The sequence below is a fragment of the Schistocerca gregaria genome, chromosome 2, assembly GCF_023897955.1.
Source record: "Schistocerca gregaria isolate iqSchGreg1 chromosome 2, iqSchGreg1.2, whole genome shotgun sequence".
Taxonomy (NCBI): domain Eukaryota; kingdom Metazoa; phylum Arthropoda; class Insecta; order Orthoptera; family Acrididae; genus Schistocerca; species Schistocerca gregaria.
Window position 1 is genome coordinate 891272648 of NC_064921.1, and position 72089 is coordinate 891344736.

A 72089-nucleotide genomic window follows, 5' to 3' on the forward strand; every position below is an offset into this window, starting at 1 on the left:
ATACAGACCAATTGCTCTATCTTCTTGTATCAGCAAAACCTTAGAGTGCCTGGTAAAAAAAATTTGTAATGGTAGCTGGAAACGAATCAGATACTTTCATTGAGTCAGTATGGGTTTAGGAAAGGCAAGGGAACAATAAATAATTTAAATATCTTAACCTCAAATATTTATGATCCAATAACAAGAAAAGAGAATATAGAAACTGCTAGGTTATAGTTGGAGTGTATGTTCATATATCTATGTTGATACAGAAGTTGGAAACCATTGCAATCCGCCACAAATGATTTATGAAATCAGCGCCTTCCTCGCCAAAAGACACATATGGGTTCAGTTCCGAGATAAAGGAAGTGGGCCACTTGGTCTTACAGCAGGTCTTCTGCAAGGAGCTATCCTCAGCTCCATACTCTTTGCCCTATATACTAACGAGACGGAGAGAATTATTCTTTGTGCAGTTAAAATTCTCGAGTGTGCAGATGATATTAGTTTGTATGTGTTGACCAATGGGATAGATCAGGCTGTGTGTGAACTACCAAAGGCAATGGGCACTTGGGATTATACATTACATAGCTATGGGTTACAGATTTCGCCAGAATAATTTGTACTTTTCTCTTTTATGAACAACTTGGCCAAGATGCCTGAATAGTGTAAGACTCTCTAGTCATAAAATATCACTAAAATCTCAGGCTAGATTTCTTGGTGTTCTCTTCGATTCCAGAACGAGTTGGGTTAGTCACATGGGAAAAATCACTGAATTATTTTCGGATCGGTGACAAGAGTATGTTGGGGGAGCTCACCCCAATATTCTGCTCACTATATATCACAAGTTGATACATATCTGCATAGACTATAAATGTACGTTCTATGACAATGCTGCTACCAGGTACCTAACGTTGCTAGATAAAGTGCAGTACCGAAGCTTACGCATTTGCCTCAAAGCTATGCATTCTTCTCCCACTAAAGCTCTTCTTCGGAAAGCATCAGAAATGCCTTTACATATTCACAGAAGAGTGATCGTTATATCTTACAATGAATAACATTAAACATCCACTGATAAAGAAATGCAAAATGCTCTCTCAAATAGGGAATAACAGGAATGTGAGGAAACAGCAGTTTTATGACTACAATCTATACTAACACTGAAAATATCTACAAAATAAAATACACTGAAATGAGACTCTCCCAATGTTCCTATATAACTACCACAGGTCTTATCACAATATTCTTGTGACAAACGTCGATTGTTCCTGCAAAAGAGAAAGATACGGACAGTTTTCACGAACATCATACCTGTCAGGAAAATGGGCAGGATATCTTCAACTATTTACAGGTGGCCCAAGAAATTGGGACCGAATATCTTGCCAGATGCACCTTCTTATGTCCAGAATCTGAAGAAGAAAGAATCAAAGACCAGGCGACACTTCCATATTTCTAGCGTAAACTTTCGCTATTATACAGGGTGGAGAAAAATGTGTTACGTAATTTTAACCCTGGATAGCTGGTGCTAGTAGCAACCAAAATTAGTAAAGTCGTGTAAATCGACAATGCACCACTTTTAAGCTAAGGAAACTTGGCACCACGCGCTACAATTGGCCTTGGGACAAACAGCGAGACGTATTCCAAACGTGTATGTATGACGTTGGGGCGGTGACGGGGCGGGGGACGTTTGTATGTGTGAAACACAGTCTAACATAACACTTGGCCTCGTTTTGTTGCCTACTGCGCCGGCAGCGCACCAAGCGGCCAGTAAGTTCAACTGCTAAGATTAGGACGATAGTGAAAGCGAAAGGGAATAGGAGCTGTTTATTTGGTTTGTACAGTGGTTTTACAAATGGGAGCGTAGAGTAGTGCAATAAATCTGTCTTTTTTTAGGTTTCCTAAAGAACCCAGAGAGGTACATACAATCATGTTACTAAACTGTATTGTCAGGATTCGCTTGCAAACTACATGTATATTGATGATTAATGGTTCATTTTAGGAGCAGAAAATGGCTAGTGAATAGCAGATGAGAAGATCTTATGAAGAAAGACCTGTTTATCTTTATAATAATGCTAAGTTTTATCCGCAACACGTTGAACAAAATCAGTTCATGAATGCAGACAGTAATAAACTCATGTGGAATGCAGTTAACCACATTGTTTGACTATCCAAATAAGCCACCTCAACTGACGATGAAGAAGAAACTACCACAAAGGTTCGACTAACCGTCTAAAACTGTAAGACAAGCTATGGCACAGAAGCAGCCCAGTTCAACTCTCCATATAATAGTGACAGATTCTTCTGAATCGTCAACACCGACCTGCTTTGATGATGAAGTGGTAAAATTAAGTGTAGTTATTTGTGCCTAGAAAAAGCGTGTGGAGTATCAAAATGTGCAGATCGCTAGACTTCGTGCAAAACTGTTATGGGGCAATGTCTGGAACAAGCAGAAACTGTATCAGAAGGATCAAATGAAGAAGCACAAACCAATTTCGAAGACTAAATGTTCCCAATATTTTTTTTTAAAAAAGATGCCATTGACTTGTGTTAAGCCAGTTTAGCATGCCATCTGCACATTGGTAAGACGAAAATAAGCTATCTGGTCTACATTTATTACATTACAGCACTCAGTCATCGCTGTTTTGTCAGAATGTTTTGCTTCCATCAGTACATACATTACAAAGGTATATGGTAGGCACGCAAATCAAATATGGGATAAGTGACAATACGTTCCACTTTTTTAAGCAGAAGGTACAGCATTTTTCCGATACTGGTAAGCTCTGGCATTCTACACAGTGATAAAGTCGATCAACTAGTGAGAGTTGCAACTAGCAGTGGAAGACCTATGCACATTAAACTCCCATACACCGAATATCTCCTAACAGTAAAAGAACAAGCGCTTCTTTTGTAGCAGGAAGAATGAAATGAAAGTCAACAAAGAAGAGGTAAAATCTATGCACATATACGGACGTTCATACAAAGGCAGCGATGATTTCAATATTCAAGGAAAATTGTAACATCCATTGTGAGAATACATCTCAATCATAGCTCTTTCCCTGCCCATTTACAGAATATCTGGGTATCGGAGGCACCGCAAGATCAGTGTGAAGAAGAAATAATTGGTGCTTTAAATCACATCTTATTTCAGTGTAGACACTGTGAGAAAGGCAGAGTCAACTTTTTGAAGGAGCTCTTAAGACGTGGTCACTGCCAGTCGCTTTGCATGATCCTGATTCTTGGAGACACAATCAGGAGAACCTACGACACTATAGTTAGTTGGTTGCGTATTCCATTGATCAAACCCACAGTACAGTAGCTGTGATGATGTGGAATGTGTCAAGTGCTCAAGAAATGTACATATGAAACAAGATTTGTTTATATATATATATATATATATATATATATATATATATATATATATATATATCCATATATCCTACGAGAGTTACTAGTCTCCTACTGGGCGCGTCCCCAGGTGGCGGATAGGGGGATTCTCACTAGATATGGTGGGTACCGGGGAAATAAAATACCCGGGGTGGACCAAAACTAGTACCAAAGGGCACGACTGTTCCACATGTTAGTGACGGTGACCAACAGCGACTGTTCCACATGTTAGTGGCGGCTGACTCATGTTTCAAGGCTCCACAACCTTGATACTATCAACTGGCACATGCCAGACCAACTATGAATTACAAGTAAAATCATGGTTCGTGTATGTAATAACAAAATTACCCCAGGTGGTAAAATCTACCCACCTAGAAAAAAGGTGGCAACCGGTCATTCGGATTCTGGGGAGACCGGGCCTACACGATTTATGAGTGAGTCGGAGCACTCTGGAAAACTTCCCAAAAACAAAAACAAGAAGAAAAATTACATTGGAACAATAAACATACAGACACTGAAACAACCAGGAAAATTACATATTGTAACAGAAGAATTAAAGAAACTGAAAATCCAAATCCTAGCAGTACAAGAGACAAGGTTCCCCGATGATCAAACCACTGATTACAATGGCTTCAGAATCTTCAAAAGTGGAACTAATAGGAAAATTGGTAGAGGGGCGAACATACTTGGTATGGCCTTTATTGTTGAAAAATCCGCCGTTAAATCTATAAAGTCTGTAAGAACCATTAACAACAGACTAATGCTTCTTAGGTTTAAAAATAAGAATAAAAACTACACCCTAATTAATGTCCATGCACCGTGCAACATTGAAAATAAGAAGAACCGAGAAGCTGTATACAAATTCTGGGAACGATTAGAACTTGAAATCTCTAAAATACCAAGAAACGACGTCAAAGTACTTCTTGGAGATTTCAATGCACAGATTGGCAAAGAAAAAAATTTAGGAAGACAGTTGGCTTATATCCAGCACACAGATTGACCAACAAAAACGGTATGAGACTAATCCAACTCTGCCAACAGTTCAACATGAAAATCAGCTCAACCTCCTTCAACAAGAAATGTAGCAAACAAAAAACCTAGAGATCCCCTATAAACCAACTTGGAGAATTTCAGATTGACCATGTAGCCATCTCTTATGACTTCCAAAAAGAGATCAGAGATATCCAAGTTAAGAAAGGCACAAATATCGACTCTGATCACTACCTCACCAGGGTTCGAGTACAATTCACTCCAAGACGAAAAACACCGCAAACACCACCGGTAGTACCAAAATTTAATCTACAGAAACTAACAGAATCAGAAACAATAGAAACATGGAAAAATTCTCCTGCAAACAACTGGGAAAAATTCAAGACAAAAATTACAGAAATAGCCAAACAAAAATTACCATTACAGAAGAAACCCAAACATCCGTGGTGGAATATAAAATGTGAAAATGCCATTGAATTACGCAAAAAAGCCTTCGAGAAATATAGCTCAAATAAGAATGAGGGGAATCACCAGAACTTTCTAGAAACACGAAAGCTTTCGAATAAAATTATCAGACAAGAGAAGAGAAAATATGTAATCCAACAATTAGAATCAATAGACACAGATTTTAAAAACTATAATACACATGGATTCTACAAAACTTTCGCAAACCAAATTAAAGGTTATAACCCTCAAAATGTTTGCTACCGAAAACCAGATGGGAATTTAGCACTAAGCGATGAAGAAAACTGTGAAGTATTAGCCGAATATTTTGAAAAACTGCTAAACTGTCCAGAACCAACAGAAACCCTCCCAATATCCAACACCAAAGCCGCGCAGCAAAAAGATTCCTCACCGCCAACAGAAGAAGAAATTATTAAACACATAAAGAAACTAAAAAATAACAAAGCCTCCGGGGAGGATGGAATTGTAGCTGAACTTCTCAAAAATCTAGGGCCTAATTCAAGAAAGGAGCTAGTAGGAATTATTCAAAATATATGGGTCACCGAAGAAATCCCAGAAGATTGGAAGTGTGCCTTAATACATCCATTACACAAAAAAGGGGATAAACATGATGTAAATAATTACAGAGGAATTTCTCTACTTCCTGTCACATATAAGATTTTATCGGCTTGTATTCTTGAAAGAGCACAAGAAATGCTAGAACCCAAAATCTCAGATTTCCAAGCTGGGTTCAGGCCAAACAGATCATGCCCAGAGCAAATTTTAAACCTAAAATTAATCACAAGGATAAGGAAGATGCGAGGCAAGCCTACAGTGTATGTCTTTGTCGACTTCAATAAGGCATATGACTCAATCCACAGACCCACACTATTTAGGATTCTTGCGGAAAAAGGATTGGATCGGAAAATACAGAAAATCATTCAACAGACGTTAACAAATACAAAATCCAAAGTGAAATTTATGGGAAAACTTTCAAGACCATTTGAAATAAAAACTGGGGTTAGACAGGGTGATGGGTTGTCGCCTTTGTTGTTCAATGTAGTTCTGGATAGAGTCATGGAAGAATGGGAGAAGAAACTTGACGAAGAAAAGTGCTGGAAACCAATTTCATTAGGAACCAAGAAACATAACCTAAGAATCCCCTACTTAGCCTTTGCAGACGATCTCGCAATAATGGCAGATTCTAGTGAGATGGCTATAAAACAGGTAGAAATTCTAAAAGAATGTGCAGAAAAAGTCGGCCTATAGATATCATTTGAAAAGACAGTGTTTACCAGAACAAATTTAGAAATTTCCAAATTACAAACAAAATACGGAGCAATCAACAGAGTACCATACTTCAAATATCTTGGAGAAATTATCTCGGAAAAATTTGCACAACAAGAAAGAATACAAAAAGCTCGTAAAGGTTTAGGATTAGTGCAAAACCTCTATAATAAAAAATGTTTATCTTTAAATGCAAAAATTAGGCATTACAATACAGTCATTAAACCATCAATGTTATATGCCAGCGAAACCCTGGCACTAAACAGGAAAACTGATCTAGAAAATCTAAAGAAAGAAGAAAGAAAAATAATTAGAAAAATTTTGGGACCAAGATGGACCGAGAATCGATATAGATTACAGAAAACATCAAAAATTGAAGAATATTCTAACATAGAGATAGACATGAGGAAAAGACGCCTTAAATTCTATGGCCACATAATGAGACTTCCTGAACACAGATTAACAAAAAAAATTGTAAAATACGTAGATTCTCTTGTTAATGGAGGAGAATGGATCCAAAAAGTTAAAAAAGATTTGGAATTAGCAAAAATTACTAAAGAAGAAATAGCTGCAAGGAACAATTTTAGAATAAAAGTTGAAAAGTGGGAGGTTAAACCAGAGACAAAAGCACCGAGAACCGGAACAAAATGGAGCGAAGAAAGAAGAACTAAATTTTCGCAAACAATGAAAAACTGGTGGGCAAATAAAAAGAAACAGAAGACCAAGAAGAACGGAAAGTGAACCAGCTTTACTTAGCGTCTTCCACATGGGAGCTTTACGACTAATTATATATATATATATATATATATATATATATATATATATATATATATATATATATATATATATATATATATATATTACACTACAGTGTTAAACATTAATATTTCTATTATTTTCTATTATTTACCCCATTCCATTAAATGGCACAACATGCATATACTATATTTATAAATTTATTTATTCCCTTTCAAGAATACATCTATGCTATAGAAGAAGTTGTTAAGGAGATGTGATTTCAATTTATCTTTGAAGATGTTACTGCTGTCTGTCAGACATTTTATTTCATCCAATAGTTTGTCAAAATTTTTATAGCATTATATTTTACCCCTTTCTGCGCCAAAGTTAGATTGGGTAAAGGATAGTGTAGGTCTTTCTTTTGTCTGGTATTATACTCATGAACGTCCCTGTTGTTTTTAAACTGGTAGATGTTGTTGAGAACAAATTTCATTAGTGAGTAAATGTACAGTGAGGCTGTACTAACAATTCTCAATCTTTTAAAAAGATGCCTACAAGATGTGCGACTATGAACCCCACAATTATTCTAACGACTTTCTTTTGAGCAGTGAATACTTTCTGCCTAAGTGTTGAGCTACCCCAAAATATAATTCTGTATGACATCAGGAGTGAAATTATGCAAAGTATGTTAGCTTACTAATTTCTATATCCGCAAAATTGGCAATTATTCTGATTGCAAAAGTTGATGAACCTAATTGCTTTAGAAGATCCAAAATCTGATTTTTCCAATTAAGATTTTCGTCTATATGTACACCCAAAAACTTAGTAAGCCCTAACCTGTCCACTGACTGCTGTTGATGTGTTATATTTATTGAACAAACTGTACTTTTTGCAGCAGAAAATGGGATGTTCTGTGTTTTTTCAAAGTTTAGAGCAAGCCCATTTGCAGGAAATCAATTAATGACTTTTTCAAGCACCTTATTTGTATAATTTTCAATGGGAGTTTCTTTTACTTGATTAATAGTGATGCTTGTATCATCAGCAAACAGTGTCAGTTCAGCTTCTTGTTTCAGATAAGAAGGGAGGTTGTTCACATATATCAAGAACGGATGGGGACTCATGATTGAACCCAGTGGAAAACCTAATGTAATTTCACCCCAGTTAGATGAAGCGGCAAACGTATTTAAATCGTTGTTGTTGTTGTTGTTGTTGTCTTCAGTCCTGAGACTGGTTTGATGCAGCTCTCCACGCTATCCTATCCTGTGCAAGCTGCTTCATCTTCCAGTACTTACTGCAACCTACATCCTTCTGAATCTGCTTAGTGTACTCATCTCTCGGTCTCCCTCTACGATTTTTACCCTACACGCTGCCCTCCAACGCTAAATTTGTGATCCCTTGATGCCTCAAAACATGTCCTACCAACCGATCCCTTCTTCTAGTCAAGTTGTGCCACAAACTTCTCTTCTCCCCAATCCTATTCAATACCTCCTCATTAGTTACGTGATCTATCCACCTTATCTTCAGTATTCTTCTGTAGCACCACATTTCGAAAGCTTCTATTCTCTTCTTGTCCAAACTAGTTATCGTCCATCTTTCACTTCCATACATGGCTACACTCCTAACAAATACTTTCAGAAACGACTTCCTAATACATAAATCTATATTCGATGTTAACAAATGTCTCTTCTTCAGAAACGCTTTCCTTGCCATTGCCAGTCTAGATATCATATCCTCTCTACTTCGACCATCATCAGTTATTTTACTTCCTAAATAGCAAAACTCCTTTACTACTTTAAGTGTCTCATTTCCTAATCTAATTCCCTCAGCATCACCTGATTTAATTTGTCTACATTCCATTATCCTCGTTTTGCTTTTGTTGATGTTCATCTTATATCCTCCTTTCAAGACACTGTCCATTCCGTTCAACTGCTCTTCCAAGTCCTTTGCCGTCTCTGACAGAATTACAATGTCATCGGCGAACCTCAAACTTTTTACTTCTTCTCCATGAATTTTAATACCTACTCCAAATTTTTCTTTTGTTTCCTTTACTGCTTGCTCAATATACAGATTGAATAACATTGGGGATAGGCTACAACCCTGTCTCACTCCTTTCCCAACCACTGCTTCCCTTTCATGCCCCTCGACTCTTATGACTGCCATCTGGTTTCTGTACAAATTGTAAATAGTCTTTCGCTCCCTGTATTTTACCTCTGCCACCTTTAGAATCTGAAAAAGAGTATTCCAGTCAACATTGTCAAAAGCTTTCTCTAAGTCTACAAATGCTAGAAACATAGGTTTGCCTTTTCTTAATCTTTCTTCTAAGATAAGTCGTAAGGTCAGTATTGCCTCACGTGTTCCAACATTTCGACGGAATCCAACCTGATCCTCCCCGAGGTGCGCATCTACCAGTTTTTCCATTCGTCTGTAAAGAATTCGCGTTAGTATTTTGCAGCTGTGACTTATTAAACTGATAGTTCGGTAATTTTCACATCTGTCAACACCTGCTTTCTTTGGGATTGGAATTATTATATTCTTCTTGAAGTCTGAGGGTATTTCGCCTGTCTCATACATCTTGCTCACCAGCTGGTAGAGTTTTGTCATGACTGGCTCTCCCAAGGCCGTCAGTAGTTCTAATGGAATGCTGTCTACTCCGGGGGCCTTGTTTCGACACAGATCTTTCAGTGCTCTGTCAAACTCTTCACGCAGTATCGTATCTCCCATTTCGTCTTCATCTACATCCTCTTCCATTTCCATAATATTGTCCTCAAGTACATCACCCTTGTATAAACCTTCTATATACTCCTTCCACCTTTCTGCCTCCCCTTCTTTGCTTAGAACTGGGTTGCCATCTGAGCTCTTGATATTCATACACATGGTTCTCTTCTCTCCAAAGGTCTCTTTAATTTTCCTGTAGGCAGTATCTATCTTACCCCTAGTGAGATAAGCTTCTACATCCTTACATTTGTCCTCTAGCCATCCCTGTTTAGCCATTTTGCACTTCCTGTCGATCTCATTTTTGAGACGTCTGTATTCCTTTTTGCCTGCTTCATTTACTGCATTTTTATATTTTCTCCTTTCATCAATTACATTCAATATTTCTTCTGTTACCCAAGGATTTCTAGCAGCCCTCGTCTTTTTACCTACTTTATCCTCTGCTGCCTTCACTACTTCATTCCTCAGAGCTACCCATTCTTCTTCTACTATATTTCTTTCCCCTATTCCTGTCAATTGCCAACTTATGCTCTCCCCGAAACTCTGTACAACCTCTGGTTCTTTCAGTTTATCCAGGTCCCATCTCCTTAATTTCCCACATTTTTGCAGTTTCTTCAGCTTTAATCTACAGGTCATAACCAATAGATTGTGGTCCGAGTCCACATCTGCCTCTGGAAATGTCTTACAACTTAAAACCTGGTTCCTAAATCTCTGTCTTACCATTATATAATCTATTTGATACCTTTTTAGTATCTCCAGGGTTCTTCCACGTATACAACATCATTTGACCCATATAAAGAAACTTCTGGTTTCCTGTTTTGTAGGTATTACTTAAACTACTCACATGTTATTCCATTTATACCACAGAATTGTAATTTATGTAACACAATGTCATGGTACACACAATCAAAGGCTTTGGAGAGGTCACGGAAAATTCCTATTGGTGACATTTTACTATTTAAAGACTCTATTATGTGAACAGTGAAATTGTATATTGCTGTCTCAGTGGAACAGCATTTTTGAAATCCGAACTGTGATTTATTAAGTATCCCATTACTGTTGATACCTCTAATCACTTTTGAGTACATTAGTTTCTCGAAGATTTTTGAAAATACTGTAAGGAACGATACTGGCTGATAATTATTGACATCTGTGGTGTCCGCCTTTTCGAAGAGGCCTGAGAATGGCATATTTTAACGTGTCTGGGAAAATACCGGATTTATAGCTAAAGTAAACATAAAATTTAAACGGAATTGTGACCATTGAACTTAACTAAACAAATAAATTAACAACTAAATGGTTAGCTATCAATTGTGTCTTTATATCAACCTCTATCTGAAGACATATATAAATACCGAGGAACAAATGTTACCTTGCTATTTGTAAATGTATCAATAGATTTAAATTATAATGGCTAAAAAGTCTGTATTCTAGAAGCCAATGCAATAAAAAAATTAATTAGTTAAAATATTATCGCAGGGAAAATTCTGCCTTCTATTGCTAAATTCCTTGATCGAATATCCAGAGATGGTGATATGTTGTTGTGTATAGGTGTGAGCGATAGTTTCTATAGTTAATGTATTTGCGGTTGTACAGTAGGTTTAGCATTCGTGTTGTCGTCCTTATTTGTCAGCTGATTGAAGTGTAATTGTAGAACCCCCAACACAAACCTGTTACCATTCCGTATACATTCAGAAACGAAAATGAATCCGAAGTTTCACCCTGCCCCGGACGATGATCCTTTCGAAGGTATGAAAATAGGTAACTGGATGATTTTGGACGATATCGATGAGCGAAGCAGCTGTAGTAAGTGCGGGAAGTCCAGAAAATATTTTTGTTACACATGTTATATTGCGGTTGATGAGTTACAATCTCGCATTCCTAAGGTAAAGGTGAGCAGATTATCACACCATTAAATAATTACAGCGATGAGCAGTGGTGTTATAATTTACCATACTGCCTGATTCCGTAAATGAATCGGATTGGAGATTTCCATAAATCTTCGCACATTTTTAGCGTAGGCCTAGTCATTTTAATTGTTTAATTATCATTTATTGGCGAGAGATTGTTGCGAAAGCGCATAAAAATGAGTAACTACTTTAATACTAAACGATTTCTTCTGTGGCATCCATTTTGTTGATTCAATTGGAAATTATATAATTCTCTAGACACAAATCCAAAAGTGTGTCCAGTTTGTAGGCTGCTGCTTAACTTGTGTCTAGTGGTATTTTTCAAGCCAAACATTTTTCAGGGTTATTACATTTAGTGACTATCATGTGTCATGTAGCTGACTATAAATATCTTATTTTATTATCAAATTACATCTTCAGTAACACTTTAAACTACTTAACAGTGTTCACAGCAGGTTATACGTATTAGCCCATCACTTCCACTGATCATCACATTAAACTCTACTGCTATTTATGTTGCTACCTACACCAGGAAGTTGTGTATATACAAGAATATGTGAAAGAAACTGAATAGAAAATCAGCGGTCCTGCTTAGAAAAAAATTGTACCTTGGATACAGTACACCAGCTATTCATAGATAAATATTCACAGCTAAGAACTTAAGTGCTAATAATCACCAACATATAAGCAGTTTTGTGGAGATACAGAGCAGCTGGCCACTTTTCATAGAATTTTATTCATCCCAAGACATTTTGCCCTTATACCCATCTTCACTTGTTGTGAAGTATTTATATCTTCATCAGTACACCATTTTTGTTGCCTGTGTTGGTAAGTGATTGATACTCTGCATCGATTCACCAGTTAGGATAAAAGTCTTAAGTGCTGTATCCATAAATACAAAATTAAGCTAGAAGTTATAGAATAGAAGGCAGCTGCAGCATTCAAATTGCAACCAATAAAAGCATTGTATTGACGAATATATATAACACCAATTGAAGATAGGTGAAAGCCCATAACACATCTAGGCATAAATAAAGGTCTGGAAAAAGTGGATAGTTGCTATATTTTTACAAGTTATTTAAGCCACTGACACAGAACTCAACTACCACTAGGCCTAACATGGGTAAATTAATTTTTAAATAAAGAACAAAAATGTTTTGTAGGGAAAATTTTTGTGAATTCTGCTCTGAAAATGTTTTCTTCCTCCAACCTTGTGTTTAAGTAGAGAGTACATCACAAGACATGATTCTTAGATGATTCAAATGTCATTTTAGTCATTTCACAAGGAGAGCCCCAGAGTCGCATGTGTTGATGCTGTGATGCTTCGATCATCAGCTCACATTTGTGACTATAGGCCTACTTGAAAACTATTTGAGTAGAATTTTGCGCTATGCCTGTGGAGAGCTTTCTCATACGATTCAAATAGTAACTTCCTGCAATGTAAAAATTTATTTTAAAAACTGAAGTTTATTTCATAACATACGAAGTATACGGTTCTAACATCTTGAAATGAATTCATGTGTAGCCATTAATGACTGAGTTGTGACAGTGTAACAACAGGCAGGAATGTATTATAGTTACTTTCTATGAAAATAATTGGTAATGCAACAGATTTAATTTTTTACAGTAATCCAAAAAATGTATAACAATATAATAATAATTATAATGTTATTACAGTTACTGATTCAAAATGCATTAGTTATTTCTTCAAAGCACTAATCAAATGCATTTTACAGTTGCCGGTGAAGGTTGATATAATAAAACATGCACGTGAGATTGATGGGAAAAGTACTGCTGCACATGCTGCAATTCTTGCTCCAGATGATGTAAAGATTTACACGTATCCAGATATACCACACTATGAAGAGGAAGAGAGGGTAAACTACATTTTCGGGTGTATTTACCATGTCAGCCTACTGATTTAGTATTATATTGTTTTGTTTTCTGTGAAACTTGTGCTTCCACATTTGCGCTGATGCTATAAATTGTCACTTCCGGACATTGGAAAATTGGTATAGTGCGCAATTTACCTGTTTTCTCATTTTGGTGTGGTCATAAGCCTGTGTGCAATGGTTTAAAATTGTTGAAATGCTACAGAACAAACATTTTTAAAAGCCGTAATGGGGGGGGGGGGGGGGTTGTCAAGAGGGATGTTCAGTTATAGTTGTTGGTTTTGACCAGCGATGTAATGTAATTGCTCCTGTGATGTTACGTTTTTGGTGCTTATTCTCAAAGTTCGGTCGTTAGTTAGCAAAACCAACAAATGAGAAAGCAAGAAACCTAGTTGTAGTGACACAGACTGAGCTTTAGTTCAGCCCAAGTTGTAGATTAAGTTGGAAGGTGAGATTTAATGAGTTGGCAAAAGCAATGAATGTGAGAGCAGAAGACTTGGTTGTGGTGACAATCTAATCTGAAGCTTAGCCCATATACACTCCTGGAAATTGAAATAAGAACACCGTGAATTCATTATCCCAGGAAGGGGAAACTTTATTGACACATTCCTGGGGTCAGATACATCACATGATCACACTGACAGAACCACAGGCACATAGACACAGGCAACAGAGCATGCACAATGTTGGCACTAGTACAGTGTATATCCACTTTTCGCAGCAATGCAGGCTGCTATTCTCCCATGGAGACGATCGTAGAGATGCTGGATGTAGTCCTGTGGAACGGCTTGCCATGCCATTTCCACCTGGCGCCTCAGTTGGACCAGCGTTCGTGCTGGACGTACAGACCGCGTGAGACGACGCTTCATGCAGTCCCAAACATGCTCAATGGGGGACAGATCCGGAGATCTTGCTGGCCAGGGTAGTTGACTTACACCTTCTAGAGCACGTTGGGTGGCACGGGATACATGCGGACGTGCATTGTCCTGTTGGAACAGTAAGTTCCCTTGCCGGTCTAGGAATGGTAGAACGATGGGTTTGATGACGGTTTGGATGTACCGTGCACTATTCAGTGTCCCCTCGACGATCACCAGAGGTGTACGGCCAGTGTAGGAGATCGCTCCGCACACCATGATGCCGGGTGTTGGCCCTGTGTGCCTCGGTCGTATGCAGTCCTGATTGTGGTGCTCACCTGCACGGCGCCAAACATGCATACGACCATCATTGGCACCAAGGCAGAAGCGACTCTCATTGCTGAAGACGACACGTCTCCATTCGTCCATCTATTCACGCCTGTCGCGACACCACTGGAGGCGGGCTGCACGATGTTGGGGCGTGAGCGGAAGACGGCCTAACGGTGTGCGGGACCGTAGCCCAGCTTCATGGAGACGGTTGCGAATGATCCTCGCCGATACCCCAGGAGCAACAGTGTCCCTAATTTGCTGGGAAGTGGTGGTGCGGTCCCCTACGGCACTGCGTAGGATCCTACGGTCTTGGCGTGCAGCTGTGCATCGCTGCGGTCCGGTCCCAAATCGACGGGCACGTGCACCTTCCGCCGACCACTGGCGACAACATCGATGTACTGTGGAGACCTCACGCCCCATGTGTTGAGCGATTCGGCGGTACGTCCACCCAGCCTCCCGCATGCCCACTATACGCCCTCGCTCAAAGTCCGTCAACTGCACATACGGTTCACATCCACGCTGTCGCGGCATGCTACCAGTGTTAAAGACTGCGATGGAGCTCCGTATGCCACGGCAAACTGGCTGACACTGACAGCGGCGGTGCACAAATGCTGCGCAGCTAGCGCCATTCGACGGCCAACACCGCAGTTCCTGGTGTGTCCGCTGTGCCGTGCGTGTGATCATTGCTTGTACAGCCCTCTCGCAGTGTCCGTTGCAAGTATGGTGGGTCTGACACACCGGTGTCAATGTGTTCTTTTTTCCATTTCGAGGAGTGTATAATCATAATGTTGTTTGTGATGTTATTGAATGTTTTGTACACCATTGGTCAGATCCGGTGACTAGTGTTGAATATTTCACTTCATCCATAAATGGCTTTATTTATTTGGTTCTTATTACTTTTTAAAAACAGTCTTGCTCTTCTTGTAAATTAATAGTGAATTCCATTACAAGGGATTTTAATCAAAAACAAAAAAAGAAAGAAAAAATAAACAAAAAAAGAAAAAACAAGGGGAAGGGAAATTGTATGGTGATTGGCTGTTTAAGAGTGGCTGTGGCAATAATTCAAGAAGCTTTCTGTTTCATAATGAACATGTCAGTGTAGAAAACTTGGGGTGATTTTATTACTTGTGAGCTCAAAATACCTTTGGTGTGTGCAGAAAGATAAGTTGTACAAAAAAGAAAATTCATTACAGATTTTAGAAGTTACAAGTTAATAGCTATTTCCACAGTAAAATAACAAGTAATGGAATGGGTTAAGTGCCAACAGATTTCATTTTAAGAATAAGCTAAAGAAGGAAAGTAGTAAAAAGTCTTGAGGGATAACATAAGAAAGAACAAATATTAGAGCTAGGAGGAGAATTTACGAAACAGGTCAAATTTTGTCATGTAGGAGACAAAATCACATATGTAAGCTGGTATTAGGTACCTTCAACTTATAACATCTCAGGTTTTTTTCTTTTACAAACAGTGAAACTTATGCCACTTCTTAACATAATCTCCCTTCAGCCATAGACATTTTTCACACAAACACAATGATTCCATAGCTATAGCAAACACTTCTTTAGGGGTCTGGTTTGATGAGCAGAAAATTGCTGATGCAGTAGTGACATGGCAAGTTAATATGCGACTGTGGAGTATGTGTTTCATTACTGCAAACAGCCAAAAGTCTCTAGGAGACGGCTCAGGTAACTAGAGAGCATAGGAAATCACCTCAAAGTTGTTGATATGAAGAAACGGCAGTGTCTCGTTCGCCTGATTGGGTGGTGTGTTGTCTCGGTGAAAGAGAACATGTGAAGCCTTTTCAGCATGAAATGCTGTAGGAAGCTTGTTCTTCAAAACATCTTGGTGGGATGCACCTATCACCGTGGTGCCTTTTGAAACAGAATGAGTAAGAATTTGTGTCACAAGACACAAATGGAAGAAACGAATTATTACAAGTTCTTCCTGTAATGAAAACATTATTTTAATTATCAAAAACAGTTCTCACTCTCACCACTGCCACTAGAGTTCTGCATGCTGTACCATACAGTGCTACCGTTTCTGTCACAATGAGTGCATGCATATTTTAAAACAAACAGCATGTTTCCAGTACTGAGAAAAACATCGAAAGTGATATAATTTGAATTCATGTCATAGAAGAATTTAGGTGATAGGCTTGCACTATGTGACAGAAAGCTTCAACAATGGAATGTATTTTCTGATGTTATATATTGACCCTTAAGTAAAGGAGGAATCTGTTTTACCATCAATCTGCAGAAAAGCATTCAATACAGAAAAGGGGAAATCGTTAAGTAAGAACCTCTACGGACATGATGCTGTTGAAGGATAGTAAAGTGAAGCATGCTTGTGGATTACAAAATAAAGAAGTATTAGCCAAACTGAAGAAGTGACAGTATTATAACAAAAGTGGAAAGGACTGACATGAAACTTAGAAATTATGTAGATGTTTATTGCATTTTTTTCTGCTACATCTTCATCTATACTCCGCAAACCACTGTGAAGTGCATGTCAGAGCATATGTCCCATTGTACCAGTTAGGGTTTCTTTCTACTCTGTTCACTTAAGGGGCGTAGGAAGAATGATTGTTTAAATCCCTTTATGTGTGCTACAAACATAGGGGGTTGTAGTATATTCATAGGGTCGTCCTTTCAAGCCAATTTTTGAAACTTTGTAAGTAGGCTTTCTTGGGATAATTTACACCTCTCTTCAAGAGTCTGCCAGTTCAGTTGCTTTAGCATCTCTGTGACACTCTGCCACAGGTCAAACAAACCTGTGACCATTCGTGTTTCCCAAGTATATATACATTCAATATTCCACGTTAGTCCTGTTTGGTATAGGTCCCACACACTTGAGCAGTACTCTTAGAATGGGTCACTCGAGTTATTTGTAAGCCAATTTGTGTGTGTAGATTGATTGCATTTCCCCATTACTGTACCAATAAACCAAAGGCTACTGCCTGCTTTACCCATGACTGAGGCTACACTCAGGTGTTCGTATGGGTTGTCTGATTCATTGGTGTCATAGCCATAGGATAGTGTGTTTTTCATTTGTGATGTGTACAATTTTACATTTCTGAACATTTTGGTATGAAACACAAGAAGGATTTGACAAATATAGCAGATGATTAATTTGGAAGAATTTCCATAAAATTTAGGGTGTGTAGCCATCTAAATTCAGTTTCTTCTTCTAATATTTTGGCTGAATACTGTCCAGCCATCTTCAGAGTGAGCTGAGATGATTAACACTCCAGCACTTGCTCCGTCCTTTTAAACTCGAGGGCCGAACCACTGTGGATGTGGCCAAAGATGCACAAGGCACCAGAGACGTTGGTAGGCGGCAAAGAGGTGTGACATATGTATGGAAATTAAATTTATGGCTGCACAGTCGATCCACACGGTGATATTGATGTGTCATGGAGAGCTGTGCCGTCGGGACGTCTTTATGATTTAATTACAGAAATTGCCAGATTCCATGATTTGTCCAAGCTGAAGCTGCTATCTCAATTAATTAAATTCTTCGCCAACCAAACGTCAGTCGCTTCTGTCACTACTGAGTCCCAGAAGATAAAGTCAAGGATAAAATTTCAACATTATCATACACCATAGAGTGCCCAGTGTCAGTACAGTGCTCCGCCACAGATTTATTAGGTTGTGAGAGACGGGTGTACCTGTGGTGCTCTGTGCATCTCTCCTGGACTGTACGTGTCATCTGTCCGATGTATGAATGACTGCAGTCAGCAGAAGAAGTAAGACGTGAAAGTTGTCGAGCAGTTATGAAGGCTTGCCCACAAAGGATTAACATACGTGTGGCAGAGAGGGCTGCACTATGTAAGCTTCACCAGGATTCTGAGACAGTGGTTCTTCCACCTGCTAAAGGTAATGCCACTGTCTTAATGTCTCATGATGACTATCATGAAAAAATGAACAGTGACAGCACATACCGGAAGATCAGTAACCAAGCTGGTGGTAAGGAAGACTGCTTTGCTTCTGAATGCCTCCCCCCTTCCACCAGAAGTTGTGCAAAGATTGAAACCATGTGGTGCAATTCCTCCAAGGCTTTATGGACTTCCAAAGATCCACAAATAAAGTGTTCCTCTATGTCCGAAAGTGAGTAACATCGGCTCTCCAACCTATGATTGTGCCAAACACTTAGCGATGTTATTAAGGCCTCTGGTGGGAAAATGCGCTCAACGCGTATGTAACTCTGTGGACTTCATTAACGAACTGAAATCGCTCAAACTGAAAAATTCTTATATGTTAGTCAGATTCGATGTAGTGTTGTTCACAAAGGTTCCTCTTTCGGAATCATTGTCTCTCATTACAAAGACTTTCGATAACAAGATTTCAGCTTTATTTGAACATGTTTTGACCTTGACATATTTTTTATTCTATAATGAATTTTATCCCCCCCCCTCCCCCCTCCTGCCCCACATGAACCATGGACCTCGCCATTGATGGGGAGGCTTGCATGCCTCAGCGATACAGATAGCTGTACCTTAGGTGTAACCACAATGGAGAAGTATCTGTTGGGAGGCCAGACAAATGTGTGGTTCCTGACTAGGGGCAGCACCTTTTTCGGTAGTTGCAGGGGTAACAGTCTGGATGATTGACTGATATGGCCTTGTAACACTAACCAAAACAGCATTGCTGTGCTGGTACTGCGAACGGCTGCAATCAAGGGGAAACTACAGCTGTAATTTTTCCTGAGGGCATGCAGCTTTACTGTATGGTTTGATGATGATGGCGTCCTCTTGGGTAAAATATTCCGGAGGTAAAAAGGTCCCCCATTTGGATCTCCAGGTGGGGACTACTCAGGTGGACGTTGTTATCAGGAGAAAGAAAACTGGCATTCTATGGGTCAGAGCATGGAATGTCAGATACTTTAATTGGGTAGGTAGGTTAGAAAATTTAAAAAGAGAAATGGATAGGTTAAAGTTAGATATAGTGCTAATTACTGAAGTTCGGTGGCAGGAGGAACAAGACTTCTGGTCAGGTGAATACAGGGTTATAAATACAAAATCAAATAGGGGTAATGCAGGAATAGATTTAATAATGAATAAAAAAAAATGGGAATGCAGGTAAGCTACTACAAACAGCATAGTGAACGCATTGTTCTGGCCAATATAGATACGAAGCCCACACCTACCACAGTAGTTCAAGTTTATATGACAACTAGCTCCACAGATGACGAAGAGATTGATGAAATGAATGATGAGGTAAAAGAAATTATTCAGCTAGTGAAGGAAGATGAAAATTTAATAGTCATGGGTGACTGGAATTTGGTAGTAGGAAAAGGAAGAGAAGGAAACGTAGTAGGTGAATATGGAATGGGGGTAAGGAATGAAAGAGGAAGCCGCCTGTTAGAGTTTTGCACAGAGCGTAACTTAATCACAGCTAACACTTGGTTCAAGAATCATAAAAGAACGTTGTATACATGGAAGAAGCCTGGAGATACTGACAGGTTACAGATAGATTGTATAATGGTAAGACAGAGATTTAGGAACCAGGTTTTAAATTGTAAGGCATTTCCAGAGGCAGATGTGGACTCTGACCATAATCTATTGGTTTTGAACTGTAGATTAAAACTGAAGAAATTCCAAAAAGGTGGGAATTTAAGGCGATGGGACCTGGATAAACTGACTAAACCAGAGGTTATAGAGAGTTTCAGGGAGAGAATAAGGGAACAATCGACAGGAATGGGGGAAAGAAGTACAGTAGAAAAAGAATGGGTATCTCTGAGGGATGAAGTAGTGAAGGCAGCAGATGATCAAGTAGGTAAAAATACGATGACTAGTGAAACCCTTGGGTAACAGAAGAAATAGTGAATTTAATTGATGAAAGGAGAAAATATAAAATTGCAGTAAATGAACCAGGCAAAAAGCAATACAAACATCTCAAAAATAAGATCAACAGGAAATGCATAATGGCTAAGCAAGGATGGCTAGAGGACAAATGTAAGGATGTAGAGGCGTATATCGATTGTGGTAAGATAGATGCCTACAGGAAAATTAAGGACAACCATTTGCATGAATATCAAGAGCTCTGATGGAAACCCAGTTCTAAGCAAAGAAGGGAAAGCAGAAAGGTGGAAGGGGTATGTAGAGGGTCTATACAAGGGCGATGTACTTGAGGACAATATTATGGAAATGAAAGAGGATGTAGATGAAGATGAAATGGCAGATACGATACTGCATGAAGAGTTTGACAGAGCACTGAAAGACCTAAGTCGAAGCAAGGCCCCGGGAGTAGACAACATTCTATTAGAACTACTGATAGCCTTGGGAGAGCCAGCCCTGACAAAACTCTACCATCTGGTGAGTAAGATGTATGAGACAGGCAAAATACCCTCAGACTTCAAGAAGAATATAATAATTCCAATCCCAAAGAAAGCAGGTGTTGACAGATGTGTAAATTACCGAGCTATCAGTTTAATGAGCCATGGCTGCAAAATACTAACACGAATTCTTTACAGACGAATGCAGAAACTGGTAGAAGCCGACCTCGGGGAAGATCAGTTTGGATTCCGTAGAAATGTTGGAACAGATTAGATTAGATTAATACTTGTTCCATAGATCATGAATACGACACTTCGTAATGATGTGGAACGTGTCAGGTTAATGAAAGATGTCTGTACAAGATATTACATTACACAAAATATTACATGACACTAATGCTTAAGTTAGTTTTTTTTCCTCCCTTAATTTATATCTAAAAATTCAGCCAATGAGTAGAAGGAGTTGTCATCTATATATTCTTTTAATTTATTTTTAAATGTTGGTTGACTATCTGTCAAGCTTTTGATGCTGTTTGGTAGGTGACCAAAGACTTTTGTAGCAGCATAATTTACTCCCTTCTGTGCCAAAGTCAGATTTAACCCTGCATAGTGAAGATCATCCTTTCTCCTGGTGTTATAGCTATGCACACTGCTATTACTTTTGAACTGGGATGGATTATTAACAAATTTCATAAGTGAATATATATACTGTGAGGTTACTGTGAGGATCCCTAGATCCTTAAATAGATGTCTGCAAGATGACCGTGGGTGGGCTCGAGCAATTATTCTGATTACACGTTTTTGAGCAATGAATACTTTTCTACTCAACAATGAATTACCCCAGAATATGATACCATACGAAAGCAGTGAATGAAAGTAGGCATAGTAAGCTAATTTACTGAGATTCTTATCACCAAAATTTGCAATAACCCTAATAGCATACGTAGCTGAACTCAAGACGTTTCAGCAGACCATCAATGTGTTGCTTCCAGTTTAACCTCTCATCAATGGACACAACTAAAAATTTTGAAAATTCTACCTTAGCTACAGACTTCTGTTCAAAGTCTATATTTATTACTGGAGTTGTGCCATTTACTGTACGGAGCTGTATATACTGTGTTTTATCAAAATTTAAAGAGAGTTCGTTTGCTGAGAACCACTTAATAATTTTGTGAAAAACATCATTTACAATTACATCACTTAGTTCTTGGTTTTTGGATGTTATTACTATACTTGTATCATCAGCAAAAAGAACTAACTTTGCATCTTCATCAATATGGAATGGTAAGTCATTAATGTATATCAAGAACAGTGAAGGACCTAATACCAAACCCTGTGGGGACCCTGTGCTTGATAGCCCCCCAGTTTGAGGAATCAGCTGTTGTATTAACATTACATGAACCACTTATTTTTACTTTCTGCATTCTTCCAGTTAAGTGTGAATTACACCATTTGTGCACTGCCTCCCCTCTCAAACCATAATGATTTAGCTTATCTAAAAGAATTTCATGATTTACACAGTCAAAAGCCTTTGAGAGATCACAAAAAATACCAATGGGTGATGTCCGGTTATTCAGAGCATTTAATATTTGATCAGTGAAAGCGTATATAGCATTTTCTGTTGAAAAGCCTTTCCTGAAAACCAAACTGACATTTTGTTAGTACTTTATTTTTACATATATGGGAGGCTACTCTTGAATACATTACTTTCTCAAAAATTTTTTGAAACACGTGAGGCAATACTGACTGTCCGACATATCTTAGAAAATAGATTAAGGAAAGGCAAACCCATGTTTCTAGCATTTGTAAACTTAGAGAGCTTTTGACAATGTTGACTGGAATACTCTCTTTCAAATTCTGAAGGTGGCAGGGGTAAAATACAGGGAGTGAAAGGCTATTTACAATTTGTGCAGAAACCAGATGGCAGTTATAAGAGTCGAGGGGCATGAAAGAGAAGCAGTGGTTGGAAAGGAAGTGAGACAGAGTTGTAGCCTATCCCCAATGTTATTCAATCTGTATATTGAGCAAGCAGGAAAAATAAATAAATAAGTTCGGAGTAGGAATTAAAATCCATGGAGAAGAAATAAAAACTTTGAGGTTCGCCGATGACATTGTAATTCTGTCAGAGGCAGCAAAGGACTTGGAAGAGCAGTTGAATGGAATGGACAGTGTCTGGAAAGGAAGATATAAGATGAACATCAACAAAAGCAAAACGCGGATAATGGAATGTAGTCGAATTAAATCGGGTGATGCTGAGTGTATTAGATTAGCAAATGGGACACTTACAGTAGTAAGAGTTTTACTATTTGGGGAGCAAAATAACTGATTATGGTCGAAGTAGAGAGGATATAAAATGTAGACTGGCAATGGCAAGGAAGGCTTTTCTGAAGAAGAGAAATTTGTTAACATCGAGTAGAGATTTAGGTGTCAGGAATGTTTTCTGAAAGTGTTTGTATGGAGTGTAGCAGTGTATGGAAGTGAAACGTGGATGATAAATAGTTTAGACAAGAAGAGAATAGAAGCTTTCGAAATGTGGTGTCACAGAAGGATGCTGATGAGTAGATGGGTAGATCACATAACTAATGAGGAGGTATTGAATATAATTGGGGAGAAGAGAAATTTGGGGAACAACTTGACTAGAAGAAGGGATTGGTTGGTAGGACATAATCTGATGCATCAAGGATTACCAATTTAGTATTGGAGGGCAGTGAGGAGGGTAAAAATCGTAGAGGAAGACCAAGAGATGAATACACTAAACAGATTCAGAAGGATGTAGGTTGCAGTAGGTACTGGGAGATGAAGAAACTTGCACAGGATAGAGTAGCATGGAGAGCTGCATCAAGCCAGCCTCTGGACTGAAGACCACAACAACAACAACATGAATTTTATGAAGAGACTGATGGTGTCACCCTTGGTGGCCAACTTTTTTGATGGAGGACTTCGAAGAGAAAGTGCTAGAACCTGCTAACTTGAAACATACAGTGTTTTTGACGTATGTTGGTGACATGTTTGTAGTGTGGCCCATGTTGAAGAAAAGCTGAAAGAATTTTTAAATCATCTGGTTTCTATCCACAGACAAATTCAGTTCACAATGGAAATTGAAAAAGATGGATGCCTTTAATTTTTGGATGTGTTGATACAGCGCAAAGGTGATGGCACTTTTGGACATGCAGTGTATCGAAAACCAACCCATACGGATTTATATTTACATGCAAATAGCTGCCAGCATCCTTCGCTGACAGTGAGTGTACTCAGAACTCTAGTACACAGAGCACACGTCTTTGCTGACAAGAGCAGTCTGGAAGATGAGCTTGTACAACTGAGACGAGTTTTTGAAGCCAACGGGTACTCTCCACAGATGACACGTCAGACATTACAAATGAAATCAATAGTGGGCACAAGAAAAGGAAATTCCGTTGGCGACAAATTTAATTAATAGAGATAGTAGCTTCAGCTTGGAAAAATCATTGAATCTGGCAGTTTCTGTAATTAAATCACAAAGTCGTCGTGACTGTACAGCTATTGCCGTGTGCATTGACTGCGCAACCATAGATTTAATTTCCATGCATATGTTAAACTTCTTTGCCACCTATAAATGTTTCTGGCACCTTGTGTAGCTGTGGCTGCATCTGCAGTTATTGGGTCCTCAAGTCTAAAAGGAGTGTTAGTCACCTTGGCTCACTCTGAAGATGGCTGGATGGTATTCAGCCAAAATATTAGAAGAAGAAACTGAATTTAACCTGCTGCACACCTGAAATTTTATGGAACAGTCTTTATGCCACAAAAACATGAAGACGCACAATTTTGAAGATATTTTCCATTATAATTACCATATTGTTAATTTGGATTTAATCTACACTTCCTGTAATGTAGAATTTTTCCATCAGTGCAGAAATATTGTTGTAATGCTTAAATAAAATTTAGTCCACAGTCTTGGTAAATGGTGGGATGGTTCCTTCATCAAGGCCATGGCCCAATCCATAGGGAGCATACTTTAAGTTTTTCTGTGGTCTAAACTATATTTCAAAAATTCAATGGCAGGTAGAGGGGACTGAAATAAACAGAGGTCATACAGGACTGTGTCATTACAACACACCAAAGTCCCATCTCCCTACCTTTACATTTTTGACATATAGTTTAGGACACCCTGTATATTTTCAGCTACTAATTGTGCTTGTGTTACTGGATGACTAACATGTCACTTGGAGATGATGCTGATATGAAGTAAATCAATAAATTTAAATTTTTTTTTCAACATACGATTATACAGACAACCGGTTGCAAATATTTGTTAGGTTCTTTGACCTAGGTTTCAACACCTACTAAGAAGGGAGTTCTCATCAGAATGAAATTTTGATGTCTCCTTAAAAAAAAAAAAAAATAGAAAATTAAGCATGACAAAAACACATTAACCAAGATGACAATTTTCAAGGTGTACAAAGGTTATTTACATAAAATTACATTGCAAAAATAGAGAGGTCAGAATTTAGCAGCTATGCTCAAATCAAAAGTGAAATAAAATATTCCAGCCTTTACCACATGTACCTAGCTAGGAAAAACACCAGACTGACTGGCCCAGTGACTTACATTGCCTCCATGAGAGCAATACAAGTCATGCCTCCTGTCAAGAGCAAATGGTGACATGTGCCCATTTGAAACATTATATCAGAAATAATTGAAAAAAAAAAGACAGTTAATTTTAAAAACAAAATTTAAAGGAAGAGAACTTAATGTTTGTCGACAAGTGTCCACTTTGATAGTCAAAGTAGACGGTTCTTGACAAATGAGGGTAGCTCATGATTAATGTAGCAGTTTTTAGAAACATACAGTTAAAAACTCCTGTCAATATGATCTTGATAAGAAGTTGATTAAAAATATTAATGCCAAGCTAAAAAATAAAACAGTGCTCTGTAATGAAGTCTGACAAAGGGAATGCTGAAATCATTACTACTGAGAATGAATATGAGTCTAAAACATTACAATTTTTTGAGGAGAATAATGTTTTGGAGCTAGATGAGGATCCGTCCCTCCATGATATAAAAAGTAATTAGGCTTGCTGTTAACAGCACTATGGATTTGCTCAAACCATTTCATATAAAGAAAACTTATTAATATGAATCCACTGGTCCCAGATTTTGAGTTCCCAGTCCAAAGTATAAAAGTCCCCATCCAGTACTTCTGATTGCGAACGGTATGAACCGTGCGTATCAAAGAGTTAGCAAGGTTTCTTCATGAAAAAATAAAAAGTCATTTTTTTAGAAATAATTATTCTGCCATCAGCAGCCAACATCCAGTTAGTAAAATCAAAGATCTGCAGTGTGACCAAGACACTAAATAGTTTTTATTAGAAACCATGAACCTATATACTAACGTACCTCTTCAAACCACCATTGACATTGAAACTTCCTGGCAGAATAAAACTGTGTGCCCGACCGAGACTCGAACTTGGGACATTTGCCTTTCGCGGGCAAGTGCTCTACCGTCTGAGCTACCGAAGCACGACTCACACCTGGTACTCACAGCTTTACTTCTGCCAGTATCCATCTCCTACCTTACAAACTTTACAGAAGCTCTCCTGCGAACCTTGCAGAACTAGCACTCCTGCCAGGAAGTTTCATATCAACGCACACTCTGCTGCAGAGTGAAAATCTCATTCTGGAACCATTGACATTGTTGAAAAAAACCTACATACTTTTTAAAAAGATATTTCTGATGAGCAAATCATATAGTAAAATACAACTATTTTGTTTCCACTGGCAGGAAGTGCCATCAGCCTGATGGCTTGTCAGTGAGCAGTCTACTGGCAGGCATCTTGGCTGGTATTTTCATTAATTTTTTCGATAAGAAATTCTTCAGTAATTTTTCAGCTGATGATCTTGGTATTTTGTCATATGGTTGGTACCTAGAGGCGTTTTGATCATATGCGGGAAGGAATTCGCTGTTTGTTTGAGATTTTTAATAGTCTTCATTAAAATACCAGCTTCATATGAGAATTAGATAATAACAACTGTCAGCTTAATTATTTGGACCTTAGTTGTTTCTATTGACAATGACAGAATTTCTTTTGGTGTTTTTCAAAAAGCCAGTAATACAGATCAAATTGTGCCTCTTAGTCAGCGCATCCTCATTGCCATAAGAAAGCATTTTTCCATTCAGCATCATCATGCGGTTTCTGTAGCTTGTCACCTGAAAAGCTTAGTGAAAAGATGAATGTAATAAAAACTATTGCAGTTAATAACGGCAATGATCTCATGTTAGCTGACAAGATCTTCAAAGTTAAAACTGACACTAAAGTGACCAATTTAGGCAGCAGTTCTGTTTCTGAAAAGTAACAGGTTCAAATATGTTTTCTTGATTCCATTTTTAGGCTCTATTTTGTATCAAATTTGTCATCTTCTGAATTAAAAATATGGATTCAAAGTTAAATTTTCCTCGAACAATAACTTGCAAAATTGTGTCATTCATAATCTCAAGTCCACAGTAGCTCCTATACGCAGTTCAGAAGTGTGTAAAATCGCTTGTGATGTGTGTCCATGTAGGACAAATGGGAAAGCCGTTTAGTGTCAGGTACAAAGAATATTTGTTGGAAGAAAGAGGAGCTGTACGTAATTCCACTTTTAGTGATCATCTGTTAATTTCCGGACACAAATCAAAGTGCATTGAAGAAATTTCCCTTTACGTTGAGAAAAGAAAGGTCACAGGCTCGAAGAGCTGGGGATTTTCAAGCATATTCATCCTCAAAACAGTTAAAACTATATAACAAAAATGTTTTCTATGGTTTAATTCACTGCTTGCGAAATTTTGATTGCTCTATTTTTACTACATTTTCCTGCTCCTGGTTCCGAAACATAATTTTATTTGAGTCTCAAAGATATGTGCTACTGAAGATACCTCCATGCAAATACTTTTTGGATTGTGCAGCTGTTTGTAAACTTTTTCTATATCGTCCTGTTCTTTACGTAATAGTAATTTCTGTAAAGCCTAACAGATATCTGATAGTTTTACTTAATCTGCTTGAGTACTGTGTGCTTTCAAATGACATTAAGCTCACTTCCTTTATATTTTGTTTTTAAAATTGTCATGTTTTTCATTTATTTATGATGTAATGTTTCAAATGGGCTCATGTCACCGTCCGCTCCTGACAGGTAGCGCAACTTGTATTGTTTTCATGGCAGCCATGTAAGCCACTGAGCCAGTCAGTCTGATGTTGTTCCTGTCTAGGTACATGTGGCAAAGGCTGGAATGTTTTATTTCACTTTTGACTTGGGCGTAGCTGCTATATTCTGACCATTGCTTTTTAGCAATGTAATTTTACGTAAGTAACCTTTGTACATCTTGAAAATTGTCATCTTGATTAATGTGTTTTTTGTCATACTTAATTTTCTATGTATTATTTTATAGGATTTATCAATTTTCATTCTGATGAAGACACACGTAGTAGATGGTGAAACCTAGGTCAAAGTACCTAACAGTTATTTGCAACTGGTTGGCTTTATAATCCTATGTTGAAAAAATTTTAAATTTTATTTATTTCTTTCATATCACGGTCATGTCTAAATGGCATCGGAATCATCACAATAACACAAACAAAATCATTACCTGAAAAATACACATGGTGTCCTAAACTATATGTCAAAAATGTAAAGGCAGGCAGGGGACCCAAATACACAGATTTCGTATAGGAATTTGGGTGCAGTAATGGCACATTCCTGTATGGCATATGTTTATTTCAGTTTCCTTGGCTAGTGTGTTTATGTCATACTCAATTTCTATGTATTATTTTATAGAATTTATCAAAATTTCGTTCTGATAAAGGCACCCTTAGTAGGTGTTGAAACCTAGCTCAGTGTACCTAACGGTTATTTGCAATCGATTGGCTGTATAATCTTATGTTGAAACTTCTATACGGTTGCTGAGTAACAGCCATGTTTAAAACTGTATTCAAAATTTTATCTATCCTTATCATTATCATCATCATCATTACAGGTCGTTCTTGTATATCCAGGAAAGGCAGCATCTACAATTGAAGAACTTTTCATACAACCAAGGTAAGTATCTTGCGTGGTGATGGAGCTAAATTTATTATTTCTCGCGGACATTGATAGGCAACTGTATATTTGTGGAAAGTTGGTTGAACCAACTGACACTGGATGTCGGCCTTGACTTGCAACTTAATGGTGGTGTGGTATGTGATATCTTGTGTCCACAAACAGAGATAGAATAAAACAGGGAAAATTTGTATTTTGTTTGTACATTATTTTTTGGAAATTAAGCTTTGTGGCAGAGTGGTCCCTAGTAGTAGCCTGATGTCAAGGTTGAAAGAGGGCTATTTGCTTACAAGTTGGCACTATGATAGTAACCATTTGTTAGCTTGAGATGACTGAATTAAAATTTTGTCAGCAACTGGTTTAAAGACTAGGCATACCCCTTTTAATACTCGGGTAAAAAATTTCAGTTCAAAAACTTTGAGTGATGAATGTCACTGATAAAAGACAAATCCAAAAAACATTTGCTTTTATTATTACTTGAGAACTCAGAATATATTTCCAAGGACACAGCACCATCTATCAATTGTTTATGAAGTCACAGAAGTCATTGTTTTGATTTAATACATCTACATATATACTCTATAATGTAATTGGATGGATAAAATGTCTACTCACCCAGCAGCAGCAGAACACACACAGAAAAGGAGGTTATAATTAGGCAAGAGGTGAAGGAAAAGGACTAGAGAGGTCTAGGAAAAGGGGTAGATTTAAGAAAAGTTACCCAGAATAGTGAGTCTGGGGAGACTTACTGGACGGGATGAGAAGGAAAGGCTGATGACTGGGGACTGCACCAGATGAGATTTGAAAACCTGACAGCTTAGGAAGACATGGTAATATGCAAGACAAATATTACCGCTAAAACATCATGTACGAGTTAATATGAGTGAAAAGCTAAGTGCATTGTACGTAAGAGGGTGGAAGGGAGACAGCAAAAAATAGACAGGTAACAAATGAAAGATACAGAAAACTAACATGGAGTGAAGAAAGGAGTAGTTACCGTGAAGAAACGCTGACATGGAAGAAATTAACATACATTAAGGCCGGGTGGGTGGTGAGAACCAAGGACATGTTGTAGTGGTAGTTCCCACCTGCAATGTTCTGAGCAATTGGTGTGTGGGAGAAGACCCATATGACACATGTGGTGAAACAGCCACTGAGGTCATGATTGTCATGTTGTAGAGCATGCTCTGCAACAGGATATTGTGTGTTGCGGTATACACTCTATGCCCATTCATCCTAATTGTTAATTTGGTGGTAGTCATGCTAATGTAAAAGACCAAACAGTGTTCACATAACAGCTGGTATACGACGTGTTGTGTGATAGGTTGCTCTCCCTTTGATAGTATATGATCTGCCAGTTACAGGGCTGGTATAGATGGTGGTAGGAGGGTGCAGAGGGCAAGTCAAGATGGGTGCAGAAGCAGCATAGTGTCTGCCAAGACATGTCGTATACCATATTCTGCTGCCACTTAGTGAGTAGACTTTTTATCTATCCAATTACATTATATTGTTAACAATTGATTGTTTTCTTTGTTAAACATTTATACTTTGTGTATCACCTTACAGCGTGTAGTAGTGGTGCATGGGAAGAGAGACTGCTGGTAAGCCCCTGCACAAATTCTTTGGTCATTTCTTCTTGGAACATATCTTATTGGGATTTTAACAGTAAACCTCTGTGTGACTCACATTTCCGCCCTTGTACTGTATGCCACTGCATTTTGTTGAGAATCTCTCCAATGCTCTTGCACTGACTGAATGAAGCCCTGACAAAACAAGCAGCTCTTCATTGGATCTATATATCTCTTCTATTATCCAATCCCAGTAAGGGTTCTAGACTGCCGAGCGATACTCAAGAGGTTGTTGTGAGAGTTTTTTGTTAGCCATGTCATGTGGATCACGATATACTTACTTTGAATCCCAAAATCAGGTTGGGGCTGATGTGAGATTTTAGGTCATCCACCTTTGGTACACCAGTGGCTACAAGCAGGATTGAGATGGTGATGAATGTCAAGCTGAGGTTTTTTAGGTCTCTGTGGTGGGAGACAGTACAAAAGACTTGAATATCAACTGAGGAGTTTGTTAGGATGTTAATGTGAAAATGAGACTTTGGTTTGGTATGTTTTTAATGCTTCTTCACATGTTTACACAAACAAGCTGCAGAGAACAGACATAGGTTTATAACTTGAGTCCAGGGACCCTCTTAACATAAGTCTAAAATTTAGAAGAGGCTTGTAAGCTTCAACTATTACTAGCTGCTCCAATGAATTACCAGAACAAATAACTTCATCAGCCTGACTCGCTGTTATGATTAGAGCACCCACAGTAACATCTAAATATGGTATTCAAACAATGGATTATAAAACTAGCCAGTTATCATTGCCAAATTTGAACCCTCATGTTCAGTTACAACAGTGGAAGTGACAGATAGATATAGCCACATTAGACAAATCTACAAAGGAAACCATTAACTACAGTCTAGATATAATGTATGGTGTTCAGGCAAGTTACACAAGTCCTTTTTAATGTACAAGCTTAAGTAAGTCTTCTCACCCACCTAATTTCTGCTGTCAGCAGGTAGTCATCATAGGCACTGGTTTCAGTGCACATAGGGTCAAACTTTGTTGGTGGCACTGCTAATATTTATGCTTAGAGATGATTTTTGATTTTTATGGCAATCCTTCATGACCTGGTCATTACAGTCACTTCTTTTGTGAATGTATTATATTTCTTAAGATCCTTCTAACAAACTCATCTGTCATCTGATTTTCCCGCAACTAGTTTTTTGTATCACTGTACCGTAGATCACTCCAGACAGTTATTCCTGTGTATAGTTGTAACTTCCCAGTGGTTAACTGCAAATAGTGTAACCTAACAGTAATGGATGTATTCAATTATTTATGCCCATTATTATTATTATTATTATTATTATTATGTTTAAAGTAAATTGACAGTCCCAGCACCAGTTGTCAAGCCTTTGTTCGCGGGAGCTTCCAATATATCCACTAGATCATTTATATATATTGTAAACAGTAACAATCCTATAGCTAGTTGTGTTCACCTTCCACCTTTCAGCTTTCCCTTCTTTGTTTAGTACCTTTGCGTTTCTCCTGTAGCCATTCCTGCTGTGCTGTTTTCCACTTTCTGTCAGTGTCATTTTTTAACTCATCATACTTGCTTTCAACCTCTTCACCGTATGTGGAGCTATTAGGCACATGTACTTGTCAGTGAGTGTTGGCTGTATGTCTATATTGAATATGATAATGAATTCAGTATGCTGTTCATAGTAGTTGATTTGATTCTTATTTTATTCAACACTTCATTAATCCCCACTACATCTAATTTCAATGTATTCACTTCTGTTTTAAGTTTCTCTAACCTAACTATCTGATTAACAGATTTAGCATTTCACAGTTTGTCTGTAGAAGGTTGGACTTGTATTTTCTAGTGACATTTTCTCTGAATAGTTCCTTTCCAGATCTCAATGGAGTTATTTTATGCAACAGTATTTGCTCAGGAAATATACTGATCAGCCAGAACATTATGACCATCTATCTAATAGCTGGTATGTCCACCTTCGGCATGGGTAACAGCGGTGTCGTGTTGTAGCATGGAAGCAGTAAGGCCTTGGTAGGTTGCTGGAGAGATTTGTCACCACATCTGTGCGCGCGCTTGATTGTGTTCAGCTCTGGTGAGTTGGGGGTGGGGGCTTTCGAACCACTCAATCAGACTACTGGCCTTGTGACATGGCCCATTATCTTGTTGAAAACTGCCACTGCTGTTGGAAACTTGATTGTCATGAAGGAGTGTACGTGGTCTGCAACCACCGTACAATGCTTCTTGGCTGTCAAGCTGCATTGAACGAGCTCCACTGACCCATGGATGTTCACTTTGGTTTCGCCATGTTTTGAAGACTTTCACCACAGCCATCCTCGAACACAAATTGTGCAGTTTCTGAAATGCTCATGCCAAGCCTCTGAGCCAATCTATTCTGCTTCAGAAAGCTGATGCGCCTTCCACATTCTATACACAGGTAACACTCTCACTGGTACTACATGCACGCTCTCTCTCTCTCTCTCTCTCTCTCTCTCTCTCTCTCTCTCTCTCTCTCTCTCTCTGTGTGTGTGTGTGTGTGTGTGTGTGTGTGTGTGTGTGTGTGTGATTAGCAGTCATTCCTTGCCAAGTGATGATGCTATCACCTGGATGTGTTTATATCGATAGTAGGTCAGTGGTCATAATGATCTGCTGACCATTGTATAATGGCTGTAGTTTACCTTAGCTTCCAAACATTCATAGTACCAACATTGCTAGATCATGTTGACTAATATTCCAAGCCCAGATCAGGAAGTCTACAGACTTTTGTCCCTCATACTATTGAAAAGGCTGCTGTCCATGTTTGGGAACCACATGCTAGTTTGGTTTCCACAGATGCCAGTCCAATGTCATTGCTCCTAAGACAGGCCATCCTACTGTGGCAATGTCTGTGGTTTATGGTACCCTTTGTACATCATTTGCAGTTACTCACCAAACTGACCTGAGGAAAAGTGCCTGAAGCCAGACTGAGGTATCAGTGCATGCATTAACACCTACTTGTGCAAATACAGGGTCTTTCATTAAGAGTAATACTTCTTAAAATTGTAGTTCTCAGTTACAAATAAATTTTTTGTGTGGGCAAATTTGAGCTGAGCTGAAACTTCCTGGCAGATTAAAACTGTGTGCCGGACCGAGACACAAACTCGGGACCTTTGCTTTCACGGGCAAGTGCTCTACCCGCGAAAGGCAAATGTCCCGAGTTCGAGTCTCAGTCCAGCACACAGTTTTAATCTGCCAGGAAGTTTCATATCAGCGCACACTCCGCTGCAGAGTGAAAACCTCATTCAAGTTTGAGCTGATTTCACTCTACATGACCAGAAGCCACCAAGAAGTCAATGTAAAGCATAAAAGCAAGGACAATATTGCAGCAATAGTGACCACTATTGTGGAAGAGCCGAAAGTGTCAGTTTCAAGATGATCTCAATGGTTGAGACATAAATTTGGCGAATCTTGCAAAAGGATTTGGGTCTACACCCTTACAAAGTTGAAGTGGTGGACAGAGTGGTTAGCAGTTGGAGCCATCATCTGCATCCATGTGTTCAAAACTGTTGTGGACATTTGAACATTTTGTTCAGATAATAACTGCAGTGTCTAAACCTCAAAATAATGCACATTTTACATTGATACATTAAGTGGTTTATTTCCTTATTTTTTTCAAATTTTAAGAAGTATCACTCGTAATGAAAGACCCTTAGTAGATTCAGGCAACTAAGTACAGCCTTATCTACTAGAGATGGGCTAAACTCTTCTTTCCAGAGATCAGATCAGAATTGTTCACTCCCAGAAATGAACCAGCTCTTTTTGATGACTCACCACTCATTCACAATGGAAAATAAATGGAAGGGACATTGCCCTTTAAACTTGGTTTATTCCAGTACTATACCTGTATTTTGATCTTATTTGATCCTATTTTGAAGTAACACAGGTAATGAGAAAGAAGTTTGTATTGTTTATTGAAATTTCCACGATATGACAAAGTTTTTGATTATTGATTTATTTTGCACTATTGTGGTTTTTTGGGTGATCGGAAAATGTTGTAACTTGAGATTCACCTTAACAATGTATTAAACTTCATTAACCTCGTACAAATACATCGCAAGCCATATATTTTTAAAGTGAACGTTTCCTTCCGAAGACGCCTAAAATCGCAAAATCCATACTACAGTAAGAAAAAATATAAAAATTTGACTGTAAGACCAAAGTGCTGCATATAGCCTTACGCAGAATAAAACAAGGAAATTATTGGTGTATCACATTTTGCAATACGTTTATTGGTTCGCTCGTAATTAAAGCGTAAATTCGAGTGTCCATAATAAAAAATCCTATAGTAAGAGGAGTTGTCAGTAACCTCATCTGATCAGTTTAAACAAATAAAAATAAAATAAAAACAAATGATGTATACATAATTAAGTAATATACATACCAGTATTACTACGAAGAACAATATCCAGTATAGACAAACTCCGATGCAGAGGCGCTGAGTCAAGCAGGTCGAGCGGCGAGCTGTATTACTGCATGAGCTAAGACCACAGAGAACAGAGTGACACCTGAGTTGCTTTGCTCATCGCTCTGGCTAGAGTCGAGAACGGTGGGGTGAGCATTCAGCGGGCGAGTTCCGAGGGTGGGGGAAGCGGTGAACGTCCACCAGTCACCCGCTCCGAGACAAATCGCCTGTTCTCTTGCGAGCAGGTTGTTGCGAGTAGTTCTTATGTTCTGCGCTAGGAGGCTTTCTGTCCTGTTGCTTGCATCAACTGCCCAGAGGGCAGGACGTGCGACTGAAACAATCGCCGATGGAGAGCGATGCTAAGTTAAGGTGCACCAGACACTGCACGCGGCAGAGGAAGCATAGAGACGGCACGGCATATGTGAAACACAAAATCCAGTGGGGCACTGCACAATGCAGGCAGCCAAGGCAGAAGCAGGGCAGAGGCCGGCGCCGGTTGTGTTGTGTGGCGTGCAGTGTGCTCTGACCAGCAGAGGCCCCACTGATCTGATCTCTCTCTCTCTCTCTCTCTCTCTCTCTGCTGTGGGAAATGTTTGGAGCTACCGCTCTTTTTTCTGATTCACTCATTGTTCACTGCTTTGAAAGATTCAACTCTATGAATCAGTTGAGGAGCGGATCCCCCATCTCTACTACCTACCCCCTCTTCCTGCCTACCCTTTCACTGCAGTTGGGGGAGGCTGCAACCTAAGGTAATACAAGGCCTGAAATAAATAGCAAAATTCACCTGAGAAGACTCATACCACCACTGTCATGGATGCCCCTGTGGGTCCGGGGATTAGAATAGGCCTGAGGTATTCCTGCCTGTCGTAAGAGGCAACTAAAAGGAGTTTCACATGTTTCATCCTTTATATGATGGTCCCCTGTTGTGTTTGACCTCTATACTTCCAAATTTTTCCGAAGAGCAAGCCAATTGGGGAAGGGTGCCTTACATGGTGCATTGTGTCCATCGTGCATTGAGATCTTTAGCCCACTTTCTCTTCATCACATTCTCCATCTCTTAGCGAGGACACCTTCCTGGGTGTGTTTTCCACCATGCACTATGCAGTGTCACTTTCTTATTCGACGATGACCATAGACTTCTTTGCACCTGACATCCAAGCCAGTCCATTGTGGTGGGGTCGCCTGGTACCCTGTTGGTTGTAGCCCCCGGACCACACAGGGATCTCTCTGCTGATGCCTGCGCCGTTAACTTCCCACATATACCAAGGGGTAGATGCCCATCCCAGTGGGGCATCCGGGCTCCTGGTAATGGCCACCCTGCCATGTGGCCTTTTCTGCGGCTGGTTGGCGCCTGTGGGGAGGGCCCTCTTGGGAGTGGGGGCCATCAGGGTGGATGACACACAATGAAGTGTAGTCCATCTCTTGCTGGTGGTGAAACACCAGCAGTCTGTAAGCGTTCATGAGCTCAATTCAATGCACAGAAGTATGCCCCAAAATTGTTCCCCTCCCTGGCCACACCATCGGAGTAACGTCAGGCTAAGGATGGCAGCGTATCTTATTCGCCCCGGTACCTTGTATGTTCGAGAGCTGATGGGGGAATCTTTCATGATGATGAAGCCTCAGTTTTTTGTTGAGCATTTAGAAGACAAGTTTGGGGAGGGGGAGGGCTTGTCCAAAATGAGATCTGCTTCAGTCTTTATCAATACCGCATCCTCTGCCCAGTCACAGGCGTTACTCACTTGTGACAAGCTGGGGGATATTTCTGTAACCATGATGCTGCATAAGAGCTTAAATATGGTTCAGGGTATTGTACTTCACAGGGACCTTCTTTTGCAGTCTGGGCACCAATTTAGAGTGGCAAGGTGTACATTTTGTTCGGTGTGTCCACCGAATCAGAGGGATAATCTGTTTGCCACTGTTGCCTTCATCTTGGTCTTCGAGGGTGATACATTGCCCAAGAAGGTCAAGGTGATTGTCTATTGCTGCGATGTAAAGCCCTATACACCTCACCCAATGTGGTGCTTTGAGTGCTGGAAGTTTGGCCATATGTTTTCCTGCTGTACTTCCAGCATCATATGTCAAGATTGTGGATGCCCATCAATCCCAATACCCCACGTGCCCCGCCTCCCATCTGTGTCAGCTGTGGTGAGCATCATTCGCCTTGCTCGCCAGTCTGCAGGATTTTCCAGAAAGAAAGGAAAATCATGGAGTACAAGACCTGGACCGACTGACCTACACTGCGGCTAAGAGAAAATTTGAACGCCTGCATCCTGTGCTTATGAGATCTTCTTACGCCGCCGCTACAACAGTTCTGGCCCATCAGCTCCACAAGTCCCAGTCATCTCTCAGAGCCAGAAGACTACACCTGCCTCCTTGATGGTGGGGGGGCATTTCCCTCCCTGTTGCTCTTGCACCACCTACTTTGGTAGCAGCACCCCCCTGACCATCGGGGACGTCCGTCCCCACTTCTAAGTCGGCGTAGCGTAAGTCATCGGAAGCTTCTCTCACTAGGATCGGGTCCCTTGGATCGCTTCCTTCCCAGGTTTCTGCTAGTGGGAAAGACGACACCCGCCAGTGGCTGAAGAGCCCAAAAGCAGCTGGTCGTAGGGCTTCATGCTTATCCTCACTCCCAGAGACTGAGCCAGTAAAGTTCTCCCAGCCAGGGAAAACCAAGGAGCAGCAAGAGAAATCCAAAAAGAAAACCCAGAAGACCAAAGAAATTGCGGTGGCACCCACACCATCACTGCCTACAAGCTCTGCAGCTGAGGATGGGGTGGAGATTTCGGCATTCGCTATATACCTAGATCTTGCCAGACCCTCAGACACAATGAATATAAACTCCTCAGGCAATGAGTTGGTGGTAGCTAGTGATTCTGAGGCGTAACCTACCACATTGAATGTTCCATGCCTTCCCAGTCTCATGACGACGTCATCCTCCTGTGAAATTGCGGTGGTTTTTTCCACCGCCTGGCTGAGCTATGGCAACTGTTAAGCTTTACACCTGCTGTCTGCATTGGCCTCCAGGAAACCTGGTTCTTGGCAATGTGGACCTCTGCTCTCCATGGCTGTAAGGGATATTAAAGGAGCCGTAGCGACTATAATCGAGTGTCAGGTGGAGTTTACGTTTACGTCCTAAACTTAGTCTGTAGTGAACCTGTGCCCCTTCAAACCCCTCTTGAATCTGTGGCTGTCAGAATAAGGACGAAGCAGGAAATAACTGTCTGCAGTGTGTACCTTCCTCCAGATACTGGGGCCACCATACATTTCAGTGTGGCTCATGGTATTTACTTGGTCATTGATTTATCAGTTTGCAGCCCAGGACTTCTCCCATCTATCCACTGGAGAGCACGTGATGACCTGTGTGGTAGTGACCACTTCCCCATCTTCCTGTCACTGCCCGTGTCAGACCCATGGGCGCCTGCCCAAATGGGCTATAAACAAGGCGGACTGGAAAACTTTCACCTCTGCTCTCACTGTTGAATCTCCCACACACGATAACATCGATTTGATGGTTGAGCAGGTTACTACAAGAATTGTTTCTGCAGCAGAAAATGTGATCCCTCACTTTTTAGGGTGCATGAGGCGTTAGGCAGTCCGTTGGTGGTCGCCAGAAGTCGCTGAAGAAATTAAGGAGTGTTGGCGAGCTCTACAGCGTCATAAGTGGCACCCTTCCCTAGAGCACCACATAGCCTTTAAACGGCTCCGTGCCCGCATTCACCAACTTCTCAGACGACGGAAGCAGGAGTGTTGGGATAGATAAGCCTTGAGCATTGGGTACTATACATTACCTTCCCACATCTGGGCAAAGATTAAATGTCTTTTAAGTTAGCAGACCCCAACAGGTTTTCCTGGTGTTACCATAAATGGCGTCTTATCTACCGACGCAAACATGATAGCCGAGCACTTTGCTCAAGCCTCTGTGTCGGAGAATTACCTCCCAGCCTTTCACACTCTCAAATAGCGGCTGGAAGGGAACATCCTCTCATTCACTACATGTCACAGTGAATCCTATAATGCCCCATTTACTGAGTGGGAGCTCCTCAGTGCCCTTGATCATTGCCCTGACACAGCTCCTGGGCCTGATGGGATCCACAGCCAGATGATTAAACCTCTCTCATCTGACTGCAAATGACATGGGTTGACAGAGGAGATAGAGAAAATCCAAAGAAGAGTGGCGCGTTTCGTCACAGGGTTATTTGGTAACTGTGATAGTGTTACGGAGATGTTTAGCAAACTCAAGTGGCAGACTCTGCAAGAGAGGCACTCTGCATTGCGGTGTAGCTTGCTCGCCAGGTTTCAAGAGGGTGCGTTTCTGGATGAGGTATCGAATATATTGCTCCCCCCTACTTATATCTCCCGAGGAGGTCACGAATGTAAAATTAGAGAGATTCGAGCGCGCATGGAGGCTTTCCGGCAGTCATTCTTCCCGCGAACCATACGCGACTGCAACAGAAAAGGGAGGTAATGACAGTGGCACGTAAAGTGCCCTCCGCCACACACCGTTGGGTGGCTTGCGGAGTATAAATGGAAATGTAGTAGATGTAGACATCTCCTAGTCATCTTCAACCTGATCTGGTGCGATGGTGTCTTTCCATTGCAGTAGCAGGAGAGCACCATCATTCCGGTGCTCAAACCCAATAAAAACCTGCTTGATGTGGATAGCTATCAGTCCATCAGCCTCACCAATGTCCTTTGTAACCTGCTGGAACATATGGTATGTCTGCGGTTGGGTTGGGTCCTGGAGTCATGTGGTCTACTGGCTCCATGTTGTTTGGCATCTTTTTTGACTTACATAAAGCATACAACACGACCTGGCGACATCATATCCTTGCCACATTCTATGAGTGGGGTCTCTGGATCCTGCTCTTGATTTTTATCTGAAACTTCCTGTTGCTCCATACTTTCGGTGTCAAAGATGGTGCCTCCCATAGTTCCATCCATATCCAGGAGAGTGGAGTTCCACAGGGCTCTGTATTAAGTGTCTCTCTATTTTTAGTGGCCATCTCTGTATGCAGACGACTTCTGCATTTCGTACTGCTGCTCCAGTACTGGCGTTACTGAGCGTCGCCTACAGGGAGCCATCCACAAGGCTCAATCATGGGCTCTAGTCCATGGCTTCCAATTTTCAACCACAAAGTCACGTCATGCACTTCTGTTGACATTGTACCATTCATCTGCACCCAGAACTTTACCTTCATGATGATCCACTCACTGTAGTGGAGACATATCGATTCTTAGGACTGGTTTTCGACACTCGAGTCACTTGGCTTACTCTGGCAGCACCTCAATGCCCTCCGTTGCCTGAGCAACACCAATTGGGGGTGCAGATCGCTCTACTCTGCTGCGGCTCTACAGAGCCCTTGTCCAATCCCAAATTCATTATGGGAGTGTGGTTTATGGTTCGGCAGTGCCCTCAGCACTGCATTTACTCGATCCTGCGCGCCACTGCGGAGTTCAAATAGCAACAGGATCTTTTACAACGTGTCTGGTGACCAGCGTACTGGTCCCTCCATTGCAAATCAGATGTGCACAACAGCTCGCCAGTTATGCAGCACACGTTTGTAATTCTCCTGAGCATCCGGAGTACCGTGTCCTTTTTCTGCCTGCGGCAGTCCATCTCCCATATTGGCGGCCGAGGTTGGGGCTAACGATTGCAGTTCGCGTATGCTCCCTTCTCTCTGAGCTGGAGTCCTACCCTTTACTACCTCTACTTACGATCCATTTACTTACTCCTCCATGGTGTATGCTTCGGCCGCAGCTTCTTCTGGAGCTTTTATGTGGCCCTAAGGACTCCTTTAACCATGCGGCTTCCTGCTGTCACTTCCTCTTGATTCTTGCCATATTCCGGAGCTGTCAAGTGGTTTACACTGAGGGGTCGGTAGCTGATGGTTGCGTTGGCTTTGCTTACGTTCACGGCGGCCATATTGAACAGCATTGCTTGCCCAATGGCTGCAGTGTATTCACTGCAGAGATGGTGGCCATTTCTCATGCACTTCAGTATCTCTGTTCTTGTTCAGGGGAGTATTTTCTTTTAAGTACTGTACTGACCCCTTGAGCAGCCTGAAAACTATCGACGAGTGCTACCCTCGTCTTCCTTTGGTACCGTCCATCCAGGAGTCCATATATGCCCTGGAACGGTTCAGTCATTCAGTGGTGTTCGCCTGTACCCCTGGTCACATCGGAATCCCAGGTAATTCACTTGCTGTCAGGCTGGCCAAACAGGCTACATGGAAACCACTTCTGGAGATGGGCATCCCCACAACTGACCTGCATTCATTATTACACCACAAGGTTTTTCAGCTTTGGGAGACAGAATTGCAAAATCTCAGTACGCACAACAAACTGTGAACCATTAAGGGGACCATGAATGTGTGGAAGTCCTCGATGAGGATCTCTCTTGGTTCTCTGCCGGCTCCGCATTGGCCATGCCTGGGCGAGCCATGGCTGCTTCCTGCAATCAGTGTCAGTGCAGTGGCCCATATTTTTCTGCTCTGTCCTCCTTTAACTGCCCTGTGATTTCATCTTTGTTTGCTGGACTCATTATCATTGATTTTAGCAGACAATGCCTCATTGGCTGATTTGATTTTGTTTCATCCATGAGCGTGGGTTGTAACATTCGATCTGAGTTTTAACACATGTCCTTTGTCCCTCTTTGTCCTCCACCCTAGTGCTTTTAGGGTGGGGGTTTTAATGTGTTGCAGGGGGCTGGCTTTTCCTTTTTTATTTTCATGGTCGGCCAGCCACTGTAATCTGCTTCCTTGTTTTACTCTCTTCTAACTGTTTGTTTTCTTGTCCTCTTGTGTTCCTTTTAGAGTTTGTTGCCTTTCCTTCGTTCTTGTGGTCTTTCCTTTCTTTCAGTTTTGTGTTATATGTCTCGTCTGTTTTATTCTCACACTTGTGGCATTTTTTAAATTAGGAACAAGGGACCAATGATCTTGTAGTTTGGTCCCTTTACCCCCTCTTTTAAACCAACCAACCAATCTGTCATAGATGGTGAAAGCACAGACAAGAGGTACTTATAACATAATCATCAACTATCTACTCCTCTTCCTTGCCCATTCCCTCCCCCCAGTCTGAGAATTGCCGCCATGATGAAAGGAAAAGGGGAAGAAGATGAAAGATGACATATATTATTTGGTGGAATTTGAACAGTTATAGGACTCGGGTAGAGTAGCTAAAGCTCCTGCTTCAGCCCAAACCAGCACATGTCTGGAGGAGATTTATAATTCTAGCCCTCTGATTCCCTTACGCTAAGAAGGTGCTTTCTATTAGAAAGAATGACCTGAGTCATGAAAGCCAAAGGGTTGAGTAGTTTTGTCAGTAACTTTACCTATCCTTCTCACATCATCCCTAATGCTTGACTGCAAGTTACAGCTGTATCAACTTAAGTTTCACACATAAGTGTCCCCTATTTGTCTATTACACAATGATAGTCATATCCTCATGGACCTCATTGAAGAACACCCCTCACCCCCTCCTTTTCCTCCTCCTCGCCATTTCTCCTTCTTGGCAACGTCAGTGCTCATACTGAATTTTGTTTACCCTCCATTACTGTGATTGCCAGTTACTTTAGAGCAAGTTTCAGTAACCAGTGGCTTGTGAGCTGGAACTGGCCTGCAGTTGGTTTCAGTCCAGCCCACAGAAGAAATTCTTAGGAGAGAGAACATGGACATATTGGAACACTGCCAACTGTGGAAACTGAAGGTTATTTATAATGACTTAGCAACAACCAGTTGCTTTTATAGGTTTGTATTTTTCCACAGTGACATTGCAAGGTGCGTGGCATCCCAGCTTCGGATGTTCACATTTATTTACATGTCATAAACATTGTTTCTTTACTAATAGTGTTACAGGCTTCTGCAACAGTAGTTTTTAAGACAGCTATTGTAAAATATTGTAAGTAAAGAAACACTGTTCATTATGTGTAATTAAATGTAAGCATCTGAAGATAGCATAAAATGAATGTGCTCCAGAACTGTGTCTTGAGGCATAGTTTGCTGGTGTGAGATGTCTGGAAAAGGGGACCATTCATATTGATGTGTTACCGCAAAAACATTGTCACGGATGCTATAGTTCAGACTTCATGCACTAGGAGCACACTGTTGCCGTGTCACTCGACAAGGAGGCTCATGAGCTTGATAATGTATGTGAATCAGGCTTGCGGGGTCATCAGAGGTTGCTTTAAAGGATCCTCATTATTTGATGGCTCATTTCTGCACAGTATTGAGATTGTTTTTGCAACAGATCTGACAATATCCTCACCTGCCCTTCCAGATGCTACTTCATGGAAAATGCTAAATGACTGAGATTCCTGCAATCACTTCCCCATCTTAATTCACCTAGCAGAGAGAGAATTATCCAAATGATGACCACAAAGATAGGTACTCAGTAAGCCCAAGTGCCTACTGTACAGCTAGCTGGCTATGATAGAATGCTGTGATAGTGTGCAGGAGTTGATGTACCGTATGTCTGAGATCATCTACAAAGCAGATGATTCATCCATTCCAAATTCTGCCTTTCATTTTAGGAGGTAGTGTACTTCATGGTGGAACAGCTCTTGCCTATCTGCATTGGGGAGCAGTTTGCTGCTGCTGCAATGATTCAGAAGCATTTCATCTGCAGGAAATTTATAATAGCTAGGGCTAAAGTGAAGGAGATTTTTAAGTGGAGCAAAAAGAGGTGAGGACATGAGTTTCTGTACCAAACAAACAGTTCCACATTCTCCAAAGTATGGGAATCAATAAGTAAGGTATTTCAGAAATAGTGATACATCCACTCACCCTAGCGATCAGAGAAAATTTCTTCTGAATCACCAGCTCAATCATTTCTCCTTCTTGGTGCTGTCATTGTACACAATGAGCTTTATGCTTGTGTGTCGTGAAGCTAGAGAATGAGAGACTATATTTATATTGGAGTTTACAGACATATGTAACTTTTCATCTGAAATGAAACTAGAATGAGCTCTTTCATTGACACATGATATCTCATATGGGGCAGACAAGCTTTTGTATAACATACTGCATCATCTGAGCCTGTGATATAATTAAAAAAAAAAAAAAAACAACTTTTCTGCTCTCAAGTGCCTTTCTATGATGGTTACTATCCTGATTCATGGAGAAAAGCAGTCTTAATATCCTTCCCAGAGCCAGGAAAGGATACTATGCTCCCTAGTAGCTGTCGTAGCTTTGCGTTAACATCTTGCATAGGAAAGATTCTTGTACAAATCATTAACTATTGTTTTGTCTGCGTTCTGGAGTCCTGTAAGCTATATTGCCCGTCAAGTATGGGCTTAATAGAAACCTCTTCACCCTGGATAAACTTACTATGCCACAGGACTTTACTGGCAGCCTTTCTCCACAACACCACCTGCTAAAGTTGCCTTAACTCATTAATGCCTTGATTACTTTTCGGTTATTTTTTACATTTATTTGTTTAATCTTGTTTGTTACATTGAAATAGAAGCATTTAACCCTCGAGCAGGTGCACCTGTGTGTAAAGTGTGCCAATCACAAATAACTTTGTTTTGTACCATTCCAAACACAGTAATAAGTTGTTTTGTCCTTTGTCCAAGCGAATAGAATGATCCGTGCAAGAAAATCACCCAGATTCTGAGCTAGCAGCACAATCTCACAATGAGGCTATTATCTACAAGATAATTGGTAATCAAATAAGCGGTTGGCAGGGATCTGATGCAACAGCGCTGTTTAATGCTTCGAATGGGACGTTACTGTGGGGTAACACATTTGTAGGTCAGCAGAGTTATACAGTGAAAGCTTTGTTTTATTATTGTTAACTAAACAGTGATTTAGGTAATATAATGTTAGTTTTTTATTATTGTTTAATTAAACTAAGATTAATCTCTAATTTTGTTTATATGTGTTTACCTTGGTAACATAAATACAGCTATTCGTTACCAAGTGTACAAAATATAAAGGTAATTTTTCCTTTGTTTTTCTAATATATTGCACCACACTATCTATGTAACGCTAAGCACTGTTGAGAGCAAACCATACGTTTATATAAAAAGGTTTTTTTTTTTTTTTTTTTTTTTTTTTTTTTTTTTTTTTTTTTTTTTTTTACTGAAGGAAACATAAAACATGAATGAGACGTGGAGGGGAGGGGGAGGGGGGGGGGGGGAGAGTAGACAGACCCTTGGTAGGATAAGCGGCAAACTCTTCGACACACAGTTCCGTGTACATGTACAAATACTAGGCATGTGCTGATAGTGTTCGTTCCGACATACAATTTTCTTCTGTGTACCTGTATTCTCGCAATCAGATAGTTCATTCCATGTAACTGGATCACATGTGCTACAGTTCTAGAGTATGTATGTAACCATACAGAAGACTGCACGCTCTCTGGAAAAGTAACAGCTGCAGTTTCTTATGCATTCAACCATTCACAGTACGAGCAGGGCTATATTGGCTGATGTTACAAGGACAGATCAATCATCCAAACAGTTCCCCTTGCAACTGCTGAAAAGGATGCTGCCCCTCATCAACAGCGACTTGTTTGTCTGACTGTACCACGGATGTCTCTACATTGTGGTTGCACCTATGGTTATGGCTGTCTATGTGGTTGTGGCACTCAGGCCACCCTACCTTGGCAAGATCCATTGTTCATGGGAGGAATGGCAAATTGCTCAATTGTTAATTGATACAAAGACCAGGGTTTATACTGAGAGGATCTTAAAGCTTTTGAATAATATATGATATAAATTGGAATTGTTCGCATTCATTGTACATGAAGGAAAACACACACACACACACACACACACACACACACACACACACACACACACACACAAACAACGGAGATGCTGACTCGTGGATAAGCACATCAAAAAGACTGTTACAAATATAGCTTTCGGCCAGTAAGGCCTTCATCAGAATTAGATGGTGAACACACACATACACACTCACACAAATACAACTCTCACTCATACCACTGTGTGAGTTGCGTTTGGTTGTATGTGTATGTGTGTGTTTGCCGTTTAATTCTGATGAAGGCTGTACTGGCTGAAAGCTATATTTTGTTGTGCGTATCCGCAACTCAGTATCTTCACTATCCGGTGAGTATCAACTTTTCACGATATTGTTACATTCCATCCTGGATTTTTATACTTTTTCTTTTGTATGTAGATCATAGGCTTTTCGTAACTGATTAAAATTAATCATAGTTTCCTGTTTCCTTTTCATTTCAGATCTGCGAACAGCAATGTACTGGATGATACAAAAAGTACATGGAGCATAACAGAAGGCAATTTACCTGTCACAAGAGCTGTTTTTATTGATAGCACATGGAATCAAAGTCGAGGAATTTACAAAGATCCTCGTCTGAGAGGTAAAATATTGAGTTACTTTTTTTTCCTGCCAGGTTCATTTTGTTTCCTTGAAGCCTTTTATTAATTCAGTTTCCACCTTAGAATCTCTCTCTCTCTCTCTCTCTCTCTCTCTCTCTCTCTCTCTCTCTCTCTCTCTCTCTCTCTCTCTCTCTCGTGTGTGTGTGTGTGTGTGTGTGTGTGTGTGTGTGTGTGTGTGTGTGTGTGTGTGTGTGTGTGTGTGTGTGTTTTGGGGGGGAGGGAGAGGGAGGGAAGGGGGGGGGGGAGAGGGAGAATAGTGGTGATGATATCAACTTTTTGTTTAATTTTAGTTGGTATTAATGTGAAACCCCACTAATATATAGACCCAAATTCACTGGTACTGTGGATATACTTAATCTTGTGGTTGTTTGTTTGAATCTTTTTGTTCTGCACATTAACAACATGAGATCAATGCTCTGAACAATTGAAATATGTTGCTGCCTCACTGAGTCAGTGCTGCCCTATGCAAAAATCATGTAGTGCAATCATGGAAACATATGAACATCTGTTGTCTGATCAAATGTCTGTCAAGATTCTCATCAGGACAGCCACTCACATAAGTGCTACTACCAAAAAGAATAACCTTCAGTTGCGACTGCTGCTTTCGTGCTAATAGCCAATGATTTCATTACCATGGCATTAGGCCAGACATAAACTCCAGGACAGCACATTGCAACAGCTTACACAGTCTATTAAGAACCCAGAGGGAGCCACAGGTAACAGGAAACTGTGCTGAGGGCCCAGATTGGCTGCAAATGAAAGGAGGCAATTACATCTTGGTGTTTGACAAGATCAATATGTAGTTTTATTTATTAAAATGAAGTATATAAAGCACAATCACCCATCATAGTAGACTTTGCAATATACCATGACATTTACTCTAAATAGACAGCAAATCATCAGGATTTAATGTACACATTTGTGTTGAATGAATACACAGTGGTTCATAGGTCTTGTAGGTGATGACATCATGATGAGGGAAATTTCGCGAAATTGTAATTCCTTTCATCTTATTCTTGTCAACACAAACTAAATCCTAGGGTAACCCAATTTTGACCATCGTCGACATCAATAAACAATAAAGTGAAGTCGAACTTAAAACCATTGAGAAATGCTGGACCTGAAAACAACTTTTGATAAGTTGTGGTAGATGTAGCAAAATTGTACGTAATGCCCACATCATAAATTTATTTGTAGATGGTAGGACACCACCTATACACAAGGTGAACTGTATGATGTAGCGGCATTTGCCAGATGAGCTGTTACGTATCTGATAGTTGCGTAAGCTGTTGCAACACACTGTCCTGGAGCTGGGAAAAGTGCACCAAGGCAGCAGAGGGTCTAAACTTATGTAGCTGCTGCTGTGGAGTACTCTCCCGTGCATTGTAAGCTCGATTGCTTCAACCAGTAGATGCACTGCTATATAAACAGTCTTGGTCACATAACAGCTTATTTGCTGAGATGCCACAACATGTTACAGTACACCATGTGTTCAGGTGGTGTCCTAACATCTACAAAAAAAAGATGTAAAGATTAATAGCTATTTGCTTGTCACACATTTCTTTGCAGTTGTAAGTTGCCTTCACTTTAAATTCCATTGATGTTCATTGTCATCAAAATTTCATTACCCTAGCTGTAGTTCCTATTCACAAGAATAATACGTAAGGAATTCAAGCTTTAGAAAATTTGCCTCTTCAAGATGTTGTTGCCTATAAGACAGTGATATTGTCTGAGACTGGTTTTTTCTGCCTCTGCTAGTGCATCTGTTGTCGTTGATAAGAAATTTTGCATCTGTTCAAAATGAACATGTAAATTAAGTCCTGGTGATATGTGGTGTATTTGGATTAAAGGTCATGGTGATATTGTAAAATTTATTGTAATGGATGATTATGACTGTCTTATGTTTGTAATTAAGTATTGTATAAATTTAAGCTATATTGATGGCTAATAATAAATATAGTATAAGTGCCTCCAAATGAAATTGGGAATCCCTCACAAATTGCTGGTTCTGGTCAAAGGGAAGTTGTGTTTATAATGTTTTGATTGAACTGGATCAAAAGGGCTGAACAGACTAAAACATAATAAAACAAAAAAAACTAGGAAGGTGCCAGAATAAAAGTCAAACAATGTTATTGTGATGCACATCGTACATTTCTATTTGATGAGAGGATTACACAACTTTAATTGGACTTTGTCATGGCAGAGTATTATAAAAGTTATTGAAATGTCTTTATCATTGTTTTAATTAATTGGTGCTAATTAAAACATTGTCTTTTAAGTGAAACATGTAATCAGAAGTGAGGTATTTTAATCTCCTGCATCAATTGAGATACATCACTTGCTTCAAAATAGGCTTTTCTAAAAAAGTGTCAAAAACAAGTTGGGCTGTAATTTCTTACCAGGCTTTGCAGGATTTGTTGACTGAAGCCATCCCCCACAAATCTTATTATGTCGATGTGAGTAAGATGTGGTTCTGATTTTCAGTATGTTAGCAGAGCTGGGGATAATTTCTGAAAGATAAACAAAATAGGAAAGCTTGGAACACACAAAGCTGACAAAGTAAATATAAGAGAAAGCATTGATATGGATAGCAATGAATACTTTAAAGCACAGTTTTATCTAGTGACGAAAAGTGTCTGTTATGTTGCAATAGGAGCAACTTTTATCATGTAGAATTTAGGTTATGGTGAACAGAGCAATTTTCATCTGAAGCAGTTGATTTGAAATAGATGAATTGTTCACAGTCAATATTTATAGAAAGCTTGGGAAATTGAATAGAATTATCACAGTGGTTGTCAATGTACCACCAGCTGGGTTTTTGGTGACTAATGTTGTAGTGTTTTAAATTTTTGTTTCAGCACTGCCTTGTGTAATTCTTCAGTCGAGGCTGTCACAGTTTTGGCGCCATCAGAAGGGAAGTCCACGATGGTATCTGGCAACAGTGGAGGCCATACATCAATTCCTTGTAGAGTTAGTGACTGCCAGTAGCTCTTCATATGATGGAGAATTTGATAGTCTTTTATTCTTCTTTAGATACATGTATAGCAAAATACATAGCCTTTATCCAAACCGAGATTTACGTGCATACAAAAGACCAATAAAGTAATAATTTTGTATAAAACCATTTCAGCTGTTCTACTGCTCTATTTTTAAAACCCCATCTTTAGCTTGCAGCTAAAGGGAGTAAGAGATACTTCAACTTCTTTCATGCTTTGGTGGCTTCACATTAGGGTAAAAATCTACATGCAGGGATTGGTTTCTGCTTCATTGTGTGGTATGGTGAACCAGTAAGGAACTAACTTATGAGACACATTGCCATAGTGAGTATAGGCGTAGGTATAGGAGTAAGTGGAATGACAGTTATATAAACTATGAGATGGTTGTTGAGGAGACTCGGCTTGGATTTTTTTGGAATTAGTGTCCCATTGCAGTGGATTCCTTTGTGGTAAATGTCATTTGAATGTGTCATAATTGATTCCTTAACAGTATTTGGCACTGGTGAGGTGTGTGTGCTGAACAGTTGAAGAAAACTGGAACAGTTGTAGTTTGGTTGACAGGCATGCTAATTAGAAAATGTAGTTGAATCAGTAATTTCCAGAAATTTTAAGACATTACTTTGAGAGTTGAAAGAAAAATAAAGACATAATAAATGTCAGTATTTACAGTGATGAAAAAAGTAGTAGTCACTCCTAACACAACAACAAGACACACACAAGATGCAAGGCAACAGAATAACAATGGATTAATAGCTGAGGATCAGATTAGGTAGTATTGTCAATTAGTTACCAGTGATGAATATGTCAAGAAATTCCAGGGTGAAAAAGTTGACAGAAGTTAAAATCAGCTGGTTAGATGCAAAACTTTAGGGAGGAGGAGGAAAATTGAAGAATGAGTGCTCTCAGGTGAACTGTCTTCTGCAGTAAAACCAAATGCCATGCTCCTGAACCTCCTATTGATAATGAAGGCAAGACCTTGAGTACTTGTTTCACCTCTTAAATGAATTTTCTGTACTTTATCCCATTTTCTATTTTATTTCTCATAATGGAGGATGTTTTGAAATCAGGAAGTTAGAAGTTTAATTATGTTTCCTAATTTGTGTCTGTCAAGTGTGTTTTATTTTAGTTGATCTCTTTTCCATGATTTATAATCAAAAACTCCTCTTCCTCCTCAAGTAATGCTGGGAATAAACTTTTATCTTCCTTTTTAATTATTTATAATATTTATTCTTTGACCTGTAAAGACAACTCTGTTCCCAAAAATAAAATGAAAGGAAGAGTTGCACCCACCCCCTTCTTGTTTGTTAATATTTAGAGTTCAAGAGATGTAGGACGCGCAAATAAAAATGCCAAATTGTAAAACTGTCTTCCAAGTTTTACTTTATCCACAGGCAGACCACAACCAACAGTGAAATTTTGTCCGAACAATATCATCTGAGAGTTATTCACTTTTTAAATTCGTCTTCATACCGCCAGTCTTTGGCATTATTGTTTGTGAGTAAAGTTATTGTTATGTATCACAAGTTATTTGGAAAGTAATTGATGTCTTGTTTCTGATATAACTGACAAGTATCAGATATTAGAAATATAATGATATAGAAGATCATCTCCCCAGTATAATCACATAAATTGGAGACCGAGTGCTGTTATCATTTTATGTTATGCTGTTCTACCTACCCATTATTCCTGTTAAGGAGAAATTCTTCTTGAATTTGTAAATTCTATTTTTGACTTTGGTTTTATATTAGTCACGCCAAGTATTTATTGTCATTTGTTGAAAATGTGTGCATGTACTGTCATGATTGCTATGCATTTGCGACCTATTTTAATAGTTTTGCATTTACTGTTTTAATTTGACTGTTTATTGAATTGCTGCTTAATGTGTTAAATTTTAATTCTGCATAGTAACTGCCATGATCTTATTCTCTGTGTTGTGATGTATGTGTGTGTTAGGTCTGCACTTATTTCTTGTTTCTATGTTGGATTTAAGTAGCTTTGTGAAGTACTCCCTAATATTAATGAACATAACATTGATTGTATAATTTGTACATACTATACTGATCTCTACTACTATGTAATAGTTTGTAATTTTTGTTGTTGTGAACACACATAATTTCAGTGTTGTAAAGTTGAAAAGGCAACTGTAATAAAATGGGAATAGGAAACACTCTCTCTTGTCACATGGAAGAAAAGATCCTTGGATTTGAAAGTTAGTGTTTCTGTTTTTTTGTTCATTTGTATGCATTTTGAGTAAGTAGGCTTTTTCCAGTGGTTATTTCAATTTAGTTAAGTTTAAAGATTTTTGTTATAAAAAGATGCACTCTAACTGGAAATGAAAGAAAAAGTGAAATCCACAATATCTAAGACATAAGGAAAGAGTATATTCCTTCCCAGTATGAATACCTTTTGCAGAATTGACAGACAGAAATCAAAAAGGCGGTGAAGTTTGGTAATGGAGAGTTCTGGTAGAATGTAAATAATATAGGATCATTGAGTATTACAGGCATTGAGTTGTCGACAGGCGTGTAAACCTGACTGAAAAATCCTGTAGTTTCTGGACAAATCCTTTTCCTAGCTTAGAGAGAAAACACATGTGTACATGACCACATGCACATGAGAGCTCTCTCTCTCTCTCTCTCTCTCTCTCTCTCTCTCTCTCTCTCTCTCTCTCTCAAATCTAGTGCTATCCTGCATCAATTGTTGGTTATATTTGGCTCACAAATCCTACAGTTTGCTTACAAAAATAGTTGGGAGTAAATTTCCTATGTTAGTTGTATCTACATTGATATTTGCATACATACACCAGCCGGAGTGGCCGAGCGGTTCTAGGCGCTACAGTCTGGAACCACGCGACCGGTACGGTCGCAGGTTCTAATCCTGCCTCGGGCATGGATGTGTGTGATGTCCTTAGGTTTAAGTAGTTCTAAGTTCTAGGGGACTTATGACCTCAGCAGTTGAGTCCCATAGTGCTCAGAGCCATTTTGAACCATTTTGCATACATACTTTGCAAGCCACCATAAGGTGCATGGCCGGGGTATCCTGTACCACTATGTAGCATATAAACCATTGGAAGTGTTTCGGGTACACGCCTTAAGCCCTAAACGAACATAGTCTGGAGCGTGTAAGTACTCAGCCTTTCATGACCTGAGTGATTCTCATCTCAGTATCACAGCCTACACCGTAAGCCCATGGCATTCGAACAACATCCCGGAATGCAGTATGGGGTCCGCTGTTCAACCATAAAGACAGGGCAGTCTGCCCTGAGCCACGAGGGTGCCAACCAATCATTGGAGGAAGTTCATGGGCATGATCGCTGCATCGCCGTGCTGTCATCAGAGTTGCAGCTGGAGACGTTGCGACAATGGCATTCGAATGACGCCACACTCGACCCCGTTCTTTGTGTTGTCAGCAGTGCTGGATGTCTATTGCTTCGCATGAGAGCCAACTGATGCCTTCACCGAAATGTTCCTGATGTACTATGGCTGAGGACCAGAATAGAGAAATTAATGGAATAAATCTACTGATGCCCTGACATGTCATTTCACTATAGACACAGTAGCCTTAGACAGGTGTTATGTGTGCCTGATTTGTGTCTGAGTGATTGTATGAATGTTCGGGTGCTCTTGTTTTCTGACAAAAGCTATGGCTGAAAATTTAGTTGTGAGAAGATAATTGTCTTTTCTATGTGCCTGTCTGTGTCTCAGCAATCATCTTTATGGCGAGTTGCTATCAATGCTCATTATTTTTGATTCTCAGAGTTTTTGAAAAAGTAATTTGTTGCATGGATTGATCACCATGGTCTCATTTGACATGCTGTCTGTGGTCCATGAATGGCAGGCCGCATGAGTGGATTTCTGTGATGGGCCAAAACCACAGGCCGTTTCTGAAGGTATAATGGACTGGCCTGCCGATCAGAAGCCATTCAGTTCCCACTAATGTGAAGGCCCTGCCCTTTGGATCTAGTCTCGGCGATCTGCCCGCAGGCCAGGTCTGATAGTGTGTGGCATAATGCAGGGAGGCCAGAGGCCATGGGTGATGGATTTCAGAAATAGCATCTGTTTCACCGCAAGAACATTGTGGAGTGTGGCGTTTTACAGTAATTTTATTTGTTCAAGTACATTTTGTCACTTCAAAAGTAGTTTATGTATTAGAAAATAAGGACAGTACCAAGAAGAAAACTGTGTTAGGTGCTAGTGGTTTTTACACTAGGTAATCATATATTTCTCAAAAGAAAAATCACATAATACCTGTAAAATAATAGATATAACAGTGGATAATAACCGACAATATCGAACATAGCAGAAGCAACATTTTATTGGCAGTCACCTACAGTGTTGGTTTACAGAATTCTTACCCGCCTTACACACTTCTTTCAAGAGGTCTACAATTTTTCTGAGATTATTTCTGAAATCAGGAAGGTATTTTAAATCTGACTCGCGACTCCAAGGAAAGGTGCATTTTTTTCACCAAATGTGTTTCGTTTTATTGAAATAAAATAACATAAGTGGTCTTAATGAAACACACATTCCATTTGGCTTGCTTTCTCCACCTACGAACAGTTAATTGTGAAAGATGTTGATGTTAGTACCTAAGATTTTTGCTCACATCAGCAAATGCCATCTGCTTGCAAGTTGTTTTTAGATATTTCCTCATTTGCACTGTTGTTTCTTGTACTGTAGCTGCAAAGACAGATTGTCAACTTACATCTTAACTTATCCTTGAGATCTCAAAATCTGCCAGGGAAAAATCATAAAACTTGTCTGGAAATCAGGGAAATATAAGGGAATTTCACCAGGGGAAACTTGTGACAACCCTGAATACAGAACTGCATGGGTCGATACAATTGTGATTGTCACAGTGGGGTGTAGATTTGTCATTTGCAAGTTAATTCGCACCAAGGATGTGCAGGATTTTTTGGGAGACTTTGGAAATCTGGCTCAGATGGAAGCTTGGTCTGATAAGTAATTGTTGAGTGTTGCAAAATTGAGACTAACAGGGGAAGCAAAAACTTATGTAGGCTACATGGAAGCTCTTAAGAGAGCCGCATCAGTTGAAGACTTTAAAGAAGTGTTAATTCAGAGACATATGAAATGAAATAGTGCTAGACACTGTAGGCAACAGTTAGGGTAATAAATAATAATAATAATAATAAAACTGAAACTGTGGAACAATTTTGCAGATTGGATAAGGAAAATTATTGAAGGTGCCTATGAATTTGGGCAGAGTACTGGAGTTAATGAAATTATTTTGCAAAAAGCTGAGCAGAGGGTGATAGATGCTTTTTTAAAAGTGTAGCATGGGGAAATGTCAACCTCTGTGCAGACAGGGGTCCAATGGATTTGCACACAGCAGTGTGGTTAGCTATAGGATGGGAGAAGATTGATTTGTTAATTGGAATGCAGGGTAAATGGGCGGTGTTTGCAGCTAATAAAAAATGTTTCAGATGTGGATGAATGAGTCATGGAAGGGGGCAGTGTCGCCAGGGTGATGTGGATAAAGTAAGAGAAAGTAATAATTTTAGAAGTAGAAGAGTCAGGAGGAATAAGGTGTTAAACACCAATGGGAATTCCATGTCCACCTAAAGCCCTTTCCAGTAAGGTTGGATGCTGTGAAATCATATACGGAGGTGGATCGTGTGATAAAAGGAATAGTATGGAAAAAAAAAGGGTTGCGGGATATTATTGGGTGTAGTGGCATTTGTGTCGGTTGCCGGTAGTGATGTGGTGAAACAGAAGCAACAGGATCCACCAAGGTGCAGATTGCAGGGAGTGGGGCATAAAGATGTCACACCATTAGGATCGGTGGACGTAGACTTCTGCCTGGATGTGGTTCAAGTTAAACAGTGTGCCACACATGAGTGAGGGATAGGACATGATTCTGGGATTAGATTTCACGTATCATCATTGTGCCCTAACGGAGCTTCGGCAGCTTAGGGTGGAACATGGGAAAATGTTTGTCAGGTGAAGGCATTTGCAGCATAACGATGTCACAAAAGACGAACTGATTAAATTGTGAACAACCACACTAAGACTTGATTCACATGATTGTGTACCTAAGGGAAATCACTTTGGGTCAGTGTTGAGTCTAGCTTGCCGTTAGGAATTTTTTGTGTGATGGAACTGTTAGAAGAAAATGAAGTATTAGGTCAGGCAGGTTGCTTTGTTAAATGAAGTTTGATATTCATAAAAGAAATAAAGGGTGAAAAGAAGGTACTTCTTTCTTTAGATAATTTTAGTGCAGAGGACATAGGATTAACAAAGCAGTTGTTAATTGATAATATGGATATCCAGGAGGGAGAAGAATGGGACACGAGGAGTGACAGCCACAGACAATCACTGGATGCTATTGAAACAGCATTGTAAGAAAAAGGGAAGCACCTAGAGTGAAGCAATAGGGACAAGATAGAAAAAGTACTTTTTGAGTTTAAGGATTTACTTTTTCCAAAAGGGCCATTATCAGCTACGCATATTACACAGAACTACATTCCAACAGGAAATGAATTGCCAGTCTACTGCAAACCATACAGAATATCTAGGTACTTGCTGCCAATTTTGGTGGAATTTATCGATCAATAGCTGAAAGATGAAATAATTGAAGAAAGTAATAGTCTATGGGAGTCAGGAATAGTCATCATGACCAAAAAAAAATCAACAGATGGAACATGAAAATATAGGTTTTGTTATGATTACAGACACCCAATTGCGAAAACCATAACAGATGCCTACCTATAGGTTTTGTTATGATTACAGACGCCTAATTGCGAAAACCATAACAGATGCCTACCCTTTGCCAAACATCACAGGAATCTTGATCGTTTAGGGCAATTAAAGTATTTTTCAACAATGCTTTGTAGAGTAGAGGATGCACTGCAGGCTTTACAAAAAACAGCATGTTTGGCGCTCTGGGGACACTACCAACTCAGAAGAATGCCATTTAGATTAAAAAAAATGCACCTGCAACGTTTCAGAGATTGTTGGATGGAATATTCAGAGGTTTGAAACCATGGCAGTGCTTAGTGTATCTGGATGACATAATCGTCTATGGGAGTGATATGGAACAGCATATGCAGTGATTAAGGGAAGTATTACTAAGGTTAAAAGGGTAATTTTGTGATGTAAGATGTAGCATACCTAGGTCATATCAGAAGATGGGGTTAAGACAGGCTCAAGATTAATTAGCGCTGTAGATGAATTTTCTGTACTGGAATCTGTAAATGAGTTGCAATCATTCTTGGGACTCGCAAACTATTACTGCCGGTTGGTAAAATAATTTGCGGATATTGCCAGACCGTTGACACAATTGGTCGAGGGGCTAAAAGAAGATATTGAGTGCAGTATTGGTATTTACAGATTTTAATAGAGAATTTGTGTTATCAGGCAATGCATCAAACTATGCACTTTGCTGTGTGTTGTCTCAAGAGGTAGAAGCTTATGCATTGATGCAACTAAGTTCTGAAGAAAGAAATTATTCCACAATAGAGAAAGAGATGTCAAGACCTATTTATGGTATCACATATTTCAAATGTTATGTTTATGGTAAACAGTTTAGAATAACAACAGATCATGTGGCATTAAAATGATTGTTGGGGTTAAAGGATCCTTCCAATTGGTTGGCACAATGGGCAGTAAGACAAGTGAATTTGATTTTGACCCCATGGAATGTGGATGGCTTAAGTAGCAAAGTAACAGTATTACATATTGGGGGTAATGAGCATAAGGAATGGCAATCTGCACAGAGAGTAGATGATGAACATAAGCAGTCTTTTAAGGAGCCACAGTTTTGTATGCAGGATGGGTTACCATGCAGAGAAATCAAGTTGAGAATGCAGATAGCAGTTAAAGAGAAGCTAAGAAATGAAGTTCTGCAAGAAGCTCATGGCCGTATATAAGTGGGGCATGCAGGTTGTAAATCTACCAACAGAAGGGTAGTGGAAAGGTATTGTTATAGGAATAGGCAGACAGATGTAAACCAGTACATGTGGAATTGCATACAGTGCGCACAGGGAGCAGATTTGTATCGAAAAAGAGTAGCACTGCGGAAGTCACCTGAAGTCTTAGCACCATTAAAATTTCTAGTGATTGATGTAGGTCCAGTCAATAAAACACCTGCAAGGAATAAGTATGTACTCACAATAATACATCATTTTTCACAATATGCAGACATGGTTGCAGTGTCAAACCAGCAGGCAGAAACAGTGGCACAAGCACTTGTGATTAATTGGATATTGAAGTTCGGTGTGCCTGAAACAATAACAACAGACCAGGGAACAAACTTTATTTCAGATCTATTCAAGGAATTGTGAAGTTATGGAATGTTAAGAAGCTAAGGGTGAGTTCTCTCCTTCCACAAGCTAATGGAAGAACTGAAAGACTGCATAGACAATCAGGAAAATGCTTGTCTACCATGTTGACTCACATCACACCAACTGGGAAGTCTATTTGAAGTATTTTGTCTCTGCCTCCTACTCAAAGCAGCATACGAATACAGGAATATCGCCTTATGAAGTAGTTTATAGTCGTAAAATGCCATCACCATTTGACATATTGAAAGCGAAGAAGTGGAAGACTGGAGAGACTGTTATGGAATTTGCTAGAGTGATTAGGGAAATCTGGAATAGAGTACTGAGGGCAAATACACAAGCACTGGAGAAACAGGGAGAAGCAGTGGGCTGTACATCAAGAGTGCCACAGTATAAGATTGGTCAGTGGGTGATGCTGTCAACCTTGTTTATGCTGAAGGGAAAGACAAAGTCTTTTTTGCAAAGTATCAGGGCTATACCAACTGGTGCAGATACGTTGCCAGTAAATGTGAAGATTCAGTTGCCAACGAGAATGATAATTGTGCCTGTAAGGTGGATGAATCCTTTTCAAGTGAGCCCAGAAGTTATTCCAGGGATAGGAGATGCAGACCAAAAAGGGAGAATGAGGAGAAAGGTATCAGAAGGTAAACAAGAAATTGTGAATGAGACAGTAACAAGGAACCCGTCTGGATTGAGGCCTAGGAAATAATCAGTTAATATTTTCTTTAGGTTAGGTATAAATCTAGTGTAATTAGTATAAGGAGTTGTGGAGCAGCAATGAATTAGAGGAGGAGGAATGTAATAGTATTCCTGCTTGTAGGTGGAGTTTAGAGAAGGATGTACTGAGTAACACAGGACTATACACCAACTGACTGGAGAAGTAAAGGGGTAGGCCTGAGGTGTAGAAGAGGCAGTTAATCAGAATATCAAGGAACTACAAACTGAAGTATAAGTCTTAGATGGGGAAGTTGTAATGACAAAATGGTTGCAGTCCGTAGAAGATAGTGTTTGCGAAGCATGAGGGAAAGTAACAGAACTACAGGAGGCTTTGCAGCAAGCTGTAAGAGATCAGATGGGGTGAACTTGTTGTCACCAGAGCAGTATTTAGCGGGTCTAAGAAAAGTACACAAGGAACTGATGCCAGAGTTGAGGTTGGTTTTAGAACCACAGCACAAAAACTTACCGTTTCTTTCATGGTAGCCACAGTATTTGCGAGAACTAATGTAGTGAAACCTTACATTTCTGTTTCTATACCAGTAGCAAGGAAACAAGCACATTACAAGTGCTACATAGTTCAGGTGTATCCTGTCTAGTGGGGGATATTGAAAAATTTTCTAAAACTGCAGCAACAGCTATAACTGCAAAAGACAAGGGAAGATATGTAGAAATGGAGGAAGTGAAGCTACAAAAACGCCACTGAGAAGGAATCACAATCTGTCCGTATATAGTAGTCAGAGAGGGGCAGGTTTCCTGTGCAGTGAAATTGCTAATGGGACAAAAGAAGGTAAGAGATTGCAATAAAGATGACCTGGAATTGCACTTTCAGCAGCTCGAGGCACATTGGTCGCACTCTGCCTTCAGCAATATAGTAGTAGTGGCTAGTTGTTTTGAGCAGGGGAAGCTTATGTCAGCAAAGAGGCTAGAATTAAAAAGCAGTAGTTTGGTATTAAATGGAATAATGTGAGAGATAATGGGGCCTACTTTCTGTATGCCTGCCACGATTTCAGGGTAACTCATCTGAATATTTTGCAGCCACGTTTGTGTTAGCCAGAGGAGCATATGGAAGTGCTGCTTATCAGAAATCTGACCATCTTAAATCTGGGCCTCGAATTAATACAGTCTATAAATATGCATATGTTCAGCAGGGGGGACGGTCTCTCTGGAAACCTAGTCGCGTTTCAGCATGTAAATTCATATTGGAGAAATCATTACCAGAAAGAGACATCAACTATTGCCATAACAACCGCTGCAGCGACGCTTATTCTGCTGAGTGTAGTGCTTGTTTTGGTTTGTAGAAGACAAAACAAAGGACTGACCTCAGACCAACATGTAGCGGTTCACCTACTTTGTTTCTTTGTTTGTTGTCCTCAGTGTTGACGTACTGGCTGAAAAAATAGGGGGTGGCTGTGCACTACTGTCTTCTGTAAATTATGTAGTCGTCAGTTGCACAGTTGTGTTTCATAGTCTTTTACTTTCACTTTTCACAACCCTCAATAATACACAGTTATTTATGGCCAGTGCACTGTTGTTCTAACTTCCTATAAGCCTCATTAATAGTTAGCAGGCGAACCATCCACATAATGCTACAGTAGTTTACTGTTGAACATCTATGAGCAGTAAAAGCCTAACAAAAAAATTCACAGTTAATGAAGAATAGAAATGTACATATGGAGCAGACACTGTCACTGTTTTAACACATGGCCTAATTGTGTAACACTTATTACACTGTTAAGTTGAGCATTGGTATTCTTCTAACCAGCACAGATCCCTTGTCTGAAACTCGGCGGACTGACTGACTCATGACCAAAAACCGGGCCCTTATATATCATTGCAATAATAGGTGCTGAAACTATACATTGTTCGAAGTTTAATTTACAGAATTTACAATTAAAACTTAACTCATTAAATTAAGTGAATACATTGAAACATTTGTTACTTTTCACAGTTTCTTCTACTACAAGTTTTAGGCCAAATTATTTGTTTAAATGATGAAATTAAAGTATATAGTTATGCAAAAAATACTTTGAAAAAACTGTTAATTACTTTGGAATTAATAAAGGGCTGGCTGTGCTAACATGTTTTCGAATAGAGCCAAATAAACACTAAGATTACTAATATTTTGTTTTCCAAATGTTTATAATTAGTACAGAATTTATATTTGTTTATTTCAACAACAGAATTTAAGTTATGAAACAATTTCTGATTTCACCCCCTAATGAAAGATACTAAGAATAATCAAAATAAATTAGAAAATCAATTACATACATAAAACTAAGCCCAAAGTTAGATCTGGTGTTATATTCTTTAAAACTGGGGGTCAATCTTTGTTTATTATGAAAATACAGATTATACTCATGTATGTTAATGGTAATTAGTTCAAAAATGAAAAACGAATTTAAGTAGGCAGATGGCAAAACAAGAGGGGAAGAAAAAATATCCCAACTTGCTTCGGCACTAACATTCTTTCAGATTCCAGTGGACTGGATGCTCCGAGCTTTTGCAGCAGAAGTAAGCTGAATGCACAGTGGGGTAGTATTAAGAATAATTGATTCATTTTAGTTTGTAAGTTGGGAATAGATAGTTAGAAATGATTGTGCAAGAACTGTTGTAATGAAATAAGTTCCATGGTGTTTGGATTAAGGAGTGGACCTAGGGGCCCTGTGAAAATTTGTAAGATTAAGTGATAGGGTTAAGAGAACTAATTGTTAGAATCAGTGATGGCTTGTAGGAATACATTCTGAGTGTTCACAAATTTTTAAATTGAGATAAATATGAGAGCGTGAAATTAATAGCATCTGCTGTATAACAGTTATGCTTATCAAAATATTTATACAGCTTCAGCCACTGTCAATAATAATAATAATAATAATAATAATAATAATAATAATAATATGCATAACTTGTCTGAAAAAAGGAAGAATTGTTGTTGTGGAATACTGTTTTGTATATAACTAAGTTCAGTTTATGGCAAGAATAAAATAATGTTTAAGCTTTCATTTTGTATAAATGGGAGTTTACATGGCTTTTTTATTTTTTCAGACAAATGTACAAGATTCCTAATACATGTATTAATTAAAGAATTAACTTCTGGTCTGAAAATCAGGCATTCTTACATTGCATCCACACAACTGATGCTTCGTTAAATCTTCACTTGTAGACATGCTTATTTGATTTCATCACTGTCTCAGGCAACAGGTCTGGTCTGGAAGGCTCTACTTCCTTTGCGACCAACCTTTCCTGGTAATTTTCTTTTCTGTTAGTGCTCAGTGTAGGTTCAACAGAGTTTATGGTGACACTGCACAGGAAGACTGATTCCTGCCCAGTAAACAACCAACTCCAAACACAAAGTGCCATTTGTGGAAATTATTAAATTCCAGTTGTACTGTCTACCAACAAGGTCACTTGAATAGAATGCAAATGAGGCCCTGAACCCATAAGGGCCAAAAGCACATTGTCTGCAACCTCCCATATTCAAGTGAATATTAGATGAACCAATGAGACAGCTTTTCTTGAATGTCCAGATATACATACAATGTAGGTCTACAGTATAGATAAACCTTACACACCAAAAGATCAACAGGTGCTAGGAGCTTGAATAAATGCTACAGTTCCATAATTAATGAGGATGTGCTTTATTGTTCTTACTGCCTCAATTGGATTACTGTATGATTAAATCCAAAACTTAATACACTATATCTCATTCAGAATTCCACAAAACAGGTTTTTCTGTGAATAAAACTATAACATATACTGATGTCAGACCTTATTTTACTATATAGTGAGCGAATTGCATTATCTGTGGAGTGTGCTACTACCTAGTGGGATTTATGCCAAGCAAACATGGAAAAGTCTGCTGCAGTTTGTTTCCACCTGGTGGCATTGACATAAACTTGTAATTGAGTGGAAGGGACTAGCAGTGCATGCCATGAACTACACATTTTTTTATCAAATCAGTATATATTTGGCCCGTAAGGCAATTACGTCACACCAGTTGCACATGTGCAGATGCTCCTTAAAATGTACAAGGGTGAAGGTGTGGTCATGATGCTGAGTTTCACAGAGTCTAGAGGAGTAATGTAGCACAGCATGGTGGATTTAGTGCTGTGTATTTCAGGCTACTGCATATACATTATGTTTAACAGCATTCAAAGAAAAATAACCAATTAACCTGCAAGGTGTAAAAACTTAGGGTATTCAAGTGCTCTTGTGCTCTACACAACAATCACTATTGATTAGAATAATTCTTAAGAGGCAAAATAGGGGCAAAGGGGCCTGTCATGAGGAACTTAGTTTAAAGGATAATCTAATATGGTTGACTCGAGGGACTGGGTCTTGATAAAAAGGAGGGCAATGTACTGTACTGGGCCAAAAAATATGCTAGAGTGGAAGTGCATTGTAACAGAGCCAGCCATAGGCAGGTGAGAGCGTTATGCATTGGAAAGCAAAATATGACTGACTGGCAGTGTGTTGTGACGAGACGCAGTATAGCAACAGCCGACGGTGCAACATGCTTGTGGAAGGATTGAAGCCTTTCCTCACTTGCCACCATGGAAGCGATTAGAGCACGTACGTGCCTTAAGCCCTAAATGAACGTAGTCTAATCTACTACCATCCTGATGTCCCATTTCACTCTCCGGGGAGACACTCCAAGGGTCATTTCCTTTTCTATTCCATTCGCAAATAGAGCAAGTGAAAAATGACTGACTATACGCCTCCCTACTATCCTTAATCTCTCTAATTTAAATTCATGGTCCTCACATGGAATATATGTTGGCGGCAGTAGAACCACTCTGCTGTCAACCTCAAATGCCCGGTCTTTAAATTTTCTCAATAGTGCTCTTTGAAAAGAATGTTGCATTCCCTGCAGTGATTCTCATTTGGCTTCCCAAAGCGTCTCTGTAATATTTGCATGTTGTTCAAACCTAACACTGACAAATCCAGTAGCCCACCTCTGAATTGCTTTATGTCTTTCTTTAATCCAACTTGATGCTGATCCCAAACACTCAAACAGTACTCAACAATTGGTCGTGCTATTTTCCTGTGTGTGATCTCCTTTATAGATGAACCACACTTTCTTAAAATTATCCTAATAAGCCCAAGTCTACTACTCGTCCTCCCTACTACAGTGCTTACATGTTCATACCATTTCATATTGCTTTGCATTGTTATGACAAGATACTTAATCGTTGTGACTGTGTCAAGTATCATACTACAGATATTGTATTCAAACATTGTGGGTTCCTTTTTCCTACTCATCTTCAGTAACTTACATTTACTACATTTAGAGGTAGCTGCCATTTATCAGACAAACTAGAGTTTTTGGGCTAAGTCATCTTGTTTCCTCCTACAGTCACTCGACAGTGACACCTTCCCACACACTGCAGCATCATCAGCAAACAGCCACAGACTGCTGCTACCCTGTCCATCAGATCATTTATGTATATATAAAATAATAGTGGTCTTATCGCACTTCCCTGAGGCACTCCTGACAATACTCTTGTCTCTGATGAACACTTGCCGTTGAGGACAACACACTGGTTATGTTACTTAGTAAGTCTTTGAGCCACTCACTCACCTAGCAACCTGTTCTGTATGCTTGTTACCTTTGTTAACAGTCAGCAGTTTGTCAATTTGTCAAATACTTTACATAAACCACGTGTTGCCCTTCATCCATGGTTCATGGGATCTCATGTTAGAAAAGGGCAAGCTGCGTTTTGCAAGAGGTATGCTTTCTAAAACTGTGCTGATTTGTGGAAGAAGCTTTCCTCTCTCAAGGAAATTAATTATATATTGTGATTGAGAATAGATTTAAAGGTTCTGCAGAAAACCAATGTTAAAGCTATGGACTATAATTTTGGCAGTTCATTCTTTTACCCTTCTTATGTATAAGAGTCACCTGTTGCTTTTTTTCCAGACACTTGGCTCTTTGCACTGGGAGAGAGACTCAAAATAAATGCAAGCTAAGGAAGGGGGCCAGTGCTATAGATTACTCTCAGTAAAACCAAATTGGAATTCTATCAGGACCCAGTGACTTCAGTGTACTCTTTCCACCAGTCTGCACTCTCCTCTGCATTTAACAGTGGAATTCCCATTTCACTCTTTACGTTAAGGCTTTTGATTTAAATTTCACCGAAGACTACGAGCAAAGTCAGTCCTTCTGGTAATCATTTCTTTATCATTCCTTCACATTTTTCATGTACCCATTTCGGCTTAGTTTTCTCTGAACTTCTTATTAATTTCTATATTCCTGAAATTCTCTGAATATTTTTCGTACTTCCTTCTTTCATCAATCAGCTGAAGTATTTCTTCTGTTACCACTGATTTCTTTGCAGTTACCTTTCTTGTATCTATGTTTTTCATTCCATCTTCTGTGATTGCTCTTTTTAGAGACATCCATTCTTCTTCAACTGAAATGTCTACTGAGGTATTCATTATCGCAGTATCTATAGCCTCAGAGAACTTCAAACCTATCACTTCATTCCTTAGTAATTCAGTATCCCCTTCTATTTCTTTGGGCATTTATTCTTCCTGACTAGGCTGTAGCTTCAACCTACTCTTCATTATTACTAAACTGTGATCTAAATCGGTATATTCTCCTGGCTGTGCCTTACAGTTGGTTTCAACACTTTCATTTGTTTCTCTATGCCAGTGTTACTTATTACTATGTTCTCCCTACAGGAGTCTGTGTGATGGTGAAGCAATGGCATGTTTGTATGATCTCCGACATGAATTATTTGTTGAGTGTGAAATTTAAAACTTTGGCTTTACTTTTGCTATCTTCAGGTGGTATCATATCTCCCATTTCACCTTCATCTGCATCCTCTTCCATTACCATAATATTGTTCTCAAGTACATTGCCCTTGTATAGATCCAATACAGGGTGAGTCAGGAGGAAAGGTACGTGTTTTGATGGGTGATAGCATTAGTGATTCTGAACAAAAAACTTGATATGGACATATGCCCATTTCTGAATGGTTTCCGATATAAAACACTTTTAATATACATTTCTGTTTATTTTCTGTATTATTCGTTGTCAATGTTTACAACGTACCACAGTAGTATACAGGAAGTTGAGACGAACATTTTGATACAGGACGCTTGTGGTCAATCAACTCAGGAAACTACCTGAAACTGGCCTACAAAAAGTACATAAGTTACAGCACTCACACATCATGCGAGACTTTCAATATTCTCGCGATGTTTTCGTGCAAACTGTTCGTCCTAGACAAAAAATAAATAGGACCTTTTTTTCAAGCAAATTTAATTTAGTTTAAGTGTGTAGTGCGACATGTTTTCATTTCGAGTTATTAAAGAAAATGTACAAAAGTGATATTAAATGTCTTCTATCTTGGAAACCATTCGCAATAGGGCGTAAGTCCACATGAAGTTTTTTGTTCAGAATCATTAATACTATCGCATCTCAAAGCTTGTAGCTTTCCCTCTGACTCACACTATATTTTTTCTGCTTTCCCTTCTTTGCTAAGGACTGGTTTGATATTCATACGGGTGGTTCTCTTTTCTCCAAAGGTTTCTTTAATTTTCCTATAGGCATTATCTACCTTACCACTAGTGATACATGCTTCTATGTCCTTGCATTTGTCCTCTAACCATCCCTCTTAGCCATTTTGCACTTCCTGTCACTATCATTTTTGAGACTATTGTATTCCTTTTCACCTACTTCATTTAAAGCATTTTTATATTTTATCCTTTCATCAATTATATTCCTGATCTCTTCTGTTACCCATTGATTTCTACTAGTCCTCATCTTTTTACCTACTTGATTCGCTGCTGCCTTCACTATTTCATCTCTCAAAGCTACCCATTCTTCTGCTACTGTATCTCTTTCCCCTATTCTTGTCAGTCGTTCCCTAATGCTTTCTCTGAAACTCTCTACAAGCACTGGTTGTTTCAGTCCATAGTACTGGAAGTAAATGTTGTCAATTCCTTGTCAAAATGGGATGCTTACAACTGTGTATTTACTCTTCATAGCAGAAATGTTGTCCTAGACTTCTTGATTGATTTGTTAACTTTAGTAACCAAAGTAACTATGAAGACATCGTGGTCACTAATCTCCTTTTTTTTAAACTGAAGCCAATGATTAGGTCTGGCCTGTTTGTAGCTATGAGGTCTAAAATATTTCCATTGCATGTGGGCTGTCAAACTAGCTGCTCAAGACAGTTTTTGGAAAATATTTTCAAGAGAACTTTGCAAGACTAACGGTACCCCCTGTAGTGAATCCATAGACGTCTGAGTCTGTACTTGGTAGGTTAAAATTGCCTCCAGCTAATATAGCATAATCTGGGTATTTTCATAATACCGACCATAGACTTTCTATCAATAACTGTAAAACCATAACAGTGGAATCAGGTGACCATTACAGACATCCAACAGTTAAATTGATTTCACCTAGACCTGTTATATGTGACCCAATAATAACTTCACTGTCACACTCAAACTCATCCTCAGTAGAGACAATATTTTTGTCAACTGCAATGCACACATAATGAAAACACCCCTCTTATGGTGTCTAATCTGTCTTTTTGGAATATGTTCCATGAATTGCTAAATATCACTGAGCTTCCTACTTCCGGTTTCAGCCAGCTCTTAGTCCCAAGAATAATTTGAGCATGAGACGTTTCCTGTAGGTAGGGCAGTGAATTCGGAAACTTTGTTATGACTGCTCTGATAATTTACTGATAAAATTTTGACAAAATGGTTTTACTGTTAACGAGCTTTAATTTCACTATCTGCAAGTCATCTGGTGAGTGTTCATCTGAGAACCTCAGCCTATTACCTAGCCTAAAAGACTCCTAGGTGTTCTCCACCCCACAAACACTTTGCTACCTAAGTAGCTGCTTCCTTTGTATAGTGCCCTCTGATCTGTCGAGGGGAATCCTACAATTTTCCACTGATAATGTAGGCTTAGAACTCATCAGTCAAGATCATTACAGAGTCAATGAAGGTTATGATTGAGATTTTCCACAAGGCTCCAAACCAAAGGACCCTGCTCGACTCTGGGAACAATGCTGCAAATTGTGAGCTCCACCTGTGCCCCATTTGCAAGGCCAGCTACCTGCACCACATCCGCTAGCCGCCTGTATCAAGTGAGGATGGTCTCGGAACCCAAGTGACAGGCTTAGTTGGTGCTGATATGAGCCACAACTTGCGGATTATTGCAGTCAGCCTTGTCCACACTAGCTGTCTTTCTGATCATGAACGCTATCTGCCTAAAGGGTTTCGCGATGCACCTAACATTGGAGCTTCTGATAGCCACAGCTGAAATATGACACAGAGCGAGGTGGTGCAATGGTTAGCACGCTGGACTCGCATTCGGGAGGACAATGATTCAAACCTTTGTCAGGCCATTCTGATTTAGATTTTCTATTATTTCCCTAAATCGCTTCAGGCAAATTCGGGGATGGTTCCTTTGAAAGTGCACAGCTGACTTCCTTCCCCATCCTTCCCTAATCTGATGGGACCAATGACTTTGCTGTTTGGTCCCCTCCCCCAAGCCAAGAAATTGTAATATTGCAGAATTTACTTCACATTTCACACATGGCAATGCCTCCTCTACGTGAAATAACAGCAAGTGACATAACAAAACTCTTACAGCTCCATGTCTACCATAGCTTTTATGTCCCATGTGAGGATGGATTAAAACTAGTACATTATAATGTAAATTATAGAGTAGGAATATGCCTGATTAATTTCATGAAGCAAAATTGTCAGTCACTAGTCATGCTAAATATTGTGAATGAAACTGACAATATCTGCAGGAGTCTCTAGTATCTTTCAGGCATCTATTGGATTAACCATTTGCTTGCTGCAGATGTGCTTTCTACATGCTGATCTGAGTGCTGCGTCATTATTGCCTTATGCATTTTCCAATGCTAAGTAGCCTGCATCTGGGCTGGTACTTGAGTCAGGGTTGCCTGAGCTCCTGTTTACACTGTGCTAGATATTTCTGGAGAGTTTTCTTCGTTGTTTCCTTTTGTTGCTCTTAAGATTTGTCACTGCCAAGATGAACTTTATTTTAGGTGTTAAAATTAGATTGCACCTTTGAGTCTGGTTTGTGAATTAACAGCTTTTCCAGATCAGCAGAGATTTGAAGATGGCTTTTCCTTCAGTAGTTTCTGATCTGATTTTGGTAACCCTTCCAGAAAATTAACTGTCACATTCAGTATAAGTCAGTAGTTCAGTGTTTCTTCCTAGCTACGCTCCACAATACCTACTACACTGGATGAATTCTTCACTTCGTTAAATAAAGACACAAATAAACTCGATTTCAGTAAAGTGGATATATTTAGATCAAGTTATGTCAGTTACTTTCTTTTGGTAGGTAGGTTATGCTGTTTCATTGTCCAAGAAGGATGAAGGACTTCAATGATGCAGTATTCCTTCATGGTAGTTTTGTAATCAAAACATCATATGGTGAAAGAAACATGGTGAAAGAAATATACTGATTGTTTGTGAGATCATTCTCATATATTGCATTCATAATGAACCACATTAAAAACTTTTTAACTTCACTTTTATTGTATAATGAAATTTATTTGGTAGCCACATGAACAATTTTTCTTTATACTAATTGATTGGCCGCTCACTGCAGGAGAACAGATTGTTTGTCTGTAATACATGTTGTTGTTGTTGTCGTGGTCTTCAGTCCTCAGACTGGTTTGATGCAGCTCTTCATGGTACTCTATCCTGTGCAAGCCTCTTCATCTCCCAGTACCTACTGCACCCTACATCCTTCTGAATCTGCTTAGTTGGTTGGTTGTTTTGGGGAAGGAGACCAGACAGCGAGGTCATCGGTCTCATCGGATTAGGGAAGTATGGGGAAGGAAGTCGGCCGTGCCCTTTGAAAGGAAATCTGCTTAGTGTATTCATCTCTTGGTCTCCCTCTACGATTTTTACCTTCCACGCTGCCCTCCAGTACTAAATTGGTGATCCTTTGATGCCTCAGAACATGTCCTACAAACCGCTCCCTTCTTCTAGTCAAGTTGTGCCACAAACTCCTCCTCTGCTCCCCAATTCTATTCAATGCCTCCTCATTAGTTGTGTGATTTGCCCATGTAATCTTAAGCATTCTTCTGCATCACCACATTTCGAAAGCTCTATTCTCTTCTTGTCTAAACTATTTATCATCCATGTTTCACTTCCATTTATGGCTACACTCCATACAAGTACTTTCAGAAACGACTTCCTGACACTTAAATTTATACTCGATGTTAACAAATTTCTCTTCTTCAGAAACGATTTCCTTGCCATTGCCAGTCTACATTTTATATTTTCTCTACTTCTACCATAATCAGTTATTTTGCTCCCCAAATAGCAAAACTCTTTTACTACTTTAACTGTGTCACTTCCTAATCTAATTCCCTCAACATCACCCGACTTAATTTGGCTACATTCCAATATCCTCGTTTTACTTTTATTGATGGTCATCTAATGCCCTCCTTTCAAGACACTGTACATTTGCTGTCTCTGATAGAATTAAAATGTCATCGGCGAACCTCAATGTTTTTATTTCTTCTCCGTGGATTTTAATGCCTACTCCGAACGTTTCTTTTGTTTCATTTACTGCTTGCTCAATATACAGATTGCATAGCATTGGGGAGAGGCTACAACCCTGTCTCACTCCCTTCCCAACCACTGCTTTCCTTTCATGTCCCTCGAGTCGTATAACTACCATCTGGTTTCTGTACAAATTGTAAATAGCCTTTCGCTCCCTGTGTTTTATCCCTGCCACCTTCAGAATTTGAAAGAGAGTATTCCAGTCAACATTGTAAAAAGCCTTCTCTAAGTCTACAAATGTTATAAATGTAGGTTTGCCTTTCCTTAATCTTTCTTCTAAGATAAGTTGTAGGATCAGTATTGCCTCATGTGTTCCAACATTTCTATGGAATCCAAACTGATCTTCCCCAAGGTCGGCTTCTACCAGTTTTTCCATTTGTCTGTAAAGAATTTGCATTAGTATTTTGCAGCTGTGACTTATTAAACTGGTAGTTTGGTAATTTTCACATCTGTCAACACCTGCTTTCTTTGGTATTAAAATTATTATATTCTTTTTGAAGTCTGAGGGTATTTTGCCTGTCTCATCCATCTTGCTCACTAGATGATAGAGTTTTGTCAGGACTGGCTCTCCCAAGGCCGTCAGTAGTTCCAATGGAATGTTGTCTACTCTGGGGGCCTTGTTTCAACTCAGGTCTTTCAGTGTTCTGTCAAACTCTTCACACAGTATCGTATCTCCCATTTCATCTATATCCTCTTCCATTTCCATAACATTGTCCTCAAGAACATCGCTCCCGTATAGACCCTCTATACTCCTTCCACCTTTCTGCTTTCCCTTCTTTGCTTAGAACTGGGTTTTCATCTGAGCTCTTGATATTCATGCAAGTGGTTCTCTTTTCTCCAAAGGTCTCTTTAATTTTCCTGTAGGCAGTATCTATCTTAACCCTCGTGAGGTAAGCCTCTACGTCCTTACACTTGTCCTCTAGCCATTCCTGCTTTGCCATTTTGCACTTCATGTCGATCTCATTTTTGAGACGTTTGTATTCCTTTTTGCCTACTTCATTTATTGCATTTTTATATTTTCTCCTTTCATCAGTTAAATTCAGTATCTCTTCTGTTACCCAAGGATTTCTACTAGCCCTCTTCTTTTTACCTACTTGATCCTCTGCTGCCTTCACTATTTCATCCCTCAAAGCTACCTATTCTTCTTCTACTGTATTTCTTTCCCCCATTCCTGTCAATTGTTCCCTTAAGCTCTCCCTGAAACTCTGTACAACCTCTGGTTCTTTCAGTTTATCCAGTTCACATCTCCTTAAATTCCCACCTTTTTGCAGTTTCTTCAGTTTTAATCTACAGTTCATAACTAATAGATCGTGGTCAGAGTCCACTTTGCCCCTGGAAATGTCTTACAATTTAAAACCTGGTTCCTAAATCTCTGTCTCACCATTATGTAATCTATCTGAAACCTTGTAGTATCTCCAGGTTTCTTCCATGTATACAACCTCCTTTCATAGTTCTTGAATCAAGTGTTAGCTCTGATTAAGTTATGCTCTGTGCAAAATTCTACCAGGTGGCTTCCTCTTTCATTTCTTACCCCCATTCCATATTCACCTACTACATTTCCTTCTCTTCCTTTTCCTACAGTTAAATTCCAATCACCCATGATTATTAAACTTTCGTCTCCCTTCACTACCTGAATAATTTATTTTATCTCATCATACATTTCATCAATTTCTTCATCATCTGCAGAGCTAGTTGGCACATAAACTTGTAGTACTGTAGCAGGCATGAGCTTCATGTCTATCTTGGCCACAATAATGCGTTCACTATGGTGTTTGTAGTAGCTTACCAGCACTCCTATTTTTTTTATTCATTATTAAACCTACTCCTGCATTACCCCTATTTGATTTTGTATTAATAACCCCTGTATTCACCTGACCAAAAGTCTTGTTCCTCCTGCCACCGAATTTCACTAATTCCCACTATCTCTAAATTTAACCTATCCATTTCCCTTCTTAAATTTTCTAACCTACCTGCCCGATTAAGGGAGCTGACATTCTACGCTCCGATCCGTAGGATGCCAGTTTTATTTCTCTTGATAACGACGCCCTCTTGAGTAGTCCCCGCCCGGAGAGCTGAATGGGGGACTGTTTTATCTTTGGAATATTTTACCCAAGAGGATGCCATCATCATTTAACCATACAGTAAAGCTGCATGCCCTCGAGTAAAATTACGGCTGTGGTTTCCCCTTGCTTTCAGCCATTTGCAGTACCACAACAGCAAGGCCGCTTTGGTTAGCATTACAAGGCCATATCAGTCAATCATCCAG

The 72089-nt window shown here is 39.5% G+C and overlaps 1 protein-coding gene across 3 annotated transcripts; it reads left to right on the forward strand.

The window, feature by feature from the left end:
• Positions 1-11033: 11033 nt before the first annotated feature.
• LOC126335334 (tRNA-uridine aminocarboxypropyltransferase 1) lies at positions 11034-51400 on the forward strand. Of its 3 annotated transcripts, none has more exons than XM_049998492.1 (5): positions 11034-11417; positions 13178-13318; positions 28777-28838; positions 46076-46215; positions 49093-51400. In XM_049998492.1, the coding sequence occupies exons 1-5, from the start codon at positions 11235-11237 to the stop codon at positions 49338-49340; spliced, it is 774 nt and encodes a 257-aa protein (XP_049854449.1). In that variant the 5' UTR covers positions 11034-11234; the 3' UTR covers positions 49341-51400. The 3 variants fall into 3 exon arrangements, with proteins under 3 accessions (XP_049854449.1, XP_049854448.1, XP_049854450.1); XM_049998491.1 differs by having other exon boundaries at positions 11043-11423; XM_049998493.1 differs by having other exon boundaries at positions 11055-11280.
• The last annotated feature ends 20689 nt before the right edge of the window (positions 51401-72089 follow it).

Excerpts from the sequence above, each read along its gene's own strand:
- LOC126335334 (XM_049998491.1), top strand. The coding sequence starts at position 11,235 with ATGAATCCGAAGTTTCACCCTGCCCCGGACGATGATCCTTTCGAAGGT. Across the intron at positions 11,424-13,177 it reads CTCGCATTCCTAAGGTAAAG|TTGCCGGTGAAGGTTGATAT; the intron begins GTGAGCAGATTA and ends TGCATTTTACAG. Across the intron at positions 46,216-49,092 it reads CAAAGATCCTCGTCTGAGAG|CACTGCCTTGTGTAATTCTT; the intron begins GTAAAATATTGA and ends TTTTTGTTTCAG.